Here is a 72,089-nt window from a genome sequence, read left to right on the forward strand (position 1 = left end):
CCACGGCTGCTGCTTCGATTGATTTGGGTATTCTTGAGAGGAAGTCGGCTACAGGGTTCTCCTTGCCGGGTCGATCCTTAATTGTGATGTCAAACTCCTGCAACAGGATCAACCATCGAGTTACTCTAGCATTCGTGACAGGTTTGTTTGCTAGATATTTAATAGCAGAATGATCTGTATATAACACAACAGGATAACCTGTAATATAATGCCTAAATTTATTTACAGCATGAATTACAGCCAGGAATTCCTTTTCAGTAACAGTATAATTGAGTTCGGCAGAGGATAAATTTTTGCTAATATAGTAAATAGCGTATGGCTTCTTATCCTCTTCTTGTCCTAGGACTGCACTGATTGCTGTATCCGAGGCATCCGATGAGATCTGGAATGGCAAATTCCAATTTGGTCCTCGAAGGACTGGAGCTATTGACAACAACGTTTTCAATTCTTTAAAAGCCTGGTCACATTTATCTGTCCACAAAAAATCAACATTACCTGTCAAAGCATATAGAGGTGCTGCAATTCGTGAATAATTTTCTATAAAGCGTCTGTAATATCCAGAAAATCCAAGGAAACTACGTACCTCTGTTTGAGTAGTGGGGGTAGGGATGAGCAAAAGAATCTGAATTTTAGCAGGGTCTACCTGGATGCGAGCTGTTGAAATGTAATGCCCTATAATGAGTCCTTCCGTCATCATCATGTGGCACTTCTCGTGGCTCAGGCAGAGTCTGGTAGCAATGCAGCATTGTAGAACTTTTTCCAGGGTATCCAGAGCTGGATCAAATTCATCCCCATACGGTGTGAAGTCGTCCATATACACCTCAAGTCCATCGTTTATTAGATCTGAAAAAATACTGAGAATAGCCCTTTGAAATGTAGCAGGGGCGTTACATAGGCCGAAGGGTAATACACGATAGGCAAACGTTCCCCAGGGGCACGTAAAGGTAGTTTTATCCTGGTCTTCAGGGGAAATTTGGATTTGGTTATATCCATTGAAGCCGTCCAAAAAGGAGAAAAATTTCTTCCCTGCTAACGTGTCCAATACTTGGTCTATAAATGGGAGGGGAAAGTGATCCTTTTGTGTAGCCTTGTTTAACTCCCTGTAATCCATGCAAATCCTCCATTTTCCATTTTTCTTGGGTACCACCACAAGAGGAGAGACCCATTTACTGTCAGAGATAGGGTAAATAAAGTTAACATCTAAGAGCTTCTGAAGTTCGTCTTTTACTATCTCTTTTAGGTGAGGGTTGAGTCTTCTTTGTGGCTGACGGACAGGTCTTGCATCTTTCTCTATATAGATGTGATGGGTGCATAATTGAGGATCAATCCCCTTCATGTCGGGGTAATCCCATGCAAATGCATCCTTGTATTTTTGTAACAGATTAACAAGCTTTATTTCTTATTCTGGTGTAAGATTGGCGTTAATATTCAGAGTTTTACCAAGTTCAATTTCCACTACTTTACTATTGGCAACAACAGTTACTGGTATTGTCTGGTCATGTGGATCTTTTAAGGGATCTTCTTCTAGCTCGCTGTCAAATGCTGCTTCTATCATAAAACACTGCATATGTGTTCTAGCTTCAGTTTGACTAATAAAATTGTTAATGGCGTCATCTTCTGTTTGATCTTTAAAGTCTAAAGCCTTCTGTATAGTTAATGGAGATCTGATGTTGTTAGCAAGATATGACACAGGATAAGAGTTAGTTTTAATCATTGGCAGGCTTGGCTGAGCTGGAGGATATAAAATTAAATTTTTAACGTCTGGTCCTTTAGCTATAGTCATGTTTCCCTACCGGCAGCCAATGTAGGCATCGGCAGTAACAAGCCAGGGTCTGCCTAAGATTAACGGATGTCCATCTAGTCGGGTTTTAGGATTGATTACCAGGAAATCTGTGGGATACTTCCAGGAATCTACGGAAACCATGACATCATTCAGAGTACCTTCTGGTCGAACTACAGATCGATTTGCCAATTCTAACAGAGTAGAGGTAGGTTCTACTGACGTGATGCCAAGCTTTTGGCAGGTGGAGGTTGTCAAAATGTTGATTGCAGCTCCTAGGTCGACTAGAGCGTTAGTCAGGGTTTGGCCATAGATTTGAACGGTTACAATTGGGTTCCCGGGATCTTCATATTTGATAGGTGTCTCTTTTCCTGATAATAGGTCGGATAAAGTACCAACTACTTGGACTCTAGGGTTAGTATTTGTATTCCTCCTTGATTTTTTGATGCACAATTCCTTTATGGTTTTTGCATATATAGGAATATCGTGTATGGCTTGGAGGAATGGAATCTTTATATACAAATTTTGTAATTCTCCCAAAATGTCAAAGTCTGGAGGTTGTATAGGTCGAGATATGACTAATCGTTCTGGGAAAGGAGGAGAGGATGTACTTTCTTGTTTATTGTTTTGCTCTTTGTTTTCATCCTTCTGTTGTGGGGGTTGTTCTATTGGTAACTGATTTTCAATATGAATTGTTTTGTCTCCCTCTGTTTCTATTATTCGTCCAGATCTTAACTGAAGATCGTTGCACTCCCTTAGGTCAGACTCAATCTCTGATGTGTCTATGATTTGGATGGATTGGACTGGCCTATTATTAGGGTTGGGATTGGGTTGGGCTGGGAGTTGCGGTCTCAGATTAGACTGGGGATTTTGTTGTAAGGCTGGCAGAGTTGGTTGAGGGAGTGGGATTGATCCTACTGGCTGATATGTCAATCTTGGCCAGCTTTTCTGCCAGGATGAGCTTTGCGAAGTGGAAGGGTTCCACTACGGAGTATAGGAACTATTCTGCCAATATGGTGGAGGATAAGGGCAGTTTGGCCAACCAAATTGGGACATCCAAGGATTCGGAGTAGGAAACATTTGAGGTGACCAATTTGAAAACGGGGGTTGAGACTGGTTTTGCCACATGTTCTGTTGCTGAGTATTGAACTACGGGGGTTGAAAAGAAGAGGAGGGGTCTGAAAACATACCTGATTGCCTAGGCTGCCATTGACGACGCTAGTTAACAAAATATGCTGGTTCTGACTCCTCTTTTGCTTCTTTGTATACTGCCTTCAAACCAGGAAGTGAAGGGCATCTTTCGGTCAGGTGGTCCTTGGTGCAGATAGCACATATTTGGACTATATCCAGCGGGCATTCTTTGTGGCTGTGTTTCTTCCTGCATCATGGGCAAAAAACTGCTAGATTCTGCTCCGCCTCGGCTTGCTTCTGTTTAGCCTGCACAATGTCAAGTTGTGTAGTCAATGTTCCCAGGATATCAGTTTTAAAATTTTCTAGAAAATTTCCAAGTTCCACCCGTGTTACTCCCTCTGTTAATGTTCTGTTATCTCTGGGGAAGCGATCATATTCCGCTGGTTTTATCCTCGTGCTGCCTCTTGAGCTCCTGATACACAGATCAATGATATCAGTAAAGTTTTCCTGATAAATGTCTCCTTTCCCCATAATGTTTAACGTTTCGATCCATTGCTCTTTCATACCTCTAATTAATGCAGTTTTCAACACGTTATCAGGCAGAGGTAGCGATGCATAAGGGGATGTTTGCAAGTTATATTGGAAACGTTCCACATATTCTTCTAAGGTTTCGTTTGGTCTGGCTGACATTTGAAAGATTTCATCTTTTAGTTCTCTTGACCTACAATAATCTTGATATTTCTTTAAAAAGGCTTCTTTCATTTGATCCCAATTATTAATAACCCCACCACCTAAGCCCATAAACCATCTTAACGCAACCCCTTTTAATGTAGAGGGGAACAATTTCAGTTTCTGGGGATCGGTGGTGTAATCATATCCTCTACATAATACATCAAATTCGAACAAGAATGCGTCCGGATCTTCTGATGTAAGGCCATGAAATGTGGGAATATGCTGGAGAGGGATGGCTTTCATGGGCGCATTTGCTGCAGAATCTACTATCGGATATTGCAATGTGGAGGTCTGGGTGTTTGGCTGATTCTGCGCCATGGGATTGAATATATGCCAGTAATCTTTAGGAATTTCCAAGAGAGTGTTCCTTGGTTGAGGAGGGGTAGTCTTAACAGGGATTGTCTTGACACCACTCCCTTGATCAGGGATGATAATGGCCCCAACTGTCTGCGGTGAATGAATTCCTTCAACAAGGATTTTTACAGCGCTTCCCTTGTCCGGGCTATTTAAAGGTTGGTTTAATTCAATAGGAGATCTAGGTTCCTCAATTTCCCCTGTTTCTCCTTCTCCTTCACAAAGGTTACTTTGGGTCCCTTCGTGCAATGGTCCAGGAGTCAAATTTTCAATTTCTTGAAAATCCTGCTCCTCTGTTCGACTGTGCACCTTAGCAAAGGCTTCGGATGGTGATACCGAGGCCTGAAGGGAACTAGTAGGCTGTTTAGAATTGACTTTCTTATAACCTACTGATGGCTGAGAGTCGGCTTTCTTATAGATTTCGTCTATGAAGGTCGTTCGTCCAAGGGTCACCGGCCCCTTAGCTTTGGATGGAGGCTTTTGGTCTTTCTCTAACTTTTTCTGCTTAGTCATGCACTCCAATTAAACTGCTAAATCCTATTTAACCAGCAATTCTACTAAGAGAGCGGACGGTGGAGCAGGGCTTTTACATGCTCCGTACGCAGGTTCTTACCTTCCGTTTTTAAAATCCAACTCCCTCCTAGCAGATTTGCGCACTACTTTATAAAGGACAAATGGCTATTACCCCTTCCCCGGCAACGGCGCCAAAATGTAGAGCGATAACTAGGGTCTCTCACACCACCAATTATTCCACATTATTAAGTCAATCCGGGATCGTTTTGTTCTTTCAAGGAGTAACTCAATCTGAGGCTGTTCTGTCCAAGTAGTGCTCGGTAGTATAGCGTTCTAATGACTTGAAAGGAAACAAACACTAAGTTGTAACTAAACTAATGAAATCACACAAGGAAGATGATCAGTCAAGGGTACGGAACCAATAACCCTTCCCTTTAGAAACTGATAAAGAAAGAAAACCAAAGCATGGACTTATAGGTCTGGGAGCTAGGCAGCATCTTGCTGGGCTCACGACAGCCTTAGGCCTGCTATCATGCGAAAGCAATAAAGGCAGATTAACGAAAGTAAAATGGAACAGCAATTCTTAAAATGGAACAACAGTAATCAAATGGAACAACAGTAATGAAATGGAACAGCAGTAATGAAATGGAACAGCAAACTATCGGAAACGTCAATCATATAAATTGGAAAAACAACTCAAATGGAACAGCAAACTCAAATGGAACAGCAAACCCAAATGGAACAGCAAACCCAAATGGAACAGCAAACCCAAATGGAACAGAAAACCCAAATGGAACAACAAACCCCGATGTATGTACGCGGTCTATACTACTGTGGCGATCCGAGAGTAATGTATGATGTGACTATGTTTCTGAACAAAGTGATATTATCTTCAAGCCTCACAAATACTTATTTTATATGAATCCAATAACGATAACATTCATACCAATATCTTGCTGTAGAAATGGATGCAATTCGAATAGATTCAGTTTGTGTAACACAGAGACATGAATTAAAGAACTTATTCAGATTCAGATATTAATTAAGAAGCATAGTCTATCACATAAAAGATATATCGGATTACTGAAACAAGAGAAATAAGCAAACCACACAAATCACTGTATGATACAACAGCAAGTGACCGTCGGAGCTGGGCCCTTGGCTACCAATGGTACACTGCTTAAAGTTACTTCAGATGCAGAAACGAAGTGAACACCAAGTCCTTTATATTGATTGCATTAATAAAAATATACAAAATCAGATCTTACAAAACTCAATGATCAAAGTTGTTCTGAGTTTTTAATTATAACAACAGTCGTCTCCCCACGCTCGATGGCGTGGTGCCTTTATATAACAGAAATGACGGAGATGTCTAGATACAAAAGATAAGCTTAAAGCAGCGATCCCTCAGGATCGAAGATCCTGAGGGATTCGCTAATCGTTGAGTTCTCCTCTTTCCTTCTTGTGTTCTCCGTCACGGTATCCTGCGTTCTTTTCCTGGATTATTCGGCTCTAATTTTACTTGATCTTGTCCGTATCCGGTTCCCTGTCGACGGGACAGCAGTTACTTTCCTTTCGCTTCTTGTTTTTACTCAATAATTCCCTATTTCCGCGTCCTTCTGCATAGAAAACATCAATTATTAGTGATTGAGCTTCGTTTGTCCATTTTCACACAATTTATCAAAACCCTTATATTTTTTAGACTCATAATGCAGAAAAGGTTAGAAATAGTATTGAAAAACCACTAGATTGCTTGTCAAAAAGCATACCTTCCAGGTGCTCCACAAACCCTATGAATGATGATAGGCTCAGCTTAATGATGACATGGACCGAAACTTGGACAAATTTAGAAGGAGTGAAAGCAAACCCTAGACCTAATGCCTAGTGACCAAATTTTGCTTGAAGACTCACTGAAATGACAAAATTTGACCTTGACACTTCAAAATCACTTTGTAAGAGCACGTTTGATCACTGGAGGAAGGCTGGAAAGACTGACACTAACATTGGCTCCAATGGGGATGGTAGCTCCTTAGAGGTGCCAAGAACTGCAGATCTCTGTAAGAGCTAGACAGTGCCTTCATCCATTGGGCGATGGAGTCATTATTTCGGCAAACGACACAAGACTTTGACTCATTTATTGACTGAAACCTGACTCAAGCCGACACAATTATGAAACCAACATGACTGAAAACTGACTCATAAATGACTCATGACTGACTTAACAAAAACAAGAACTTACAAAGCTTATTGAAGGGCAGCAGTCCATCAATATTTGAAGTCATGATGACAACCACCTGTGTTTCTTACAAGACAATATACCATCAAACTATATCAAAATGCCAATGCAACCAATCAAGCAGATGCCTTCTTGATTGATTCTCCTGATCAGATCTTCTGGTCAACAATGAATACTGGTAACTGGGCATCCAAAAATATAGTCGACCATATTCTCCTTCATCACTGAATACTGCAATAATCACCTTCATTGTTCCCTGCAACAGGTCTGCCATTGGATCCTGAAAAACATGAAGTCTTTCCTCCTGCCAGATGAGCAAGGTGTCTTTTTCTCTTGATTCTGACAGGAAAGGTACTATATAGTGCTTTTGGAAATCTATTTTACCTTTAGTGTGAGGAAAAACATCTATTTGTAAATAAGCCTTCATTTGCAAAATACACTGAGGCAGATGAAACTTACCGAAAATACTGAGTATCTGATTACCAACATATCAAGAATGGGAAAAATTGACAAACTTACTATAGCAGAACATAGTTAAAGGTCAAACGCATAGTCAATGATGTAAAAGGGCATTAGACTCGAAGGTTATAGGGTCAAAGAGTATCAATATAGAAGACATCAGCCTTTGGCGAACACAAATCATAACAACCATAAAATTCCAGCTAAACCACAATAAATGGGATAGCAAGAAAACAGTTCAATAGCTGTCTCTATCTTCCTACGAGAAGATATTTTGAATTTCCTAGATTAATTCCCAAGTTAGTTTGGTATATTTTGTAAAACAAAATTGCATAAATACTTCACAAATCGAAGTATGTAGGGGTGGATTCTTATACTTTCAATAGAATTTTGTTCAAAGACTGTAAAAGCTTTTGTATCACTTACTGGGCCAACATGATGGATTGATGAATAAATATTAGATATTTCAAGGGATTCATGTGTAAACCGAAGTACAAATGAGTAATTCTCTTGTGTTGTTTTATCTCTCTTAAATTTGTTTCATAATCTTAAATGTTTCAGAAGTTTGAATGTTTGAACTTGAATATTATTTCAGAATTTGCTTAACTACACTCTGTCTTACTGTTATACATTCTTAATGTTTTCTCTTAAACCGTCTTAGCTAGGGAATTATTAATTGTTCCTTAGCTTCCGTAGTTCTCCTATGGTCTATAGTAAAGGATTATTAATTTCCATTTACTCATGATTCACAGTTGTTCCCCCATCTTAGCCTTGGTCTGAGGATTCTTGATTGCCCTCTCACCTCCGTTAAGACTCATTTCACCATTTAGTCCAAGTATTTGTACTTGATTATGCTATCTTACCTCTTGAACATTCCCTTTAGTGAGTTAACGCTATCTTTGCTGCCCCTTCTTTGACTCCATTGTCCAATGGCCTAAAGGCATCAACCTATCTGCTTGTTTTAAGGATTCCACCACCAAATCTTCATACAAATCAAACACCCCCTGAACTCTAAAACAAGCCTAATATCTAAGCAAACATAGCTAAATTATATAGAGAGAGCCCTCTCTAAGCCATAGGTTGGCTAGAGCCTATGCTTAAAAGTTGGTATGTGGTTACCTCGAAGCCTTCCCTTCTTCCAAAACTTTTAAGGAAAGGTTTTGAGTGATAACATAGTGGGGACCATATTGGGGACGCAAACCTCAGTCTCCTAAAACTTTAAGGAAATCTTAATCATCATCTTGAGCCCCTTAAAGTCAGTTTTTACAGAAGTTTTAAAATTTACACTAAAAAGACATTTAAAAAGTTATAATTCTGGCTACGAGGAAAATTCATTATACCATGGCCAACCCGCATCCAAACCCTGTGGTTATTGTGGATGATCCAAATAGAATTATATGAAAATCCAAAAAAGAAGAGAGTTTAGCTGATAAAACACCATTAGTTAAAGCTAATTCATGTGCTGACGAGTGGTTGTTGTTAGAAGATTTACCTTTTGATGTGCAATTTGATCTCTCATTATTTAGAACAAAATCTGAAATTGTGCTTAATGAAACTATTCTAGATCCTAATTTTATTACAGACCTTGAAGTTCAAAGAGCTAATAGATCAATGGATGAATATATTCTGAACACTCCACTATCATGCATTAATACTGCTCTAATTGTTGAACTTTCTACTCAATCCTCCAACGTTATTAATATCCCTTCCATCACTACCATAACATCTATTATTTCTACTACAGTTCATTCCGTTGGCCCATTCATTCCACAACTCCCAATACAACCTAGAATCGTGTTTCCACCTATAGACACTCCCACTTCACCCATTAGCCCTTAAAGATCACTTATAGATACTTCCATGTCCCCTATACACACAACTGTCCCTTTTATCCCAATTTTCATTATATAAACCCCTTCATCCACTATTAATATTTTAGTTTCATTTGTAGATATTCCAAATTACACTGTTAATACTCTAGTTTCGATTGGCAATATTCCATTTTCAACTGTAAGCATTGCTAGCTCATCCATCTCCACCTCAACCCAAACTAATCTTCCCTTATCCCTGAGCCAAGCCAAGGCTTTAGTGATGGCCAATAGATATGTCCCTTTGGCGTTACCTGGTCAGTTACATGGTCAGTCACATGACTTACCTCAGGACTATCAAAGAAAAATTCAACTATTTGATGTTACAAGCCTATACACTTCCCAACAACATGTTAATAGAATGAATGATTATTTTGAGTTACATGAGATATATGATGCAGATGTAAAAATGAGGCTTTTTTCCCAAACATTAGCTGGGGAAGTTAGAACCCGATTTAGAAACTTAGCTGCTAGTAGTATTGCAGATATGACAAACTTTCATAGGATGTTCATCGATTGATAGGAGAGGAAGAAAAACCCATTGTAGATACTTTATGAGTATGAGAACATTAGGGGAGGTCCTAGAGAATCAGTTCAAGTCTATTGCACCAAGTTTAATAGCACTTACAATGCCATTCTAGCCAACCTTAAGCCTCCTCCTGATCTCGCAATGATGAAGTTCCCTAATGGTTTTGATCCAAATATGGCATACAAACTTAGGGAAAGAGAGTCTGCAACCATAGAGCAAAGCCAAACCAATGCAGTAAAATTAGAGGCTAATCTTTTAGCCAAAAAAGCCCAACCAAAGTTAGAAAGGAGAGTAGGATTTGCTGATGAAGCTTCACTGTTTGATGGTGAAGTAGATCTTTTGGCCAAAACTATAGAAAGAATCATGGATAGACTTGACAACTTAGATATAAAAACATGGGATTATCAACAAGAACTGCCAATTAGGAATGCTAATTTTAGAAAAAACCAAAATCAAAACCAAAACACAGGAAATAATGGACTGGATCAAAACATTAGGTCCCCTTTTCATGAAAACTATGTAGAATCATCTGATCCTGATGATCTAGAACAGGATACCCAAATCAATCTAATGGGATTAGATGATCAAAACCCTGTATTCCTCTCCTAGGATGAGGAAGAATTGCATATGTTACAACAGATGCAAACATAGTATGGAGAGTTGTTTGAGTATAAACAGGGATATGACTCTACCATATTTGAAGTGCACAAACAATATAACTTGAGAAGTAAAAAGAATGTTGGTCCTCTTGATCAAAATAAGGAAGCAATGGCAAATCAACCCAAAATAAAAAATAAATTTCCTATTTCATAGGTACTTCAAATCCTCCCTAGACCAAACCAAAATCACCGTAGTCCCATCATTGAAGAAATAACTACCAACCAACCCTCTATTGAGCCACCATCCACATCAATTCCACTTAAAGAACCAGAGAATAACACCAATAATCCTAGATATGAAATTCCTCATAAGGAAATCCCAAGTAAACAAAAGGAAGATAATTCCACTCAAAACCCTGTTTCAAAGGTCTACAACCCTTCCTCATCATTCAATTTGGGAGCAAATATATCCAAGCTGAAATTTTAGTCCCTTTGACTAAACTAGTTAAAAATGAAACTTACAAATCATAGGTAAATCAGACCCTGAACATTACTGAAAATGAAGACTCAGTTAACTTGTTTGATGATAAACCATAATTAATATTTGGACCAGATGTTAATGGCAAACCGCAAGAAGGAGGAGTTTCTCTTTTTTACAATAGCCTTAATATTCATGACAAAATACTACACAATGCCATGTTAGATTCTGGGGCTTCTCACAACCTAATTGTTATAGGGAAAAGTGTCTACATAGAACTGCTTATCCCACTAAGGTGTGATAGCTACCTTAGAAACAAACAAAGTAAAGCTACTTTCATTTTTCCTTTATGAAGTATAGATGAGAGAAGAACAAAGAAGACCAACCTCTGTCTTGCGCTAATCTCCTGGTTCGATTCCTCTCTCTCTTGATAGTATTTCCCTACTTGTTCCCTTGCATGCCCAGCTTCACAGAGTACCTGTACGATCACAGTAACATAGCACTATACAAGAACATGGATCTATAATCATAAACAATCTAGGATCAGATGTAAATTGACCATACAAATTCATGAAACATAAATGACACAAGAGTATGGAGGAAAACTTGAATAGCTTTTATTGATAAACAAGAAAGAGCCAAGGGAGTTACAACCAGTTGTTCTGACCCAGCATCATCCTCTCAGCAAGGAAGCCCCTCTTCACCTCATACAAAGCTTATATCACCCAACAATCTGATGTTGTCTCAAGAAACCAACAACAATTCCTTACAATATGCAAAATTCCAGCCTCTGGATCTCTGGGATGAGGGATCCATATATAGATATCTGTAAGGGAGATGAGTCAGCTTGTGATTTGATTAGTGTCTTCCCTCTGATAGTTCTTGCTTCCAGTTGGAGATTGATGATCTCTTACTCATCCTTGGTCGAATTCAGAGAGGCAAGTGTCACAGGAGAAGCTTCTGGAAGTTTCCATGCCTCTCCACCTCGCGGAATGACACTGCCATTTGTCACTTCTCGCCCATCGCACCCCATAGAAGGGATTTTTGAAATGAAACGCACCAAAAGAGTGTGTTTAGGTGAGATGCAACACACTTTGACTATGGAGTAGCTGAAATGATCCTGTTTTGACCAGTTCTGAGCAATTTTTCATGGAGAACTTCTAGGAGAAGCTGTAATCAGTTGGCCTTGTTCCTTTAGGGGTTAGAACAACAATTTTAGGGACTTATGAGCCCTTGGTTTATGGACATTTCATGCTTGGGGTTGTAGTGCCCAAAAGTGTCTATAACAGTTGCCCCTTAAAGCCTAAGGTCGTTAATCTTTTGATGTTGGGTTAAATTCTTTATTATGAGGATCCGAAGTTCTTTCAAGCTGGGAGGAGACCTGTAATAAGATACAATAAAATACATTATCTTCATAATATTTTCATGATCTAGCTTAGGCGGGCATTCCCATGCTCAGCTTTATAAATTCATTTTCATGTACATAGGACAGACAATCGTCTGAGTGTAGACTGATGATTCTGGTAGAGCCATCATCCCTTTGATTGGATGATTATCTGTGTAGCAATGATGTACATTTGATGTCTTTATTTCCCTGAATATATATCGCAGCCCGGATGGATGAAACTACATCCGGGGTCTTCAATATCATTCAATCTTCACTCAAAGTACAAGTCTATCCATGTGAGAGATGTTCTGGAGTCGAACATGGAAAGACATCACCTGATTACCAGCCAATGATGTAAGCTGTTAACAGGCGCGAGAGGAATCACCGATAATGATAATGACCCTCAAGGTACTACAGTACAATTCATGTGGTGTGAATAAAGGACTTGGCGTCGAACACCACGCAAAATCTTTTGGTCGAAGGCCATTGATGTAAACATGTTGCCGGAAGTGAGAAACTTGCCATTGAGGCATGCAAGCTTCAAAGTACTGAACGGGGTGTTCCTAGATCGACTTCCTGGATAATGAGCTGATGTCGATAAGAAGCGATCCGTCATAGGAGGGCCTTAATGAATCCCACATCAATGACACAGAATGGAGCAAATGATTTTAATGGAGGTGAAAACGATCTGATGACATATGGTTCAGGGTGGCGGTCATGAAAGAATGGAGTATGAATGTATTGTAGCGGGTGAGACACAGGTGAATTCTCTGAATGACTTCTCTTGAACATATCGGCGACACTGACATGATGGATTGGTAGCATTACCCCAAATGTGGATGGTGTGATGGGACCATGGCGATGTGACCGGTGAATGAAACAACCCAACCCGACTTGGATGTGGAGTGAAAGTGTCATGTTCAAGAGCGACTTGCTAACAACAAAGTTTCTTCAAGCTTTCTTCCCAATTTTCCCCAGTCATTGCTGACCAGTACCCCTTTATTTTTGAAAAGCTTGAGGAGGATAACATATGCTTGTTCTATAATTTTCCCTTCGGGCAAACCCATCGCTATGTTTTAACGAGCCTAGCGATAGTGAAACTCGTTCTTGTCTGCTATGGACAAGTTTGTCGCTATTAAGTTTTAACGAGTTTAACGACAAAGATAACTCGGTCATTTTCAATTTTAGAGAGTCTAAAAAGGAACGTAAAGGAAACTCCAAAATTCATTTTTTGTCATCTAATCCCTTAAGTCCGAAAAAGTATAAAACAATACAGAAGGGATGAATTTTCGATACTTTTAACGAGCCGAACAAAACAAGCGCTCGATCTTTTTGTGTAATAATCCCTCAGGTCCAAAAAGATTAAAATTTAGAGGAGGGATAGCACTTCTGGTCCCTTTAATGAGCTGGAGAGGCCAATGGCTCGACAATCTTTTCATATTTTACAAGTCAGTTGAAAAGAACTTAAAGGAGACTCTTCTTTTGAGGAACGAGTGATAAAATTGGGTAGCAGCTGATTCCAGGTAAGGTTTGGAATGTTCCAATCACGACAGTGTTACAAGGATGGCTAGTGAGATCACTCTTCACAGCTGTTCCTGAAAAGGGGTAAACAATCAAATGGAGGTGAATGATCAGCCAATATAGATTGGAGGTGATGATGAGAACACGACCAAGGCTTTTAAAGGCTGAAGTACTACATTCACGATGTTTATTTACCGGGAAATAGTTCATTTTTTAATGAGCTTAAACGCGGGGGGAAACATTTGCTCATGGCTTATGTTTATTTTTTAACGAGTTTGAACTATGCGCTAAAACTGCTCGATTAATCTAGTCGTATAATAAGAATGTCCCATTTAAAAATGGCAATTTTTAGAGTTTTGCCCCACATCCTTTCTTTATGCAAGTTAGGAAACGATCAATCCTACGAGTTTAAAGGGTTAGAGGACCTACAAATTTAAAAAATAAATAGTCACTCTTCGCTTGCATGCCAAAAGGTTTGCATGCCCCCAGGTATAAAATAAAGTTTCAAGGCCACCTTTTGTTCTACCGACAAAACATTTTTTTTATCAGGAAAGGTAATCCTCTTTCAGGTTACCAAAGATTGTTCTATTCATAGCGCAAACAAAACATTTCTTCGGCGATGTCTACTGAACTAGACAAAGGTGAGACAATCCACTCACATAACTTTGACGAGAGAATCTTGTTCCAGTCTAACCCCCTCTTCCAATTACGGACGAGAGTATAGTCTAGTCATATATCTCTCACGGAAACCTACCCTATATCCGAAGTTTTCCTGCTGAAGCAGACCAGGGTGCATGCCCCCGGGGTTTCATTCATGTGTCCCAAATCACTCGCGCTCATCAGGTGGACGGACTAGAGATTGATGAGACATTCCTTATGTGAAAAGACCATTCAAGGATGGCATATGACTATTTGCTCTGTGTGATCCGGGAAATGAAAGCTGGTCTACGAGCTTGACCACTCTTCCTTCGTGCGGAAAACACATCACTCTAAAGAGTGATGAGACAATGGCTCCCATGCAATAAATATAGTCTCGTCCAAGGAGTAGATTATAATCCAGGGGTCCTTGAACTACTATTACGTTCATGTGAACGGTTTTCCCTCTCAGTGTTATGGGCACATAGGGAAGGATCCCTAACGGTCGACTGGTTCCTTTGTCAAAGCCTATTAGATTTCTCTTCTCAAGCAAAAGCGATGGCGAACCAAGCGCTTTCCAAGCAGTCGAGGAAAGGATACTCAAAGAAGCCCCTTCATCTATGATGGTACTAGCCATAACCATTCTATATACTTGAGCAATAATTCAGAATGGTACACTGGCCGGTAAACGTGGGTCTACCTAGTTGATTCCAGTCAAAGGAGACAACTAGGTTGCTTGGAGGTGGGACCGAATAGACGGCCGGGTATGACTCTGACGAACTTCCCTCCTCAGTAAAGGAATGGGTAAATTGCCCCCATGTTCATTGGAGTTTGTGCTTACGAAAATAATTTGGACGGTGTCATCCTTATTCCCTTCTGTGATTGTATCATCTGAAGATGGAACCTTTGAAGGCAAGACTGGGTCAACTGCCGCCTCGACCTTTCAGATGGTTTGTCTTCAATGATAGATGCTTCAGCCGACCATCTGGGCAGGTCAGCCGGTTTTTCAACTAGTGACGGACTCAGCAAGAGTTTTTTATATCCAGGAGGAAGTCGTAACGGTGAAACCGGACGATCGTCCAAAACTCTTTTAGCTTTGTCTAAGAAGGGACAACGGTAGATGGCATGATCGCCTTCGTACAGTTTACAAGGAAATCTATATTTTCCTTTTTTTCCTGGGGCTTCACTTTCACTAGTCGACGGTGTGTTTTCAACATGATCATTAGAGGTTGACGACACCGGGTTGTGCAAACGAGGACACCAGTCCCTTAAGATCCGAGGGATGCAAGGACAATCTCTATGATAGTGGTCTCCTTTGCAAATGACACATGGCGATTTAGGCCTGGTTGGTGCAGTGTGTGGATTTTCGCTAGAAGACGCTTGGTTGCCCCCTTTCGCTTTTGGCTCCTTCTTATTCTTCTCTTTCTTCTTCTTCTCCTTCTTCTTCTCAGGTACTTGATTTTTGGCTTTACCAACCCCATCAAGCAAAGAAGAAGGAGGAGATGAAGAATTGGAGGAAGTAGAAGGTTGGTGGGTAACTCTGGATTCGTCTAGTTGCTGACTCGACTGTTCAGGAATTGCGGTGTTCTAAATGACAGAGGTTGAGAAGAGCCATACAGGAAAGCCGATTGTCAATCCTGGAAGCAACAATGTGGCCATATGGGGTGCACCAACATCTCCCCAAGAGGAGAAGGCACTAGGATTTCCTCCAAGGGGAATTCCTTGGTTGGTGGGTTCCATTTTCTCAACCTGAGATCAACGTAGGGAAAGGTGATGATTATTCCGTTTTAAAATAAATTTTAGATGCTTTGACACAACTTGTTTTTCCAATTTTTAAGAGTCGAGAAAAAACAAAAGATGACTCTATTCGCCTTCGATTTTTAATGAGCCTGAAGTGACAAGTGCTCAGATGGACCTTTTCCGTTAAGGAGTCTGAAAAGGAATGAAAGGGACTGCTCTGGAAATCTAGGTAGAGGGATTACCAAACCAATTTCAAAACAGCAGAATACTTTTTACGGTACGGCAGTCAATCTTCCCGAATGCTATGTTCAGTGCATTGCGATCGATAGGGCGACATACATGGCTTCCTATGGATAAAGGATTAAGCCTATTGTGGTCTCCCAAAATATACTCGACGGTACATGGGAGCACAAGTCCATACTGGCACTTATCGTCTCAAAGTGGAGGAATCACCCAACCATCAGTGAGAACAACAGTTACCAGGCTTTACGACGCCGGAATACGTCTCTAGCCTAGACTTCTAAATGTTGTGCGTTAGGTTCCAAAGCGTTGTTAGATTCATTGAATTTATTTTATAGTTGATCTTGTTTATGAAGTTTTCCTTTCAGGTTCACTGCGAGATGTAGATGTGTAATTCCTAAAATACAATCTAAGATGATAAACCGTCTTTTATCTTATTTGTGCAATGAAAATCCTAGCTATTAAGGAAAGAGAGACAATATTCTTTCACAAAGAGCAAAGAGCACACTCTAAATGCACTCTCCTAAATCAAACCAATCAAACAGTCTAAATGCAAATGCACATGCATGTATTTGTTTACAGCTTTCTTAGTATGTGAATGGAGAAAAGAAAGCTAATGCACAAATATGAATTACTTTTCAAGCGACGATTATCAACAAGTTTCTTTTCGAAATCAAAAAATGGAGGCAATCACAACACTTTACGATTTGGAAATGAATACTTGCTTTAGACACTAGAAAAATTACAAATTCAGACCAAATACAATAGCAACAGGGTAATCGACTATCTACAACAATCAAACTCTTTCCTATGCCTGAAAATGACACTTGCGACGCTTTCAAATCAAAGGACGACAGTACGATTACGTTACTTTTGCAAAGGAGAATTGAAAATGACTCAACAAACACAAAAAAACATTTACAGTTCTTTTGTACAAAGGAGGCAGAATAACAGCAAGAAAAGGGGTTTCAAACAGAGATATACTGATCACAGGCAGCAAAATTCATGAATAGAACTGGAAAGAATGAATCACAGAAACCAAAACAGAACAATGCCTAGTCTGATTAGTGCACTTGTAACACAGGGAATTTGAAATGCATCGCACCTACTACACTCGGGAAGTGTGCTGAATTTCAGATTCACAGAACAATACCTACGCTGGGCCAGAGATGAGACTTTGCTTGGGTTCCGGGTCACAGTTTGCAGTTCAGTTCATGGGTTTTGGCCGAGCAAATGGTAATCAGTAATGCAACAATCGGGGGTAGATCTAAGGAGGATCTAAGAGCTATCACAAAGGGCAATTAGAGGGTTTGTAAATCAGTTGTTTAATTTATAAACAAATCCCGAAGATTGACTGAAGCGGCATTTATCTACTTTGCATTTGCATAGAAAATGCAGTTCGAAAGCTACCTGGCTCGACTTCAGGCTCCGTCTGTAAGTTTATAAAATAGACAACAAGTAAGATAAACAAACAAACTAATTCGTCCCCAGTGGAGTTGCCATTTTGTTACAGGGAAAAGTGTCTAAACAGAACTACTTATCCCACTAATGTGTGATAGCTACCTTAGAAACAAACAAAGTAAAGCTACTTTCATTTTTCCTTTATGAAGTATTGATCCTGATTTAAACAAGAACGCAACAAATTACAGAGATAACCATATACACAAGGATGCAGTGCAAATAATACTTCATTTCATTACTGTAAAATACTGAAATATGCTTACAAACAGAAATGGAAAGAAACCAGCTAGGGCGATGGTAGCTTATCTCTGAGAAGAGATGTGGCGGCTACATGCCTCTGAACTGTTTCGAATTGTGTTACAATGAGGCTTGAAGGCCTATTTATTGTTGAGAAACAAGGGAAAACCCTTCACATCCCGAAACCTAACCCTAGAAGATGAAACGCCAAATTGTGGGCCCCGTTTGGGTAAATTGGTACATCAATTTCCCGGGGTCGTAACTTTGGCATATGATCTCCGTTTGACGCGTACGATAGCTCGTTAGAAAGAACTATCCGAGTACTACCACTTTGGGAGGCAACATTCGTCCATGGACCCATGTTGCCCCAGATTCCCAAAAAAATGTCGTTTAGGGCCTCAAAACGGCTCCGGAAGTTCAGGACCCGAAAACTGCTAAAAATAGTAAACTGTGCTACAATTTAGGAAACCGAAAAGACTGAAAGAGATAGTTGTGGGGGTCCAAATGGGATAGGTGGGTCGCCACCAAGATCCACCTGGATCATTCCTCCCCCATTAGGAAGCAATGGTCTCCATTGCGTTGATTTCCTCCATCTGCTGAACTTGTCCTGCAATCTCTGATGTGTCCAGTGATGGTGGGAAGCATGGTCGACGATGGTCCACATTGAACATTTGGTGAAGGCGAAGGAATGGAGGAACGATGTGCTCCAAAGCATTGTTCCCCATAGCCTTGGTATTGTTGTAAGGACCATGTCGGAGTGGTATGAGCTTCTGATGGGTTCTGGTAAGGCGTTCTTTCTGTCGATGCAACCAGACTTTGTTGCCCACCTGAAACTTGTGTGGTACCCATGTGGGTGAGGAGAAGTTGTTCTTGTGTTTTGTCATGACCGTATCCCTTTGCTGCTGCTGCTGCGTGGAGGAACCCTTTGCAGGGGTCATGGATGTAGCAATGATCTTCCACTTACTTTGGGAGTGAACCAGACAGATGAATTTCCTGGTCTGTGATATGAGCTTGCTGCCTTTCTTGGTAGTGATCAAAGATGTGGTGGTAGGTGGGGCTACCTCCGGTATCCTGTATAATGAATTATTCAAAGAAATAATGACAGCACGAGGCCTTGACTCATACACAGCATGTTGCCTCCACAAGTATGGTTGACCTAGTAATACATCACAAACATCTAGAGGTGTAACATCACACAATACCTCGTCTGTGAAGGGCTTGATGTTGTAGGGAAGGAGGCACTGCTGGCGAACTTTAAGATCTCGTCCTTCATGAAGCCACCCCATACTGTATGGCTGTGGGTGTGGTGTAGTCGGTAGGCCCAACCGCTTCACGAGCTCTGCTGAAATGAGGCTCTTTTGGCTTCCACTGTCGACAATGAATTGTAGCGGCGAACCCTTCACCCACATTTGTGAGTGGAAAAGACGCTCCCCTTCCTCTGGATTTTCGAGCTCATCTTTCTGGATCTTGGCGGTGGCAACAATGGTGCTGGGATCTGCATCAATGATCTGCTTCCCTTTGCCATTACCCTTGTGAGGTTTTGGCTGAGGGTCAGAACATGCGTCTGATTCGGAAGCCTTCAACTCGGCCACCAGCGACTGCTTGGTCCAACACTCACTTGTGTTATGAGTGGGACTCTTGTGAAACTCACACCACTTTCTTGTGTCCTTCTTCAGCTTCGTGTTATTGGTCTTTTCTTGCAACTTCGGCGGGTTGTCTTGGGCTGTCCCGCCTTGGCTTTGTCCTTTGCGCTTCGGATTTGCAGATCCAAAGTCTCGCTTCTTCTGTTTGAACTTTTGCTCGATTTTGACAGCGTATCGATATGCTGTGCCGAGTGAGGAGATGTTCAAGAACACCATCTCTTCCTGTATGTATTTGTGCAGGCAGCCACGGTATTTGAGTACCAGATGCAGCTCAAAATCTTTGATACCCAACTGTGTGCGAAGGGTATGAAAAATGTTTGTGAACTCCGGCACATCTTGGTCTCGTCCCTGCCGTAGTGTGGTCCATTCGATGTATTTGTCGTCATAGCTTCCGACAGGGTAGTACTTCTCCTTTATGGCATCCTGAAAGTCATTCCAAGTGGATGCAGCTGAAAATAGTGAGCCTGTACTTTCATCCTTCTGCTCGCAGTAGGTTTCCCACCAGTCCTTGACGTGGGGGGCTGCTTTGAGAAGAGCGAAAATAATCTTTTCCCGATTTGAAAATTCATGAACGAAAAAATACCCATCTAGCAGATTTAACCATTTATCTATGGCATCTACGTCTATTTGACCCTCGAAGATGGGGATTTCAAAATTAACTTGTACCTTAAACAATGTGGCATTTCCAAAGTCACTGTTGGAAGCCGATGCGTCGCCTCTGGGTAGCCGCTGAAGGATCTGCGCAAAGCTATCCATCATCGCGTTCCTTTGCCGCTCGAGCGCTTCTTCGAGCAAGATTTTGATAGGATCTCCTGCCCCCTCGTCTTTCTTCTCATCCGCCATGGGAGGCCTTCGGGATTTGCGAGGCTGGTCTTGCAAAGGTTCGACGAGTTCAAGCCCTAACTCCTTATATCCCGACCTCGTTGGGGACATGCAAAGAAAAACAGAGAAAAAGCAGACCGTTCTGATACCACTGATCCGGATTTAAACAGGAACACAACAAATTACAAAGATAACCATATACACAAAGATGCAGCGGAAATAATACTTCATTTCATTACTGTAAAATACTGAAATATGCTTACAAACAGAAATGGAAAGAAACCAGCTAGGGCGATGGTAGCTTATCTCTGAGAAGAGATGTGGCAGCTACATGCCTTTGAACTATTCCGAACTTTGTTACAATGAGGCTTGAAGGCCTATTTATTGTTGAGAAATAATGGAAAACCCTTCACATCCCGATTTTGGGCCCCGTTTGGGTAAATTGATACATCAATTTCCCTGGGTCGTAACTTTGGCATACAATCTCCGTTTGACGTGTACGATAGCTCGTTAGAAAGTTCTATCCAAGTACTACCACTTTGGGAGGCAACATTGGTCCATCCGATGGACCAATGTTGCCCCAGATTCCCAAAAAAACATCGTTTAGGGCCTCAAAAAGGCTCTGGAAGTTCAGGACCCGAAAAACTGCTAAAAATAGTAAACTGTGCTACAATTTAGGAAACTGAAAAGACTCAAAGAGACAGTTGTGGGGGTCCAAATGGGATAGGTGGGTGGCCACCAACATCCACCTGGATCAAGTATAGATGAGAGAAGAACAAAGAATACCAACCTCTGTCTTGCGCTAATCTCTTGGTTCGATTCCTCTCTCTCTTGATAGTCTTTCGCTACTTGTTCCCTTGGATGCCTAGCTTCACAGAGTACCTGTAAGATCACAGTAGCATAGCACTATACAAGAACATGGATCTATAATCATAAAAAATCTAGGATCAGATGTAAATTGACCATACAAATGCATGAAACATAAATGACACAAGAGTATGGAGGAAAACTTGAATAACTTTTATTGATAAACAAGAAAGAGCCAAGGGAGTTACAACTAGTTGTTCTGACCCAGCATCATCCTCTCAGCGAGGAAACCCCTCTTCACCTCATACAAAGCTTAGATCACCCAACAATCTGATGTTGTCTCAAGAAACCAACAGCAATTCCTTACAATATGCAAAATTCCAGCGTCTGGATCTCTGGGACGAGGGATACATATATAGATATCTTTAAGGGAGATGAGTCAACTTTTGATTTGATTAGTGTCTTCCCTTTGACAGTTCTTGCTTCCACTAGGAGATTGATGATCTCTTACTCATCCTTGGTTGAATTCAGAGAGGCAAGTGTCACATGAGAAGTTTCTGGAAGTTTCCATGCCTCTCCACCTTGCGGAATGACACTGTCATTTGTCACTTCTCGCCCATCACACCCCATAGAAGGGATTTTTGAAATGCAACACACCCACACAGTGTGTTTAGGGTAGATGCAACGCACTTTGTGTATGGAGCAGCTGAAATGATCCTGTTTTGACTAGTTCTGAGCAAGTTTTCATGGAGAACTTCCGGTAGAAGCTGTAATCAATTGACCTTGTTCCTTTAGGGGTTAGAACAACACTTTTAGGGACTTAGGAGCGCTTGTTTTATGGACATTTCATGCTTGGGGTTGTAGTGCCCAAAAATGTCTATAACACTAATGCCAAAATCAGTAATGGAAAAATTGAAACTAGACATTACTATACCTTACAAGGACTTGTTCTCCTTTGATTCAAGTCAAGTAGAATGTCTAGGGTTATTCAAATATTTGTGTATTACTTTAGTCCAATATCCTGCCAAGAGCATCCTCATGGACATTCTAGTGACTGATATCCAACCAAAATATGGCATGATGTTTTCCAGATCTTGAGGAGCCAAGCTTCAAGGATCCCTCCAACTAGATATGTCATATGCCACAATTTCTGTGTTTAGACAACCCAAGAAACTGTATAGAGAAACTTTCATGAAATACATGGTGAGCATCCAAGATAGACCTCAAAACTATCCCATCTACTTCATGCATTCAGATGTAGAATCTTTTATTATGTTCAATATTGATCGAACACCAAACGAAACTCCTAACAGTGTTGTTGTGGAATCAAAAGAAATTGCGGTTTCCACTACTAATGAATCTAAAGAAACTTCAGAATTGTGCAATGAAGAAAGTAATCAGGTTGCTAGAAATAAAAATAAATGGGATACTGATGATGAGAACAATGTACATGAAATCTTATGGCATTTACAATTTGATGGCTCTGTAAATAAGTTAGAAGCAGGAGTAGGAGTATGTTTATATAATTTAGAAAACAATCACTCAGAAGACCATGCCTATAGGTTAAATTTCAGATGTACCAATAATATGGCTGAGTATGAGGCTTTGATTCTAGGTCTCAAGGTAGTTAGGAATTTAGGTGCTTAAAGAGTTTCAGTCATAGGAGACTCAGAGCTAGTTATAAGTCAGATTAAGGGTGTATATATGACTAAAGGCACTAGATTAGGTTATTATATAGGAACCATTGTAGAAATAATCAATACTTTTCTAGAAACATAGCTTGCAGTAGTTCCTAGGAAGCACAATATGTAAGCCCATAGTTTAGCAATGTTTTCCAGTACCTGTAGGTTACCCCTCCAACCTAAAAATATGTACATCACTGAGGTCAAGCACAGACCTTCACTCCCAGATAATGTGCAGAACTGGCAAGTATTTTCAAATGATAGACAGATAAACAACTTCTTAACTTTAGAAGAAGAATTTTCACATAATAGCATAGACACTATACATCCATAGATCTTAACTCTAGGGATGAAGTAATAATAAATGAGCTAGAAGGTAATGAAGTAGATAGTTTTAGTCCCACTAAGTTCACAATGTCAGATATAGACAACCTAGAACAGGTTGAGAGTGATGAAACAATTAATGAAGAAAACAAAGTAATTAATCTCAAGGATAATTTCTTAGCAAAAGGTTTAACCCCACTGGAAGACTTATTTGATTCAAATAATGTTCCTAGGAAGCCTAAAATGGAACCATTAAAATCTGATATTGAAGAGTGTAACATAGGCACTAAAGACAATCCCAAGCTAATCAAATTGTCAAAGTCACTCCCTTCAACAGAAAAGGTGAAATACATTGAGTTGTTGAAAGAATTTCAGGATGTCTTTGCTTGGAGCTATGAGGACCTTAAATCCTATGACACTAGCATCATCCAACACACAATTCCTATCAAAGAGAATCAAAAACCTTTCAAACAAAATCTTAGGAGAATTAATCATGTCTTATTACCTTCAATAGGAAAATAAATTAAGAGAATGTATGATGCTAAGATAATTGCACCAAGAAGGTTTTCTGAAGGGGTCTCAAACATGGTCCTAACAAGGAAGAAAACTGGTGAGATCAGACTTTGTGTAGATATCAAAAACCTGAATAAAGCATCACTTAAAGATAATTACCCTCTTCCCAAAATGGAACACATCTTACAAAGGGTAGTTGGGTCAGCTAGAATCTCATTATTGGATGGGTTTTCTGGTTACAATCAAATTTTTGTTCACCTTGACGACCAACCCAAGACTTCTTTTACCACTCCTTGGGGCACCTTCATGTATGTCAAACTACCTTTCGGGCTAATGAATGCAGGAGCCACTTTCCAGAGGGCTATGGATATATCCTTTTCCAAAGAAATCCATGATTTCCTTGTGATATATCTTGATGATATTACTGTTTTCTCAAAATCAGACAATCAACATATAGATCATCTAAGACAGGTCTTTATAAAATACAAAAAGTATGGCATCTACTTGAACCCCAAGAAATATTTATTTGGATTCGAAGAAAGGAAATTGTTAGGTCATATCATTTCTAAATATGGCATAAGAATAGATCATGCAAGAATTGAAGTCATCTTGCTGATACAACACCCTAGGAATATCAAAGAACTACAAGCCTTTTTAGAAAAGATTAACTTCCTTAGAAGATCTATTTCTAACCTAGCAGAATTAATTAGGGCACTAAATAACATGTTGAAAAAAGATTCGACCTTAATTTGGACTTTCAAAGCTAAGGAATCATCTGAAGACATCAAGCTAGCCTTGAAAAATACCATGGTATTAGTTAGTCCCAAATTTTATAGGGATTTCATTTTGTTTTCCTTTGCTTCTGAGCATACAATAGCTATAGTTTTACTGTAGAAAAATGACCAAGGATATGAAAAGCCCATTTCTTTCTTTAGAAAATCCTTGAGAGATGCTCCCTTAAAATACAACATAATGGAGAAACAAGCATTGGCTTTAGTCAAAGCTATCAAAGATTTTAGGGTATATGTTTTGTACTCTCATATAGTAGCCTATGTTCCCAATTCTATAGTCAAAGACATCTTGACTCAGGAAGGTCATGATGGGAAAAGGGGAATATGGATTGCTACTATCTTAGAGTATGATATAGAGATCAAACCCACAAAGTTAATCAAGGGCCAAGGCTTAGCCAAACTTATGGCTGAGTCGAACTGTCAAGCCTTAGACATAAACTTTATTGCTGCACTAGATGAAGGAGAGGAGATGGAAACTCCACTGATCAGTCAAGCCTTTGGTGAATCACCATGGTATGCTGATATCATTTTCATTTTACTAAACTTATAAAATCCTCCTAGATTATCTAGAACCAAAGCTAGGTTTTTAAAAGTGAAATCCTTGAAATTTTGTATACTTGATAATTCTTTGTTTTGTAAAAATCATGAAGGAATTCTCCTTTAACTATTTTCTAAAAGATGAGCTTGACAAAGTTCTACAAGAATTTTATGTAGGTGACTGTGGTGGACACCTCTATTGGAGAACCACTACAGATAAAATATAAGGGCAGGTTTCTACTGGCCAACTTTATTCTTTGATTTCAAGAGATTTGTGACCTCTTGTCACAAGTGTCAAATTTTTGAAGGAAAAAGAAAAATTCTACCATTACCCCTTAAACCAATCACTACTGAAGTACCTTTTCAACAATGGGGTTTAGACTTCATTGGTGAAATTCACCCACTCTCCTTTGCCCAACATAAGTGGACCCTCACAGCCACAGACTATTTCACAAAATGGATAGAGGTCATACCTTCAAAGAAAGCCAAAGATACTGTTATCATTAACTTCCTTGAAGCTAACATTCTATCTATATTTGTATGCCCCACAAGGCTCATTACTGATAATGCAACAACTTTTAAATCCAAACAAATGATAGAATTTTGCAATAAGTATCACATCAACCTTGGTCATTCTACAGCCTACTACCCTCAAAGAAAGGGACTAGCAGAATCTTGAAACAAAGGCCTGGTGAACATTATTAAGAAGTTACTGGAAGATAATAAGAAAACATGGAACAAGAAGTTAGTCAAAGCCTTATGGGTTGACAAATGTTGAGTTACGAAATGGGTATGTATTTACTATTAATTTCACCATCGTTTTCCTTTATTCTTATCTTTTTCATATCTTAATGTGCTGATATATTGAGGAATTATGGTAAGAAACAGATGAATTATTTGCAGCTATGATTTAGCTAAATTTTACCCTTCTTTATGTAGGAAAGTGAAAAAAGGAACAATTGTTTTTCCCTAATGACGGAACATCAAAATCTGACAAACAAAGGAAGGAATGTGTTTGTTGCAGATAAGGCTGAGGGTGAATAAGGGGGATTAGCACGAAATAGGAAAGGTGTTTGAAGTTAGAAATCAGTTGTGAATCCATCAGGATTGGGAGATCATGAGGGATCGCATTTACCATTTACCCTTTACCCCTTTCTAGTTATAAATGAAAGCGATTGTAGGAAGAAAGGAGAGGAATCTCTGTTATTTTCCAAATTGTAATTTTAATTACAAACTTGCGCTGTTGGAGAACGCAACAATATTGTAACGATACTTAAGTTCGATGATTAATATATAATTGAAGTTTTTGTTCCCTCGCATTATCTAAAGTAGCTCAGTAGTGTTCGCTGGAGGCTAAGGCCCAACCTCTGGTGGATTTAACTACTTTCTTATGTTATATTTATGATCCTCATAAAGTTTGGTTGGTTTGATAATTTTCCTATTTCTGTGAGCTTAATTTATTTGTTGTTTATCACTTCCCTGTATTGAAGGAGTGTATGTTCTTTATATACTTTACAACACTATGATTTGATTCGAGTTATGTTTATTACAAAGTAAATTATCTAGACAGTGAACCACATTGATTTAATCAGCTGTAAGAGTTTGATTATTGCTATTGGACTCTCAGAATTGATATCATTTCTAGTTTGATTACTTTATAGAGATTGAATATAATTTAGATTGAATCAGCTAAGAAGAGGTGAGTTATTGTTACTGTGCTCTCGACTGATGCTGTTGTTATTTGAATTGTTGTAGGATTTGATTTCAGTAGAGGATTGAGTTTTGATATTTCCTTTAATAATTGCAATTGGAGTTTATTAGATGCATCCATTTATTCTTGTGTCAAATATATATACTACAATTTAAGAAACATTACTCTCTGAATTTATAGTAGCCACATACTGTGTACACTCTTGAAATAAGAGGACTTGCTCGGGTTGATGATTAATGTGGGATAATTAGGAGTTTTAAAAGGCACCTTTTATCAGCCAACATTTTGGCACCGTTGCTAGGGAGAGTGTAGCCATTTTACAAAGAGTGATGTATATCTGATAATTGTTGTTGAGGAAGAATTGGGTATTGAAAACGGAAGGTAAGAACCTACGTAACGAGCAAGTAAAGTGCTTGCTCCTCCACCCGCTTTTCAACACAATTATAGAAAAGTGAAGTAGGTGTTTGATGCTTGTCTTTTGAGAGAAAAATGGGTATTAAAAACGGAAGGTAAAAACTTTCGTATGGAGCAAGTAAAATGCCTACTCCCTCACCTACTTTCTAGCAGAATTGCTAGGAACTTAAGGTAGAAATAAACATTTTAATTTTTTGCATGAATGACTAGGAAGAAAAGCCTAGAAAACAATCCAATTCCACATCCCCAACCTGAAAAAGCTAAGGGACCAGTGACCCTTGGACGATCAACTTTTATCGACAACATCTTAAGGAAAGCTGAATCTCAGCCATCAGTAGGTCCCCAAACCGTTGCTTCCAAACAACCTACTGTCTCCCTTCGGGCCACAGGGCTCACCATCCATAGCCTATTCTAAGGTCCACAGTAAAATGGAAGGGACTGAGCAGAGTTTTCAAGACATTGAAAATTTGCGCCCAATTCCCTCACAAGAAGGGAATTCTTGCAATATTCGTGAAGGAGGAGGAGAAACAGGGGAAACAGAGGAACCAAGATCCCCTCAAGTAGTGATTTAGCAAAGGACACCCAGATCAAGGGAGTGCTATTAAGATCATTCCCACCCCTTATAGACATCCTAGGGATAACTCTCTAGCTCCAGAGATCCCGAAAGGGTATTGGCATATCTTTGATCAAATGGCCAATAATCCACAAGCACCCTAGACCTCTACATTATAGTATCCTATCGTTAACAGCACTATCAAGGCACCCATCAAAGCTACCCCTCTACAAAATATTCCCACCTTTCATGGACTCACGTCAGAAGATCTAGATGGATTTCTATTTGAATTTGATGTATTATGTCGGGGTTCTGATTACACCACCGATCCCCATAAACTAAAGTTGTTTCCCTCTATGCTAAAAGGAGCAACCCTGCGTTGGTTTATGGGACTAGGTGGGGGCACCATAAATGATTGGGACCAAATGAAAACTGCTTTCCTTAAAAAATATCAGGATTATTGCAGATATAGGGAACTAAAAGATGAAATATTCCAAATGGTAGCAAGACCTAGTGAAACATTGGAAGAGTATGTGGAGCGTTTTCAATATAACCTCCAAAGGTATCCCTACACAAATCTGCCTTTGCCTGATAATGTGCTAAAAACTACATTGATTAAGGGGATGAAAGACCAATGGATAGAGACATTAAATATTATGGGTAAAGGTGATATATATCAAGAAGACTATGCTAACATTATTAATTTGTGTATCAGGTTCTCACAAGGCAGTACAAGATTGAAACTAGGAGAACGCGATATGACCACCAAGTACAGTAAAATTTTTGGTGGAAGCATTACTCGTGCAAAAATTGGCAACCTGTTAGAGGATTTCAAAACATATATCTTGGGAACTTTGACAACACAATTAGACATCATGCAAGCCAAGTAGAAGTAGGTCGAAGCAGAACAGAACTTGGTTATCTTTTTCCCTTGATGTAGGAAGAAGCATAGTCATAAAGAATGCCCACTAGATATGGTACAGACCTGTGCCATATGCACTAAAGATCACGCCACACAAAATTTCCCATCACTCCCAAGCTTAAAAGTAGTATTCAAAGAGGCAGAGGAAGAAACATAACCAATCTACCTGTTAAATCAGCGTTGCCAAAGGAAAACACGAAAAAATGGTATGCCTAATGACCCATCTTCATTTGTTCAACCCTCGCAATATAATTCTCAATAATACATAGAAGCTACATGGAAGAACCAACCACCATTTCCTAATTGGTCACAACAACCATTCTCTATTCCACCTTGGTATAATCAATCAAATCAGAACAATAGTTGGCCAAATTCCTCTTACTTTCCACTATTTTGGCATAACAATACATATCCATCCCAATGGCCACCCCCACTTCACAAAACGAGAACTAGCAGTCAAGCCGGCAAAGACCTACAAACCAGCTAGCAGAAAAATCCCCCTGCCTCAACCTACACTGCCATCACTTTACACATTGCAGTAGAGCCCTCAACCCAATCTACTACCACAGCTCCCAGCCTAGCCCAACCCGAATCCCAACAATAGACCAGTCCAATTGGTACAAATTATTGAAGGACCGGAGCCGGAAACTAAGTTGAGAGAGTGTAATGAACTCAAATTGACGTTAGATGGATAATTGAGTCAGAGGGGGATAAAAATATACAATTAGAAGAATTGTTACCTGTAGAACAAACACCTCAAATGGAGAATACGGTTAAACAGAAAATACATGATCAAACTATTACATCTTCTCCACCATTCCAAAAAAGGTTGATTATACCTCGCCCAACAGAATATCCTGATTTCAATCTTCTAGGAGAATTAAAATATCTTTATGTAAAAATACCCCTCCTCCAGCTTATTCGGGACATTCCAATTTATGCAAAAACTATTAAGGAATTGTGTACCAAAAATCCTAAGAGGAAAATAAAAACAATAGCAATTGTCCACGTAGTTAGAACTTTGTTTGATTTATTATTAGGCAGAGAAACACCAGTGAAATATGAGGACCTAGGAAACCCTATAGTCACAGTACAAATAAATGGATGTTCCTTTCCCAATGCATTAGTTGATCTAGATGCAACCATTAATATTCTCACAACAACAACCTGTCAAAAACTTGGCATCATAGCCTTAGATCCAACTACAACCTTATTGGAACTTATTGACTGATCGGTTGTCAAACCAGAAGGGAAATTACAGGATGTAATGATGTCTATAGATTCTTGGGAATACCCATTAGATTTCTTGATTATTAATCCTAGAAACCTATTAGATGGACATCCCCTAATTCAAGGGAGACCTTGGCTAGCGACCGTAGATGCTTATATAAGTTGTCAAATAGGCAGTATGACTATAGTAAGAGGAAGTAATGTGAAGAATATAGATTTATATCCTCGAGCTCAGCCAAGCCTAATGATAATAAAAACTAGAAAACAACCTGTAACATATTTAACTGAAAACATTCGATCACTGCTAACTGTAGCAGATGCTCTTGAATTTAAGAATCAAATAGAAGATGAAATTATTAACAATTACATTAACCACCCAGATGCCGTATCTAATCTGAAATGTCACATGATTGAAGTAGCCCTGGATAGCTAAATTGAAGAAAATCCATTAAAAGATATCAATGACCAAACAATACCAATAATAACTATTTATAAAAACAAACCCATTGAAATTGAGCCAGGGAAAGTCGTAAACATTAATAGAAACCTAACTGATGACCAGAAGTAGAGGCTTGTTCAACTCAGAAAATATAAAGAGGTTTTCACTTGGGATTACCCAGATATGAAAGGGATTGATCCCCAATTATGTATGCACCACATATATACTGAGAAATATGTGAGACCCATTCAGAAACCTCAACAAAGGTTAAACCCTCACCTAAAAGATGTTGTTAAATATGAATTACAAAAACTGTTAGATGTAAATTTCATTTATCCTATATCTGATAGCAAATGGGTTTCTCCATTAGTTGTGATTTCTAAAAAGAATGGGAAGTGGCGTATATGTGTTGATTATAGAGAGCTTAATAAAGCAACCCAAAAGCATCATTTTCCCCTCCCATTCATCGATCAGGTTTTAGACACATTGGCATGTAACAAATTCTTCTCTTTCCAAGATGGCTTGAGCGGCTACAACAAAATGCAAATTGCCCTTGAAGACTAGGATAAGGCTACCTTCACCTACCCTTGGGGGATGTTTTCTTATATGGTATTACCTTTCGGACTGTGCAATGCACCTACCACATTCCAGAGAGCCATACTCAACATTTTTTCATACTTGATAAATAAGGGACTCAAGGTGTACATGGACGATTTTACACCCTAAGATGACTTCGAGCTGACATTACAGACGTTGGAGAAAGTCCTGCAAAGATGCATTACTACTAGGCTCTGCGTAAGCCACAAGAAATGCCACATGATGATGACTGAGGGCCTCATCCTGGGTCACTACATCTCAGTAGCCAGAATTTAGGTAGATCCAGCAAAAATTCAGATAATCCTCTTAATACCTGCCACTTGCACACAAACTGAGGTACGTAGTTTTTTGGGATTTTCTGGATATTATATAAGATTTGTAAAGAATTTCTCCCAAATTGCTGCACCATTATATACGCTTTGACAAGAAATATCGATTTTTTATGGACAGGAAAATGTGACATTGCCTTTGAAGAGTTAAAATGGCTAGTATCAACAGCCACAATATTACAGGGCATGAACTGGGATTTACCATTTCAGATTTCATCCGATGCATCAGATATGGCCATTGGAGCAGTTCACGGCCAAGAGGAAGATAAGAAACCTTATGCGATATACTACATCAGCAAGAATTTAACTCTTGCAGAGTTGAATTACACCGTGACCGAGAAAGAATTTCTAGATGTAATCTATGCTATTAACAAATTAAAACACTATATAACAAGATACCATGTGTTTTTGTATACTGATCACTCTGCTACCAAATATCTAGCTAATAAACCTGTTACGAATAGAAGAGTGACACGCTGGTTAATCCTTTTGTAGGAATTCGACATAACAATCAAAGATCGATCAGGAAAGGAAAATACGGTGGCAGACTTCATCTCACGTGTGCCAAAGACAAATGAATCGGCAACAGTAGAAGACCAGTTCCATGATGAGCACCTATTTTCTGTAACCGTGAAAACACCATGGTATGCAGATGTCGCGAACTACCTAGCAGTGGGAAAATTACCCAAGCACCTGACGCCCAATGAAAAAAAACTAATCATACAATGCAACACTCGGTTCTCCTGGATCAGAGGATACCTATTTCACACAGGAGCCGATATGCATATCTGAAGGTGCATTAGGGAAGATGAAATCTTCAACATCTTAAAAGTTTGCCACGATGGGCCTTGGGGTGGACATATTGTATATTGCAGGACTAGGCATAAAGTCTTACAGATGGACTATTATTGGCCCACCATTTTTAAGGTCGCCAAGAAGTTTGTACAGGCATGTGATAGCTGCCAAAGAATGGGCAGCCCTGGCCAGTCTGACGAGATGCCCCTGCATCCACAGTTAGTCATTGAACCTTTTGAACATTGGGCGTTAGATTTCATTGACCCAATAAAACCATCATCTAATCAAAAGACATATATACTAGTTGCAACAAAATATGTGACTAAATGGGTGGAGGCAAAGCATTACCAAGGGCAACGGAGGACACAATAATCCACTTTCTTTTCCAAATTTTCATGCAGTATGGCTTGCTTAAAGAAATAATCATGGATGGAGGGCCACAATTTGTAGGCCATAAGATTGCTGCTACATTAAAAAATAATCATTTTACGCACAAAATCACATCTCCATACGACCCGTAGGCAAATGGCTAGGTAGAAAGTACCAACAAAGTAATCGAGGCTATACTAACAAAGACAATCACCTCACATAGACATGACTAGGCTACCCGATTGCCAGAAGCCCTATGGGAATATCGCATGACTTGGAGGAATACCAAAGGATACTCCCCATATCAGCTAGTGTTTGGCAAAGAACCTATCTTCCCAATAGAATTTGAAATTCAGACATGGAGGATAGCCCAAGCAGTAGACCTGGATCTGAATGAAGCAAAAATTAATAGACTACATCAAATTAATGAATTGGATGGAATCCAGTTATCAACTCTTCAACGTACTGCACTGATCCTACAACAAAGAGTGAAATGGCATGATGCCCTCATCAAGAAAAATATCTTCCATGAAGGTGATTGGGAACTTCTGTATGATTCTATGTTCTAGGATTTCTCGAGAAAACTCCAGACTAGATGGTTAGGCCCCTATGAGATACAAGAGGTGCATGACAATGGCACCCTTACATTAGCCACCATTGATGGGTCTGGATACTCTTTTAAAGCAAATGGACATTGAGTATGTCTATATCACAAACCCTTACAAGGGAATCCTTTTGCCAACAGTTACGGGAAGATTCCATAATACAAATTCTTTCTGAAGAAGGCAACCCTTCAACAGCACCAGTCCAGTGAAGAATTTATTTTTTGAAACCTGTATATAAATTTTCCCTTCTGTTTTCTTTCTATTTGATTGAATTTTTTTCGATAGTAGATTGTATATTAGTTTTTTTCTCTATTTTTCCTTTGTTGTTCCCTACAAGGAACAACTGTTGTTCCCTCTAGGGAACATCATTATTTCATATTTATTTTCCTTTGTTGTTCCCTATAGGGAATAGCTATTGTTACCTACAGGGAACAACTACTGTTCCCTACAAGGAACAATAGTTTTTGTGTGAATAGCTGTTGTTCCTTATAAGGAACAACAATTTTTGCGTGCATTTTCTCTTGGTTTTCCCTACAGGGAACACCTGTTGTTCCCTGTAGGGAACAAAAAAAATTGCGTCCATTTTGCTTTGTTGTTCCCTACAGGGAACAGTTGTTGTTCCCTACAAGGAACAACAATTTTCGCGAGTATTTTTCTTTGTTGTTCCCTACAGGGAACAACAATTTTCATGTGTATTTTGCTTTGTTGTTCCCTATAGGGAACAAATGTTGTTCCCTATAAGGAACAAAAAATTTAGTGTGAATTTCCCTTGCTATTCCCTATAGGGAACAACTGTTGTGCCTGTTGGAGAGGCAAATCCCCTCTACGGATAGAGGCGATCCCTACTAGCCCAGGGTGGGTCTAGCAACAATCAGTCAATGCTACTATGCAAGTTCCTAATTGCAATTAAAAGGTAGGCAAAAAGCACCTACTTGGATTCCAGCGCTGTTGTTTGATGGAGAGATGCCACCTTCGATCCTTCGCTCTGGCCGGTCACGATCCTCCGTGATCTCCGCGAATAGATACCTGCACACACGAAGAGGAAACAAACACAAGCGTGAAATCTAATAAAAGCAACCATACATCAGTCAGAAAGGATGTAATTTAGATTTAACCATTACAGAGACAAATGAGAATGGAACAATAATAGTAGTCATCTATTATTAATCAAAATCAGAGAAGAGTACAACCAAGTGTTCTGACGTCGATATCCTTCTCAGGAGGGGCCAGTCAGCAAGTCTCTTAAGCATTCACCTTTGGAAATGATTCTCCCAAGACAAGAAAATCTCTCTCTCACACAAGCAACACAACATAACCTTCCCTAAGCTATCAAGAACTTCCACACTTATCACACCAACTACCTATAGTAGCAGCAATCTGAGCACTATAAGCTCCACACAATCCAAGCTATTCCAAAACTAGCTGCTCATGGTAATGGTAGAGGTTTATATAGGAGAAGGAGTCTCCTTGAATGGTGGAAGGATGAGCTTATCTTCAAGGGAAGTAGTTGCAAAGGGTCGAACAGACATGCCATAGAAGGGAGGCGGTACTCACAAGGCCAACAACCAAGTCTGGAGTTATCTGGAAGGCTGGCTGTTGGAACAAATTCGCCCAAACTGGATCAGCGCGGGTGCATAACTGGTCTGGCGCGCTGACGTCACAAAGACATAATGGAAAGGGCCATGTCAGCGCGGGTTAATACAAACAGAGGCTGCGCTGGTCATGAAATTCGATCAGCGTGGAGAAGTCGTGTGCTTCCGCGCTGGCAGCGCACACGGTTTGTTATGAAGCGCCAGTCATCGTGGGTATTTTAGAAACAGACGTGCTGATGAGGAAAACTTTGGAAAAGTGGGTTTTTAGCCAGTTCAGAAGGCATGAACTTGATTATTGTGAATTCCTGACATAGTAGGGTAACTGACAGTGAGACAGTGACAAATTACTGGGTAACAGATGCCCCCTAAAGCATGAAGACCGAGAGAGTGGGAGGGGTGAAATGCTTTACAAAACTTGCCGAACTGGAACACCACCAGGAAGGGCCAAATATCTCTGATAATCAAGTACATGAAGTCTAGGCATTTGCGCAGCCATCCAAAAGACATGCGAAAAGGTCTGTGGAATGGACGCAGCCACCCAGCTAAAGGGACCAGAATAATGATAAGGTATGGTCGTAGCCATCCATGAAGACTTAGGTATGGGCGCAGCCATCCATCAATGAGTCATGTAATGATCATCCACATAATCGCAGCCTGGACCATAACAGACAGAGATCCAGGGTCTTGTGCTCTGTCCCGACCCGAACAAAGTACAAGTACAAGCATGTGAATACATGATCTGAAGTCGAACATGCATGAACATCGTCTGATTACCAGTCAATGATGAAAACTGTTAACAGACGCGAGAGGTACCACCAATAATGAAAATGGTCCTCAAGGTACTATAGGTACAATCTGCAGCGTGCGAATCAATGAGTTGGTGTCGAACACCCGCAGAATCATCCGATCGGAGGCCAATGACGAAAACCTCTCGTCGAACACGAAGAACCTGCCATTGAGGCATGCAGGCTCTAAGGCACCTGAAGGGAGTCTCTAAGTCGCCTTCCCGGATAATGAGTTGAAGTCGACAGGAAGTGACCTTGATCAAAGGTGGGCCATAATGTTTCCCACATCATCGACACGAGACAAAGGAAAAATGATTTTTGTGAGATAGCAGATGAGGTTGTATTATTGCAGAGGTCAACTTCTCTTGAACATATTGGTGGCACGACAGTGGATTTGGCAGTATTTGACATCAAATGAGCAGAGGGTATGATGACGAGGCAATGAGCAAAATGAGAGGTCAAATAGGATAACCCATACCCACGGAGGTCAGTGTAAACAAGATGAGAAATCCCCACCCAGACACGAATGCAGACGAGTGCCATGTTCAAGAGCGACATACTGCCGACACGACCATTGCAGTTCCATGTTCCCCACCATTTCTGGCAGGTACCCCGATTATTTTTGGATGACAAGCTTGATGGGGATAGCATATGCTTGGAGAGTGTCATCTCGACGATGCCCGATGTCATCAATTGTTTAACGAGCCTGACAAAGGAAAAACTCGGCGTCTTTTCTTGTTTAGAGAGTCTGAAAAGACAGCGGAAAAGGAGACTCCAGGGGGGTCCTTTTTCGTAAAGTTGTGTCTCTCGAGCCCGAAAAAGTATAAAACAATGCTCGAAAGAACCACCCGACCAGTATGATCGAGGAGTACTTTTCGTGAATAGTAGCTTCGACCCGAAAAAGTAAAAAGCGGTCGGAAGCACGTCATTTTAAATCCAATAACGAGTGCGAAATGACAAACACCCGACAATCTTTTTAGTTTAAACGGTCGAAGAAAGAGCTTTAAAGGCGACCACCTCTCATTTCTTTAACGAGTCGAGAGGGGGACTCGGCAATCTTTTCATCTTTAAACGGTCAGAAAAGCGCTGAAAGCAGACCTCCATTTTTATTCTCTTTAACGAGTCAAAAAGGGAAAAATACTCGGCAATCTTTTCACATTTTACGAGTCAGAAAAGAGCTTAAACGTGACTCGTCCTAGAGGAACGAGTGGTATAAAGGATAGCAACTAGTTCCGGCAATGGTGGAACTGCTCAAAACATGTAATGGTCAAGAGGCTGGCTAATAAAACCACTCATCGCTGCGGTTCCTCAGGAAAGGATAAACAACCAAGTGAGAGTGTATGATCGGCCAAAGAGATGGTAGCAATGGAATGAAACAACCAAGGCTCATCTAGCAGAATTCAGCGGATAAAAATGGCAATCACGAGATGTAAATCGGGTATGGGTTCATTTTTACACAAGCTTGAACCATGGAGAACTCTGCTTGGATTCGGTTTCATGTTTACACAAGCTTGAAACGAAAAACTATGCTTGTTATAAGCTCGCATGCCCCCAGCATAATGACGCAAATCAAGGTACATGCCCCCCAAGCTTCATTGCATTCAACAAAGTGGATGGAATGAAGGTTCACTCTCGAGATCTATGAAAGACTCGACTTGTATTTTACGAGATCTTAATCAAAATACTCGATTTGGAAAGGGAGTTGTTTCATTTCTTAACGAGGTTGACACAGTAAAATAACTATCCTCATAACCCTTGTTTCATTTTTTAATGAGCTTGACACAAGATCAAGAACTATGCTCGTCCATACCTAGTTTCATTTTTTAAGGAGCTTGACACAGGAAAAGAACTATGCTCCAATAAACCTAGTTTCATTTTTTAAGGAGCTTAACACCGGAAAGGAACTATGCTCCATCCAGACCTAGTTTCATTTTTTAAGGAGCTTGACACAGGAAAAGAACTATGCTCCAACCAGACTGCCTCATAATGAATAGGAATTAGGTGCTTCCAAGAGTGTTATTCCTGATGGAAGGACTACATCTTGGAAGTCAGGACCTAATGCCTCCAGGACACTATGCACGACGACGTCATTACTGGATACAGGCATAGGGTAGGTGGCCACATAGTTGATCTGCGGTGGGGCAGATACAACTGGTGGATAAAAACTAGGAGGGGGTGACAACTGCGCAGGAGGCATTGGGGGACTAACGAACGACAATTGATCGATAGTTACAATTCTTCCATCGTGTGGAAAGAAAACCACATGGAAAAGTGAAGAAATAAGTGCCCCCATGGCGTAAACATAGTCGCAACCAAGGAGAAGACTAAAGTCTAAAACACCTTGGGTCACCAAGACATCTATATAGACGGTTTTTCCTCCCAAAGTAATAGGGAACTTTGGGAGAACTCCTAGAGATGGACAGGCTCCTCCGTCGAAGGCCAACAGATTCTGTGTGACTGGCCTGAGCTGCGGGGAACCTAAATCTTACCAAGTAGTGTACGGCATAAGACTGACCGATGCACCTTCATCCAGAAGAGTGCCAGGTACTGCCTTATCACAGGCAAGTACTGTAACCTAGAAGGGCACATGGGATGGAAGGCGACCGGCGATCAGGCGATTCCAATAAAAGGAAGCGACCAGACTACTTGGTGGGGGAATTGTATGATTGCCCCCAGGTGCTAAAGGGAACGAAGGAGAACCTTCGGGAGCAGCTGGGTTAGGAGAGTCATTTCGGGACTTCGGAGAATCTGAAGAGACGAGAAGAACGTGAGCATGATTTTCTTTCGAAACAGAGTGAGCGAGCGGCGGACTCGAGTCGACACTCTTTCCGACCAATGATTGGTCTGGAACAGGCTGGACAGAACCAGGTTCGGGAAGAGGGGCCTAGACAAGAGAAGAATGTGAACCAATCTCATTGTCGGGAGGCGGATGATCTGCAGCTGCAGAAAGACGTTGATATCCAACGGGGAGTTGGGGTGAGGGAGCTGGGAGACTTTCCAAGACACGGGAGGCTTTATCCATGAGTGGACAAAGGTGAAGGGGATGATTGCCTTCACAAAGTCTACAGGGGATTCAAATCTTCCCTTTCTCCTTACCTTTGCGAGTCGATAGGGGAACATCGTCGTGAGCCTCAGAGGACGATGAGGGGTGGGCCGGATCGCGAGACCATATTTCTGGTACCCTGGGGATGCCAGGACAATCGCGAAGAAGATGGTCCTCCTTGCATAATCGACAAGGAAACTTAACCTTCCGCGGGGGAGCAGAAGATGGCCCGACTTCAGGTGTACTCGGTGGAGCAAGAGTTATACTTGTAGCCTCTCCCTTAGGAGACTTCTTCTTCTTGGTCTTCTTCTTCTTCTTCTTAGCCACCTGGTTATGGGAATCGAGACTTTCACCAGGAAAAGTATAAGAGGATGACGTAGAAGTAGGCGTCGAAGGGGAGAGATCCACCTTAGGATCAACATGATGTTGTTCAGGTGGAGGGACTGATGGACTAACAGCCGATACGGTAGGGACCAAAGAGGTTGAAAACAACCACACAGGCAACCCGACAGTTAACCCTGGCAGGGACAACGTCGCCATATACGGAGCACCAACAATCCCAAGAGGAGGGAATTGACCTGGATTCCCATCAGAGGGGGAACTTGGGTTAGTGAATCTTAGAAAAGTTGCCATAGCAAACGAAAACGAAACCTACTCAAGCTAACGCATACAAGATCTAACCAGGTGATGTTATCGTGGCCGAATAAATTTTTAAGACACAGGAACCAAAGTTGACCTTTTCATGTTTCAAGAGTCGAGAAAAGGATGAAAAGATGACTCCAGTCTCCTTCGAATGTTCAATGAGCACGAAGTGACAAGACGCTCACAGGCACCTTTTCTTTTAGGGAGTCCGAAAAGGATCAAAAGTGACTGCTCTGGAGACTCTAGGTAAAGGGTTTACCAAGCGACCCGTAAAACTGCTTATACACCTTAGCAATCGTATGAGAGCCAAGGACTTTCCGTACTGTAGTCAATCTTCCCGAATGCTGTGTTCGCTGCATTACGGTTCACAAGGCGGCAGACTCGGCTTCCTGTGGATAAAGGATAAAAGCCTAGTGGGGTCTCCCTATATACGCGGTGGTACATGGGAGCACAATCCGTGTTAGACCACTATCGAGTCACAGAAGGAGGAATCACCCAACCGTAATGTGAAACAATAGTGACTATTTTTAAAGACGCCCGAACACGTCTCTAACCTAGGCCTCTAGATATTTGCGTTTAGTTCCAATGCATTTTTAGGTTAATTCAGTTCATTTTATGGTTGATCTTGAAATTAAGTTTCGATTTCAGGCTCTATCGTATGGTCTCTCACAATTACCTAGATGAAAGCTATATGCCAAAGAACATCATTTCGTTCGATGAATTCTAACTATGAGAAGGTTAAAATCTTTCAAACGAACAAAACGAACTCAATCAATCAAACAATCTAATGCAGCTAATGACAAAGAAATGAGACTTTCCTTTTGAGAATGCAAATCAACAAAATGCTCTTTCCTTTGATTAACTATCGAATGCAAAAGATATTAGTTCGATTTTCTTTTCAATGACATAATGCACTTACAATAAATTTTGAGAGACAAAAACTTGAGCAAAGAAAACAAAAAATCACTCAATGGAACACACAACAAGCGTGAAACGGGCTGGTTGAACCCAAGCAATTTTAATCTATGTCTAGGTGGCGAAGAGTAGCCAAAACAACCGAAGGGCTGGTTCGAGGACAATCACCTAAACAACCAAGCAAGAAAGCGAAAAGGAAGGTTTACGCAGTAGCAAAGGCAAGCAACAACGAACTTTTGCGAACAAGTGAACAAGCGAACAAAACAAGGTTGGTCCAGTGAAAACTTGATGATGGCACTAGGTCACGGGGCGCAAAAATGAAATTCGTTCGACAAGGCTTTGCAAGCAAGTGTGCAACAGTTCAAACAATGAATATCAAGTCACAAACCAAGTAGAAAGAGCTGGAGATAGCCCAACCAACAGGTTCAGGAGGTAAAACTGAGACAATTTCAATTTTACAAGATCAGCGCGGGTAGCCTTCAGCAATTGTGCGCTGAAACTAGGTCACGCGTAGCAACTTGGCGCTATCAGCGCGGAAGGACACGGATTAAGCGCGCTGGTTCGATTTCAGAACCGTCGCGACTGTTTTACGTACAAGCGCGATGACAACAGGTTTAAGGAAACAGCTATGCGCTGTCAGCGCAACTGTTTTGATATAAACCGTGCTGAGGTTAAAAAAGAGGAAAAAACAAGCCCAGAACTCCCAAACCAAGGCTAGAACTCTTTAAACAATTCATACACCTCCCAGATTGACCCAGGAAGTCTAAAAACAGAGAACTAGTCCCCAAACTCGAAAAGAGAGAACAATCAAATTCAAACACAAAAATGGACACAAGAGACAAAAGGCTGAACTCCCCAGCGGAGTCGCCAAATTGTTGGAGAGGCAAATCCCCTCTACGGATAGAGGCGATCCCTACTAGCCCAGGGTGGGTCTAGCAACAATCAGTCAATGCTACTATGCAAGTTCCTAATTGCAATTAAAAGGTAGGAAAAGAGCACCTACTTGGATTCCAACGCTGTTGTTTGATGAAGAGATGCCACCTTCGCTCCTTCGCTCTGGCCGGTCACGATCCTCCGCGATCTCCGCGAATAGATACCTGCACACACGAAGAGGAAACAAACACAAGCGTGAAATCTAATAAAAGCAACCATACATCAGTCAGAAAGGATGTAATTCAGATTTAACCATTACAGAGACAAATGAGAATGGAACAATAATAGTAGTCATCTATTATTAATCAAAATCAGAGAAGAGTACAACCAAGTGTTCTGACGTCGATATCCTTCTCAGGAGGGGCCAGTCAGCAAGTCTCTTAAGCATTCACCTTTGGAAATGATTCTCCCAAGACAAGAAACTCTCTCTCTCACACAAGCAACACAACACAACCTTCCCTAAGCTATCAAGCACTTCCACACTTATCACACCAACTACCTATAGTAGCAGCAATCTGAGCACTATAAGCTCCACACAATCCAAGCTATTCCAAAACTAGCTGCTCATGGTAATGGTAGAGGTTTATATAGGAGAGGGAGTCTCCTTGAATGGTGGAAGGATGAGCTTATCTTCAAGGGAAGTAGTTGCAAAGGGTCGAACAGACATGCCATAGAAGGGAGGCGGTACTCACAAGGCCAAAACCAAGTCTGGAGTTATCTGGAAGGCTGGCTGTTGGAACAAATTCACCCAGACTGGATCAGCGCAGGTGCATAACTGGTCTGGCGCGCTGACGTCGCAAAGACATAATGGAAAGGGCCATGTCAGCGCGAGTTAATACAAACAGAGGTTGCGCTGGTCATGAAATTCGATCAGCGCGGAGAAGTCGTGTGCTTCCGCGCTGGCAGCGCACGCGGTCTGTTATGAAGCGCCAGTCATCGCGGGTATTTTAGAAACAGACGTGCTGATGAGGAAAACTTTGGAAAAGTGGGTTTTTGGCCAGTTCAGAAGGCATGAACTTGATTATTGTGAATTCCTGACACAGTAGGGTAACTGACAGGGAGACAGTGACAAATTACTGGGTAACAGTGCCCTATAGGGAACACCAATTTTCGTATGTATTCCCCTTGTTGTTCCCTATAGGGAACAACATCATTTTGTGTCTGTTTTCTTTGCTGTTCCCTACAGGGAACAGTTGTTGTTCCCTATAAGGAAAAACACATTTTTTGCGATTTTTCTTTGCTGTTCCTTACAAGGAACAACTGCTATTCCCTATAAGGAACAACACTTTTGTGTGGATTTTTCTTTTGCTATTCCCTTCAAGGAACAACACTTTGTGAATATTTTTGAGAACATCCTCTTTCTCTTCCTTGCATAATCATCCCTAGACCATCCCAGTTCACTCTTTATGATCCTCTTAATGGCATGGAAAGTACAATACATATTTAAGGACAACAAGTATGGGGTCTAGTGGAACATGCAAATATCTTGAATACTATCATCTTTAACAAGATTGCTTTATGATGGTAGAAAAAAAAAGAACACAGTTATCTATATCACTTCATTGTCCTCATTTCCACTATAAACCAAACTGATTGATTATATGTACCATGTTGGTTCCCCATTTCCTGTATAACTCTCTGTGTGTATTATGAAGAAGATTATGTGTATATTTTTTATATATATTGATATGTTCAAACTTCTTCTACTATCCGTACTCTTAAGGAGTGATGAGCCACCCTCTATGTATAAGATGGGGACAGTAAAAAAAAATATAATAATAATAAATATATATATGTTCACTAACAATTTTATGATTTTTTTCCACAAATGGAGGATAGGGGGTCTCATCACGAGCCAGCCTACCATGATAATAAGGAAGGAGCAAAGTGGCATTCCCACTATGGCCACTACACCAGGGATATGATCTAATGGATGCATAAAGAAACAAAGTCCTTGGAAACAAGAGGTCTCATCATGAGCCGTCCTAACCACTTTCTCTACTTCCCAATGAATGGAAACGTGATCACCTGGTTACCATGCTAGCACATTGGTCTCTACTATGGACATCATAAGGCACTTCCCTAGTTATACATAGAGCACCATGTTTCCCAAGGGTTAGAAAGCAACTTTTCCGAGGCTATGAAAGCCTGCAGGCAAACTAAGCTCTGCTGATGGTATTGAAGCTTTATTTTACATCAATAATCATTACAATACACTCTTCTTATGCTTTTATCTTTTCTACGGAGAGATTATGTCCCTAACGTACCTTGAACCTTTATGAACGAGTAATCTTTTTTTTTTAAATCAATCACATCAATTTTAAGTGGAATAACGGTAGTAAAGTATTATTACTACGTATGCTGTCCCTTTTTCCTTATCATATCACATCATGATAGCCTATCACTTATTGATAGTTCTCGGTACATGCCTTGATTACACCACTCCAATATCCTTTATGATCCTTTCATTAATATGTGTACCTTGCCAATCCATCACCCCTGTACTTCGCCGCCAATGTGTTAGCCTATCATTCATTCAGTTGTAGGCGACCTATTATTTCGAAGGAGGGCGGGGACCTCTAGTGTACTTATGCATGCACTGTCATCTTTTCATTAGATTTTGTAGAATGATACGACATTCCATGATCACAAAGCATGTGGTAAGACAACAACCCTCAATAAAAATATTTATGTTTATAAAGTATCACCTGATAGAGCTATTACAACCATTTCTGTTCCATCACTTAGCTCTGTTCGTCACTGTGCTTTCCCCCCTACACTTATCATTTGTAGAATTCAAACATTATGGGAGGAAGAACATTGCGGTGAGAACCTCTAATACTGGTTGTCTCCAATGAAGCCAGGGAAATTTTAGCTCAGGCAGGATGAATAGCATACTTTCCCACCCAACGAAGAAATTGCCATCAAATTCTTACAGAATCTACAAAATGGACAATCCATGGTAAGAGGTAGGCAAATTACTGTATCAGACGTTGTGATTGTAGAAGTGTCTGAGTTACTGGTAGAAGGACCAGTATGGGTTGGCAAGTGATTGAAGCTACATGACGCTATCAAGCCTTTCAGGGATGAAGGACAAGAGCTAATCAAGAAGGCAAAATGCATTCGGCCATCTTCTCTTGGAGAGCCATGGGGAGAATTAGCACGAACCATCCAAAACTACATTACTTGCGATAGGCTTAAAGATGTGTTAAGGCCACGTTAACTCGAATTTTTAGCAGTTCTAAAATGAAAGTGCTCTATTAATTTACCTACATTGTTGAATTCTTTACTGCATGACACTACCGATAGGCTAAGATGGTCCCAACACATAGAAACTGTAGTAAGCCACCATTGTCTGATCAGGCTAATAGTTAGCTATAACCTCGCCTAGCAACAATCAAGCTGGGATGATCTAATATTAGCCCTCAAAGTAGGTATAGCCCTGCCAACACCTAACCCTGTGCCAAAAAGAAAGAGGACTGCCGTTTCAGTGAGTATACCTCATAAGTGCAAACGACCCACAAGGTTGAGGTCAAAACAAGGAGGGCTTGTAAATCCTCAAGGTAGCACTAGTCAACCTATAGAATTATCCAGCCCAGTAAGTGAACAATACCTGCAGCTAGAGTTAGAAGGACAGGATAACCTTGAATCAAACCATAAGGAAGGAACAGGGCATTCTGGAGATGAACAAAGAAACGAATTGGGACTTCCCTCAACACCAAACATGAGTCCACAAGGCGATTTGTTGCACGATTTTGAATTTGCCCAGGTCCTAGCCATCATGAATGATTACATGCAGCCTGAAATCCCACTCGATCTTAATTTAGGAGAAAACCAATCTCTTAGTAATTTTGGCCATACCAAAATTATACCTCCCTCAAAATATGTAAGCCGTGAAGCGGAAATAGATGTGGAGGCCATTCAAGAAGAAGAGAATCAATCTGGTGACACACCTCCAGTAGAAACCAGCTAGGTAGGCCTAAGCACAGAAAACATAGGCCAAGAAGAAGAAGCCAAGACAAAAATAATTTGGGAAACCGATAACCAATCTGGAGACATGGTATTATTAGAACAGAGCTAGGGTGAGCAACCAAGCTCTTTAGAAGCAGAAGCCATTAACAAGACTGTCAGCAGAATAATCCCTTCTCCGAAAAATTATAGAGCCAAATTGAAAAAGCTAAGAAAATAACAACAGAAACTTCACAAAATAGTCAAAAGGCTCAGAAGAAAAATAAGAGAAATTACAGCGGGAAAGGTTCCAGACAATACCCCGGAGACAGTAAATGTGGCTATACAAATAGAGTTATATGAAGGAAGGGCTATAGGGACCCAAACCAAGCCCATACCTACTCAACTAGTTATCACTCAAAAGGAACAACATGAAATTCTAGTAGACATAGCTATTCAGACAGAGGATGTACCCTCTTGTAGCATGGCTACTCAGACGGAGGTTTGGACCTCCCATAATAAGGAAATTCAGATAGAAAACATCCTTTCTCATAGCATAAGCACTCAGACAAGCTTACAAGCTAAGACACAAAATGACCCTATTATACTAAATCTTCAGGAAGAATTAGCAGAAGCTCGGCTCACGTTAGAACGGCTTGAACAAGAAACCATTTCCCAACAGAGATATCAAGAGTTTCAGAGATTTCTCCGGGAAATGAATGTAAAAAAGAGCGAGACTTTCGACAAATACAGAAAAGAAGAAGAGAAAATAGAGAGAATCAAACTCAAATTAGATAGGGTCATAGCTTGGACAGACACCATCTGCTCATTATATAGAGATGTCTTGGCATGCAAGGATCCCGCCACCAATTATGCCTTGCTTTTGTTAGAACGACACTTGTTGTTGAATATTAAAGCCATGAGAGTTGGAAAACCAATTGAATTAAAAATAGTTGAAGATTTTATAAATTGCTACAAACAACATGGTGTAAAGGTTCAAAGGCTGCTTTGTGAATTTTACCTGCACAATTTTGTATTAGAGAACGAGGTGGAAAAGAACCCTAACCCTTTTGTGGGAGATGTTCAATTCCAGGCCTTTATCTCATTTGCAGTCAATCAACTTAAATGGTTTAAGGCTCATAACGCATTCCAAAGACAAGAGCATGGATTGGATCTTTGGGTAAGAAGTGAACCCAAGCACCCTTTGCAAATGCTTGCCAACCATAAGAGTCTGATGACAAGGGAAGGGGTGATTAAAATTTTAGGGCCTATTCATAAGGAGATTGTATAGAATGGAGTATCATATTTTCAATCCATTCAAGAAAGCTCTCTGGTTGCATCCAAACTGAGGTGGACGGTCTCCAGTACTAGTGTGCAAGATAGGGAGCCATTTAATTACAGAAATTTTAAAGCAGCTGCAGCCCGTTTTGTCACCTATAGCAACCTTATTTTAAGAGAAGGACCCTATTCGTTAGGATGTCGGTTTTGTAGCCCCATCACTTGGTATCCTCCTCAAGGTTACAGGGCTATCTAAGAATTGCCTGAAGGAAAGGAAGGGCTTGCCTTTGTGCTCGTAGCTCAACATCATGGTTTTAGACCAATTTTTGATGCTCCTTCTCCAACCTACTCTTTAACTGCACTCCATCAAAATTACTTATTTTTCATGAGGACATGAAACAGGGAAAGCAAGGGAGTACGTTGAGTTACGAAATGGTTATGTATTTACTATTAATCTCATCATCGTTTTCCTTGATTATTATCTTTTTCATATCTTAATATGTTGATATATTGAGGAATTATGGTAAGAAATAAATGAATTATTTGTAGTTATTATTTAGCTAACTTTTACCCTTCTTTATGTAGAAAAGCGAAAAAATAAACAATTGTTGTTCCCTAACGATGGAACAACAAAATCCGACAAACAAAGGAAAGAACACGTCAGTTGTGGACAAGGCTGAGGGCGAATCAGAGGGGTCAGCGTGAAATAGGAAAGGTGTCTGAAGTTAGCAATTGATTGCAAATCCCTCAGGATCAAGAGATCTTGAGGGATTGCATTTACCATTTACCCTTTACCCCTTTCTGATTATAAAAGAAATTGATTGTAGGAAGAAAGGAGAGGAATCTCTGTTACTTTCCAAATTGTAATTTTAAAAACAGGTTCACATTATTGGAGAATGCGATGATATTGTAATGATACTTAAGTTTGATGATTAATATATAATTGAAGTTGTTTTTCCCTCGCATTATCTGAAGTAGCTCAGTAGTGTTCGCTGGCAGCTAAGGGCCTTGCCTCTAGTGGATTTAACTGCTTTCTTGTGTTATATTTCTGATTCTCATAAAGTTTGGTTGGTTTGATAATTTTCATGTTTCTGTGAGTTTACTTTATTTTTTGTTTATCACTTTCCTGTATTGAAGGAGTGTATGTTCTTTATATACTTTACAGTGTTGTGATTTTATTTGAGTTATGTTTATTACGGAGTAAGTTATCTAGACAGTGAATCTCATTGATTTAATCAGTTGTAAGATTTTTATTATCGATATTGTACTCTCAAAATTGATATCATTTCTAGTTTGATTACTTTATAGAGATTAAATATAATTTAGATTGAATCAGCTAACAAGAGGTGAGTTATTATTACGGTGCTCTCAGCTGATGCTGTTGTTATCTGAATTGCTATAGGATTTGATTTCAGTAGAGGATTGAGTTTTGATATTTCCTTTAATAATTGCAATTGGAGTTTATTATATTCATCCATTTATTCTTGTGCCAAAGATCTATACTAAAATTTAAGAAACATTACTCTCTGAATTTATAGTAGCCACATACTGTGTACACTCTTGAAATAATAATATTTTCCCAGGTTGATGATTAATGTGGGATAATTAGGAGTTTTTAAAGGCACCTTTTATCAGCCAACAATAGACTGACTACCAAGAAGTCAGTTGGTACATCTCCCTATCAGCTAGTTTATGGCAAGGAAGTTGTTTTTCCATCCTCTTTGGGAGTACCAGTGATGAAGATGCTCCAAGAACTACAATCTGGACCAAATGATATCCAAAGGAGAATTAACCAGACTATTCATCTCCAACAAACCAAAGAAAAGGTCTACATTATATCAAGTTGTGCAGGAAAAGATCAAAAATATTTTTGATAGAAGAACCAAGGTATATAATTTCTACTTAGGTGATAAAGTACTCAAGTGGGACTCGAGAAGGGAAGATAAGGGTAAGCATGGGAATTTGATTTCCAATGGAAGGGCACCTATATCATTTATGCTAATAGAGGGTGTTAAACTCCGTCTGGTCAGCTCGCGCAGTTGAATTCACCAAGTTGCAGAGGCTGGTTCTCATTGCCAAAGTTCAATATTGATTATCCCTGCAAGCAGACAAAGAAAAATCCCTCATTCAAAATCAGCAAATTTAAAGAGGGAATTAGAAAACAGAGTTTGTAATAATGTGTTGGAGCATAATTGGCAAAGAATATTGCAAAGAGGATTTCATCAGATGGTGACGGTGCACTCATCATTGATTATGGACAAATATGGAAGGCGTCCACTTCTAATGATTGCTGTAGGAGGAATGTGCATAAGTTGCTTTATTATTGGATCATTTTACATACAGGGACATTTTGATGGGTCTTCTCTTTTACTACTTGCAAGAAAATTATCATTAATTGGTATTTTGGATTACATTGCAACATTTTCAATGGGCATGGGTGGAATTCCATGGGTCATGATGTCTGAGATATTTCCTTTGAATATGAAGTGTATTGCTGGCAGTCTGGTGTCTCTCACAACTTGGTTTGGTTTATGGATTGTCACCCTCACTTTTAATTCTCTCTTTTCATGGAGTTCTACAGCTTCCTTATTTATATTTTGCATATGGCTTTTCTGAGGACTCTGTGGCATCCAAGGATCGTATATAATCTCTGTACCTGTGGCTTGCATCTATGATTATAATGGTTCGATTTGTTTTGAAGTTCATATGGTTTGAGGCTTGTATGATTCGTATGGTTCAACCCTGAGCCCCTCTGTGATAGGTATATATATATATATATATATATATGCGTCGTATCAATGCAAAGGCTCGCTTGCATCAGTTACTTGCTGATTCTGAAGTCGAGCTAGAAACATCTCATCTCTGCTCTTAGTGAAAGATCTTTCGAAGGCCGGCCAGAGAAGCAAACGGTGTCACACTCTCCACAGTGTCTCGGCATCTCAGGTTACTCACATCTCTGTGGAAAGATTACTTGCTCTCTGTGGATGGTCTCATTATATATGGGTCTCAGTGCTTCGCATTTAGCTCAGTGAAACATCATCTATGGCTCTCGCATTTTACTATATCATGGCATCTATGGTACTCTCATTTCTCTGTATCATGGCTCTCGCTTTCCATTGTCTCTTGGCATCTCAGTGGTATCATAGTTATTTTTGGCACTTGGCATCTCAATGGTATGATCACAGCCACAGTATATTGGCTCAAAGTCTCAACTCTGGTATTCATATGGTCTTGATGGGTAGTCTCTCGATTGGGCATATACTCTCTGCAATTTGATACACAATATGTTGTCTCTGCGTTATGGTCATAGTGATATGTATGGAGGTCTCAACGTTGTTCTGCGATGGGTGTATTGTTTCTACAGATCTATGCTAGCAGCTATATTCATATATACATATAGAATAATGTCTATGGTCAGCGGTACTTATATGGTTGGCACAAGCACTCTCCCGACATCCCTATAGTCTCAGCGTCACTATTATATCGACGTGTTTGAGCACTAGATGAGTCTCGACTCTGTCATATAAACTGTATGTATGGCATGATCAATTGCAGAGCATCACCGATGTATGATATCACTATTGTATATATGGTTCAGTTAGATATGTGTCTCAGTTCAGTTCTATGAATAGCAGCATTGGCATTCTATTCGTTGACATCACCATTACAATATATGTATGGCGCTATTGGCATCACAGTTCAAGAATATTATTGTGAAAATCAATAATGACCAAATAATTCATGTCAACCTCACTCAGGAGAATCCAAAGCCGCTTATTGCTGGGAAGATATTAGAACTTACCTATTCAGTCCATTGGGTCGAGACCAACATAACCTTTGCCGGGCATTTTGATGTCTAATTAGAATATCCTTTCTTTGAACATCAGACCCATTGGTTCTTCATCTTCAATTCATTTATGGTGGTTATTTTTCTCACGGGTTTAGTCTCAATGATCCTGATGAGGACTCTGAGAAATGACTATGCAAAGTATTCTCGCGAAGAAGATGATTTGGGTAGCAACAACTGGCTCATGAATATGGCCCAAGAGCGCTATTCAAACGGAGCCAAAATACCATATTTCTTGGATAACGATGAACGACAGCAAAGTAAAAAGTCAAAATTTAAATTGGAACGAAGATATACATCACAGCAGAAGACATAGGATTCGATTCCTATTTAAGACTTCAGTTAATGATTCAAAGGGGCCTGCGCTCCAGTTTATTGGCCATCAGAGGATTTTAAGAGGAAACACTCTTTTCTATTTTTGTAACTTCAGGTGAAACGGCGCCCCTGTTTTGGGTCAATCTGTTTTCTCCTAGGATAGTTTTATTTAATGTATGAAAAATCATTTTGTAGGGGTTGGGGAGTGAGAAAAATTATGAGAGTGCATGAAAGAGAAACAGAGTTTCATTGTGCAGATTTTGACAGGGATTTTAATAAAAATGCAGCTTTGACCCCTGAGATCCCTGTGGTATGAAATTTAACATATGTTGCCTCTCTGTCTCATACGTTCTTTGTTATTTTTATTGTTTCATTTCATAATCATTTATGTTGAATACTTTTAAATGAGAAAGGCATAATTCAATTTATTTGCTCTGTCTTGAGGAAGTGTTCATTTTTAATTTTTTCTTCTGTTTGACAAGGATCCATCTTCTATGCCCTTGTCGACTTCTCAACAGTCTTGCCATTCCGTTTATCTCAATTTAATTGTTAAATTTCTTGCCTACCTTGCCTCAGGAGATAATCTGTGTTTTTTATTATATTTCTCTATTCAAGTTGTTTCTTTGCCCATGCAGCCCAGAAAACCCTATCATCCATTAAAACCCCTTTTCCTATCAATTTACTAGCCTAAAATCAGTATTCCTTATTGGTCATCTCAGCCCCTTTGAAGACGTTTTTGCCGAGATAGACCCGGAGAGAGCCCTCTCCTGTCCTCATAGGGCTAGCTACGAGGCTGAGCGTGGTATGATGTTGCCTTGAGTTTTGCCTTCCTCAGCCTAAGGCAGATTCGAGTTCTAACATAGTGGTGACCATACTGGGGAAGATGGTTTGCTGTTGATGTGACATTCGACTTGTTGATTGTTTTGTCCCAGTACATTAAATCAAATTTCAGATCTGATGCTGATGGTGGACAGCAGTCAGACACTTATGAAGGCTGAGATATTCACCTGGCGACTCCAGCTTGATCCAGACATTCTAGCGCTTGCTGATCCATTTATGCAATGGTAGGGTATGTGGCAAGCCCTGCACTGTGTGAAGCTGTAAAAGATTTAAGAAATCAGTTAGCAGATTCTGAAATTAATGAAGAATTTTTCAGTGCCTTGCTTCAATGTTTGAAATCTCCAAAGTTCCCTCTTGAAACTAAAACTAGATTTTGTGAGTTAGTTGTTGAAAGAGTTGAGAAGGAGATTCAATGTTTAGATGAGCAGATCCAATCATATGATTTCCAAGACCCTAAAAAGTTCTTCGAAATCCTTCCTCCATCGAAACAAGAAATAACAGACTTGCCTACAGATGTTTGCATTGACAGTGTGCAACTAGAGGTATGTATTGCAGAGTTGGGGCAGCAAACAGAGTTTGGCTATTACGGTCCTATTGAAGCATACATGGAAATGTTTTTTCAGTTTGACTGATAGATCAAGTTGTGTTATACATAGCCAGATTCATTACGTGCATTAAGGGTTGCCAGCAATTACATCTGTGTCCTGGTGGAAGCATTCTCGAGCGGCATCATTCTTAGGTTTACTTGAATGGTTGATCTGGCACTTCAGTATTACCTGATCTATTGTTTTTACAGCAAAGTAGGGTAGATTTTGTAAATAAATAAGCAGCCAAAAGGCAACATTTCATTTCATTACAGTTTTAGTGTGAAGTTTGCTGAGCAAGTTTTTCAATTATTTCAGTCAAGTTTCAGTCCATATATATGTCAAAGTCTGTGTTGGTTGTTGGAATGATGACTCCATTGCCCAATGGATGGAGGCACTGTCTGCTCTCCCAGAGCTTTGCGGTTCTTGGCACCTCCCAAAAGCGGCAGCTGCCATCCCCATTGGAGTCGATGTTAGACTCCGTCTGGTCAGCTCGCGCAGTCGAATTCACCAAGTTGCAGAGGCTGGTTCTCATTGCCAAAGTTCAATATTAATTATCCCTGCAATCAGACAAAGAAAAGCCCTCATTCAAAATCAGCAAATTTAAAGAGGGAATTAGAAAACAAAGTTTGTAATAATGTGTTGGAGCATAATTGTCAAAGAATATTGCAAAGAGGATTTCATCAGTTGGTGGCGGTGCACTCATCATTGATTATGGAAAAATATGCAAGGCGTCCACTTCTAATGATTGTTGCAGGAGGAATGTGCATAAGCTGCTTTATTATTGGATCATTTTACATACAGGGACATTTTGATGGGTCTTCTCTTCTACTACTTGCAAGAAAATTATCATTAATTGGTCTTTTGGATTACATTGCAACATTTTCAATGGGCATGGGTGGAATTCCATGGGTCATGATGTCTGAGATATTTCCTTTGAATATGAAGCGTATTGTTGGCAGTCTGGTGTCTCTCACAGCTTGGTTTGGTTTATGGATTGTCACCCTCACTTTTAATTCTCTCTTTTCTTGGAGTTCTACAACTTCCTTCTTTATATTTTGCATATGGCTTTTCCGAGGACTCTGTGGCATCCAAGGATCGTATATAATCTCTGTACCTATGGCTTGCATCTATGATTATAATGGTTCGATTTGTTTTGAAGTTCATATGGTTTGAGGCTTGTATGATTCGTATGGTTCAACCCTGAGCCCCTCTGTGATAGGTATATATATATATATATATATATATATATATATATATATATATATATATATATATATAGATATATATATATGCATCATATCAATGCAAAGGCTCGCTTGCATCAGTTACTTGTTGATTCTAAAGTTGAGCTAGAAACATCTTATCTCTGCTCTTAGTGAAAGATCTTTCGAAGGCCAGCCAGAGAAGCAAACAGTGTCACACTCTCCACAGTGTCTCTGCCTCTCAGGTTACTTACATCTCTGTGGAAAGATTACTTGCTCTCTATGGATGGTCTCATTATATATGGGTCTCAGTGCTTCGAATTTAGCTCAGTGAAACATCATCTATGGCTCTCGCATTTTACTATATCATGGCATCTATGATACTCTCATTTCTCTGTATCATGGCTCTCGCTTTCCATTGTCTCTTGGCATCTCAGTGGTATCATAGTTATGTTTGGCACTTGGCATCTCAATGGTATGATCACAACCACAATATATTGGCTCAAAGTCTCCACTCTGGTATTCATATGGTCTTGATGGGCAATCTCTCGATTGGGCGTATACTCTCTGCAATTTGATACAAAATATGTTGTCTCTGCGTTATGGTCATAGTGATATGTATGGAGGTCTCAACGTTGTTCTGCGATCGATGTATTGTTTCTACAGATCTATGCTAGTAGCTATATTCATATATACATATAGAATAATGTCTATGGTCAGCGGTACTTATATGGTTGGCACAAGCACTCTCCCGACATCCCTATAGTCTCAGTGTCACTATTATATCGACCTGTTTGAGCAGTAGATGAGTCTCGGCTCTGTCATATAAACTGTATGTATGGCATGATCAATTGCAGAGCATCACAGATGTATGATAGCAGCGTTGTATATATGGTTCAGTTAGATATGTGTCTCAGTTCAGTTCTATGAATAGCAGCATTGGCATTCTATTCGTTGACATCACCATTACAATATATGTATGGCGCTATTGGCATCAAAGTTCAAGAATACTATTGTGAAAATCAATAATGACCAAATAATTCATTTCAACCTCACTCAGGAGAATCCAAAGCCGCTTATTGCTGGGAAGATATTAGAACTTACCTATTCAGTCCATTGGGTCGAGACCAACATAACCTTTGCCGGGCGTTTTGATGTCTACTTAGAATATCCTTTCTTTGAACATCAGATCCATTGGTTCTCCATCTTCAATTCATTTATGATGGTTATTTTTCTCACGGGTTTAGTCTCAATGATCCTGATGCGGACTCTGAGAAATGACTATGCAAAGTATGCTCGCGAAGAAGATGATTTGGGTAGCAACAGCTGGCTCATGAATATGGCCCAAGAGCACTATTCAAACGGAGCCAAAATACCATATTTCTTGGATAACGATGAACGACAACAAAGTAAAAAGTCAAAATTTAAATTGGAACGAAGCTATACATCACAGCAGAAGACATAGGATTCGATTCCTATTTAAGACTTCAGTTAATGATTCAAAGGGACTTGTGCTCCAGTTTATTGGCCATTAGAGGATTTTAAGAGGAAACACTCTTTTCTATTTTTGTAACTTCAGGTGAAACGGTGCCCCTGTTTTGGGTCGATCTGTTTTCTCCTAGGATAGTTTTATTTAATGTATGAAAAATCATTTTGTAGTGGTTGGGGAGTGAGAAAAATTCTGAGAGTGCGTGGAAGAGACATAGAGTTTTGTTGTATAGATTTTGACAGGGATTTTAATAAAAATGCAGCTCTGACCCCTGAGATCCCTATGGTATGAAATTTAACATATGTTTCTTCTCTGTCTCATACGTTCTTTGTTATTTTTACTGTTTCATTTCATAATCATTTCTGTTGAATACTTTTAAATGAGAAAGGAAGAATTCAAATTATTTGCTCTGTCTTGAGGAAGTGTTCACTTTTAATATTTTCTTCTGCTTGACAAGGATCCATCTTCTATGCCCTTGTCGACTTCTCAGCAGTCTTGCCATTCCGTTTATCTCAATTTAATTGCTAAATTTCTTGCCTACCTTGCCTCAGGAGATAATCTGTGTTTTTGATTATATTTCTCTGTTCAAGCTGTTTCTTTGCCCATGTAGCCCAGAAAACCCTATCATCCATCAAAACCCCTTTTCCTATCAATTTACTAGCCTATAATCAGTATTCCTTATTGGTCATCTCAGCCCCTTTGAAGACTTTTTTGCCGAGATAGACCCGGAGAGAGCCCTCTCCTGTCCTCGTAGGGCTAGCTACGAGGCTGAGCGTGGTATGATGTTGCCTTGAGTTTTTCCTTCCTCAGCCTAAGGCAGATTTGAGCGCTAACAGAGGGAACAATGCTTTCTTCCTTGAAGGACTAGATGGTACTGAAGAAGGAGGAGGACTAGTGAATGGTAGAATGCTCAAACATTACATAAAACCTAGATACTAATTGTTATTTCCCATGTGTATATATATTATTTTGAAAATGTCTAGTTTGGTTTGGATGGTAAACCTTTAGAGTTGAAGCCTGGAGAGAAAGCCCTAAGATTTTAAGGATTTATTATCATAAGTATGAATAAAGTAGGCTGGAAGGTGACAAATCACAAGGTAACTGAATTCAAAATTCCAAGGCTACTGATCTCAAAGTTCTCGACATTTCACAAGGAAATTCCATCCCCAAGTGGAGCCACTGTTAGGTTCTTATGCCAATAGGAGTCATAATTCTGAATGGCTAAGGTTAAGCCTTGCAATATGTACATACCATTGCTTTCTGCAAATGTTTTCCATATTGAAAAATAAAAAATGAAATGAGGGTATGTGCTAAAATAAAAATTAATGGACTAAACGAATAAAGAAAAAGGTCCAAAAAAGTGAAAAAAATTAACCCCAAAAAACAAAAAGAGACCATGAAAGCATGCAAGTCTAAATGCCACTACTATTTACTTTATGCAAAATAATGATTGTGTGTAGATTGTGATTCATGCCACAATCAAGGGTAATCAAACTATTTAATCTTGATTATGCCATGCTTTAAATTTCATGTTGATAGTTACAAAATAAAATCTGACCAAACTATTTAGTCTTGGAAGATCATTAAATTAGGTATAGTAAAATAAAAGGAGGTCATCATTTTAATCTAAGCCCTTAAATGATATAGTGATAGAATTAAATAGTTTGCTTTGTAAAAAGAAAATAAAATGTTTTAATAAGGGTTTGCTAGTATAATGCACCCTAATAAATTGAAGAAAAAATGGTAGGACAAGTAGATGGGTAAGTAGAAGAAAGGTTGCAGAAAATATGATGATAGGGAAAAAAGCATATTTATCATCTCTCATCATAGGTTTCAAATGTAAATGGTCAATCAAGCATGAAGATGGATTTCAAGGTCAATTGATTAACTTCCCTCGTTAATTTTACCTATTTACCTAACTAATTTCCCATAATAAAGTTCTAAGTACTAAAAATCTCTAAGTCAAAGGGGCTCAGAGAATTTCTCTGACTTCTGGAGGGACCGAACCCTTGGCTCAATGACTTATAGATACCAAGTACCAAATTACCCCCATAAAAATTCATCCCCCCTTCATTTCATTCATTTCCCTTATAAAACCCCTTTTCTTAAGGTTAAAACATTATTTGCCTAAGGAAAGTAATCACCTCCATGTAAATTCCCCTTTCATATAAAAAACCCACAAAAATACTTTAGCCTAAGTTATAATGCATACATGTGAAAAACAAATAAATCACAGAAAATACATTATGCTTAGCGCTATTCATTCCCGATGTTTTTCATGTTAACTTATAAATATTATATATTAATTCCCATTAATAACACTTTTCCCGTATATATTAATTTCCTATATAAACTTATCCTTATACCCTAGTTTCAATATAACCTATAAGATACATTAAACCCAACAAAAACCCACTGACTAATCAATCTATGATCAAGTCAGGAAAAACCATGATTAAGCCCTCCCCTAACAACCCCGAGGGCCAAATCTTGCCTTAATCCACCAGTAATCCTAATACTACCATAGTTAAAGTGCTCGTCGGGTCTCCCATTAACCTCCACATGCAATTCTGACCTAACCACCGTCTGATATGAAGGCCCAGATCCAACTCCCTAGAAACCATTCGGGTGGGATCATCCATTAGACAATACACACTAAAAAAAGTTTTTTTCCACGAGACCGCTCCGGCGACGTGTCAGTCGCTGAGTAGAATCGGGTGGCCCCTCCCAAAAACCATCCGACGCCCATAATCTATGTGAAATTAACTACTTACCACCTCCCTGCTATGTAACAAATCAGTCACTATTGACTCGTACCCGCCAAAAAACAATTTTTCCATATAAAAGCCAAAAAGCTCCAAAAATGTCATTTTCGCTGAATTTTCACCTGCAAGCTTTTGTATGCATGCACGACACCTAAAAAACATAGAAGCTGTCAACCCACATGTAAATTTTTCTCCAGAGAATGCCATACACCACCCAGCCAACTGTGCATCTTCCACAAGAACCCTTCAACCAATTGTAGCTACTAGTTACCCTGCTCGGAGTCAATTTGCCTCAATTTCAGGTATTTAAACATGAATTCACCAAGTGCCCTATCAATTTCAAGTTAGACCATTCATTGAGTATTCTATTAAACTTAAAACTTAATTAAAATTACTCCAGTAGACTCCATACTACACCTTGCTAGATACTCAAACCCTGAAACTACTAAACTACCTCTGAAAACCCCAACTAAACATTGAGCAAGCCTAATTCGAATCCAAAAGAACTGAATTATGGCCGCCCCTACTACATTGAATGTAAGACCCATCTCCACGTCCCATTTGGACCTAGAACACCTTCCCTTAGTTGATAGAGATTTCCAGATAAAAGATACCATTGTCATAGATATTTTTCTCAAAATACATTGCCAAAGTAGGGACAAGTTCTTGAACCATGCTGATGAAATTTCCCTTCGGGAGTTAAATTTTCCCAACTACCAGTTCCCCGAAGTCCATATTTTTCCTGAAATTGTACATATGTGCTATGCTTGCTATGTCCCCAGTCATAGAACCATCATGTCTCATGACCAAAAGGTCCTTTTCACCATTACTCCTGAATCCATCAATGAGATGTTGCAGCTCCAACTGTTAGGACCCTACATTGTCCCTTTTTGATCACATATTTTTCTATCATCTCAACCTTTTCCAATCTATATTTAAAGTCCATGTTATTACTTTAATCCATTTTTCCGAAGGTATACAATATTTCTTCTCATTACTATATGTTTAATTTATTTTACATATAATTACATTACTTTCATCATTAATCGTTGATCAGATAGTTGCTGAAACAGCCTGTGATTTGCAATAGAAAAAGGAGATCATCGAAGGAGCTGTTACACTAGCCGTAACAACTATATTCCAAAGTCAGCATTGTCACAACCATTGTAACAACATTTTGTTAATGGAAGAACTAATTATCCTATTTTGACACATCGGGTTAAAGATAGGACTTATAATGTAATCAATTGTAATAGATGTATCCTCTTGAAAAAGAGGAGACATCTACATTAGAGGGACTACAGACAGACTGCGGGAAGGTCTAGCTGAAAGTGAAAGAACTGGAATCTTTTGTAATATGATACATTGACATATGAATAAAATATTATTCTGAGCATTCCTTTCTAGTTCTTCTTTTTGGGGAATCTTGTGAGAAGGAGAGTGCCCACCTTCATCACAAGATTCACCATTAAATTCCTATAGTGTGTCAAGTGTTATTTTCTATTCATACCTTGTTAAGTTCTTTTTACTAAATATTGCTTATGCGTTACTACTGAAACTCTGTTTTTCATTTGATTATTGCATTACTTTCCTGAATTCAGTCACAGCTAGTCAGTGAGTGCTTTAATTGGTAATCGAGTTTACAGAGTGAGTTTGTGAAGCATAGTAATCATAAATAGGTGCTGAAGATTCCTGCTTTGGGAATATGGTCCTGTTCTATGTTATAGCATAACTAGTCTTTTCCTTTGCAGATTGATTTCTTTTCCTAGATTGTTCTTTTTAATGTAATAAAGGATTCTTTGATAATTTTCTGCAATAGAAAAGTTTTTCCTGCTGTAACTCAGAGTAGAGCTTCAGTTTGTTTAAGGCAGGGTGTGATTAGTATATTTATTACTACAACTTATTATTGCTTTTGGGATTGAGCATATATAGTGTGTAGTTGCCTTTGAAATAAATATACTTCCTTGGGTTGACAATTCATGTAGCACTTAGTTGTTTGAATTAATGAGAAATTAAAGTGACCAAAATTTTGGTGTTGTTGTCGGGGAAGGAAATCATAGATTTCAAAAGAATTAATGTTTTTCTTTTAGATGTGTAGAATGCATGAGAGGACGCAAGAAAACTAACGCTACATGTGGCAAGGGCAAAGGAAGAGGAGGAAGAAAGACCTTTATTGATGAGACTATATCAAAAGTTGAAACTTCTCAGAGGCTAAGCTCTCGAAATTCAAGGACTTAGCATTCTCTTCAAACAAACTATGAAACAGAGGAAGTTGTGGGCCCTAAAAAGGTTGAGGAAACAGTAGAAGATATTGAGGACATTAAGGAACCAGTTGAAGACATTGAGGAGCCAACAGAAAACATTGAAGACTAAGCAAGTGCAATAGGAGAACAACCAATGGAAGGGAACAATGAAGGAATCTGCGGTGGAGAACATATAGGAGGAGAAGGGAGAGATGAGAATTCTCTCTCTACATTGGGATTTCCTATTGGTGATCTTCCCAGAGGAGTAATTCCCATGAAGAATATCCCACTTTCAGCCTTACCTAACTTCCATGGTTTATCTTCTGAAGATCATGATGAGTTTCTTTTTGAGTTTGATATATTATGCAGAGCTATGGTTATGTTACTAATGCTCAGAAACTGAAGCTATTTCTAGCAACAATAAAAGGAAATGCACTAAGATGGTTTATGAGTCTAGGAGGCCATGTAATCACAACATGGGAACAAATGAAGCAGAAGTTTTTGACCAAATATCAAGACTACTGCCGGACGAGAGAAAAAAGGGAGGAACTATTTAAGATGGTACAAAAGGAGGATGAAAATCTGGAGGACTTTGTGGAAAGGCTACAATACAATCTACAGAGATCCAATCATCCCGATGTAAGTAAAGATATTCTTAAAACAATATTATTGAAAGGGGTAAGGGATGATTGTTTAGAAATGCTAAATATGCTTGGTAAAGGGGACATATCTAAAGAATCATATGATGAAATTGTTAACCTCTGCAAAATATGTTCAAGAGGAGCTGCAAGGAATAGATCAAATAGCAGGGATAATACATATTCAAGAGTTCAAAAATCAGCCAGTGGAGGAGCAACAAGAGCTGAAATAGGTAATTTACTTGAGGAATTCAAAACTGAAATGTTAAGTTCCTTTGCTTCACAGACTGATACCTTGCACGTTAAGAAGAAACAAGTAGAAGCAGAAGTTTCTTTGGCTATCTTCTACCCGAATGCAGAGATAAACATCCACTAAGAGAATGCCCATTGGACAAAGTGCCAATTTGCACCCTTTGTGAGAAGGATCATGAAACACAACAATGCCCTTATTTACCAGGAATAAAGGAAACATTGCAGCCAACTAAATAAGAAGTTGAAGCAGTCTATCTGCTGACACAGAGAAGGCAATGGCAACCACGAGGACAAGTTATGAACTCTAACATGCCATTTACATCTTCTAATTGTTGGAATAATTATCCTTCTTTTAATTAAGCAAACTACTTGCCCTTTAATTAGATGCAATACCCGCCCTTCAATCAAATGACTTACCCACCCATGCAGCAAACAAACCCTCCCTTCATAGACCCAGCAATGTGGACTCTGTCATCGGGAAAGCTAGTGTCCATTCAGAGCTGCTAGTCCCACTAAGATGGGTAGCTATCTTAGAAACAAACAAACTAAAGTCACTCGTGTTTTACTTTATGAGAGATAGATGAGAAAGAAGCAGAGAGTACCAACCTCAGTCTTTCGCTTGGCTCCTTGCTTGTTTCCTTTCCCCTTTGATAGAACTTCACCACTCTTTCCTTACTTGTCCCACTTCAAAGAGCACCTGTAGAGTCAAAGCAACATAATACGATCAAAGAATAGAGATATATAATCATAAACAATATAGGATCAAACGTATATTAACCATAGAAATGCATATATCAATACAAGATTAAGAGATACACAAGAACATGGAGGAAAACTCAAATAGGTTTATTGATAGAAGTAGTAGAATAGAGGATTACAACACATTGGTCCAACCCAGCGCCATCCTCCTAGCATGAAAGCCCTCTTCACCTCATGAAAGTATTATATCACCCAACAATACAATGTTGCACAGAGAAACCAACAACACTTCCTTACAAAATACCAAATTCCAACCTTTGGATCTCTAGGATGAGGGATCCATATAGAGATGTTTGCAGGTGGGTGAGTCAGCTTCTAGGATTTTGATTAGTGTCATCTCTCTGATACTTCTTGGTTCCACTTGGAGATTTCATGATCTCTTACTCATCCCTGGGTGAATTCAGAGAGGCAAGTGTCGAATGAGCAGCTTCTAGAAGATTCTCTAGGTTTCCACCTAGCAAACTGTTTCTGCCATTTGTTTACTCTCACTCATCACACTCTACAGAAGGTATTTCTAGTATGCATCACACTTTTTGCATGTGGTAGGTGAGATGCATCACACCTTTAGCACTAAGCAGTCTGTATGGTCCAGTTTTGACCAGTTCTGAGTAGTTTTTTAGGGAGAACTTCTAGGAGATGATGTAATCAGCTGACCTTGGTCCTTTAGGGTATGAAACAACACTTTTAGGACTTAGAAGTCCTTGGTTTATGGACATATGTGATTTGGATTGCAGTGCTCAAATATGTCTATAACAGTTTCCCCCTAAAGCATGAGGTCGTAAATCTTTTTGATGTCGGGTGAAATGATTTATCATGAGGATCCAAGGTTTTTCGAACCGGAATGTGACCTGTAATAAGATACAATACAATACATTATCTTCATAATATTTTCATGACCTAGCTGAGGCGGGCATTCCCATGCTCAGATTTATAAATTCACTTTCATGTTCATAGGATAGACAACCGTCTGTGTGGCAGACTGATGATTCTGGTAGAGCCATCATCCTTTGGCTTGGATGATTATCTCTGCAGCAATGATGTTCATTTGATGTTTTTATTTTCCTAAATATATCGTAGCCCAGATGGATGAAACTAGATCTGGGGTCTTCAAAACTCGTTCAATCTTCACCCAAAGTACAGGCCGATCCATGTGAAAATATGTTCTGGCATCGAACATGGAAAGACATCGCCTGATTACCAGCCAATGATGTAAGTTGTTAACAGGCGCGAGAGGAATCACTGATAATGATAATGACCCTCAAGGTACTGCAGTACAATTCACGTGGTGTGAATACATGAGTCAATGTCGAGCACCATGCAAAATCTTTCGGTCAAAGGCCATTAATGTAAACATGTCGCTGGAAGTGAGAAACTTGCCATTGAGGCATGAAAGATTCAAATTACTAAAAGGGTTGTTCCTAGGTTGACTTCTTGGATAATGAGCTGATGTCGAAAAGAAGTGACCCATCGTAGGAGGGCATTAATGAATCCCACATCTACGACACAGAATGGAGAAAATGATTTTGTGGAGGTGAAAATGATCTGATGATACAAGGTTCAGGGTGGTGGTCATGAAAGAATGAAGCGTGAAGGTATTGCAGCAGATGAGAGCTAAGCTGGGTTGGTGAATTCTCTAAGCAACTTCTCTTGAACATATTGGCGACACTGAAATGGATTGGTAGTGTTAACCCCAAAAAATGGATGGTACGATGGACCAATGGTAATATGACCGGTGAACGGAATAACCCAACCCGACTCAATCATGGTGATGGAGTGAAAGTGTCATGTTCAAGAGCGACCTGCTACAAATAAAGTTTCTTCAAATTTTCTTCCCAATTTTTCCCTAGTCATTTCTAACCAGTACCTATTTATTTTTTTCAAGCTTGAGGAGGATAACATATGCTTGTTCTATAATTTTCCCTTCGGGCAAACCCGTCGCTATGTTTTAACGAGTCTAGCGATAGTGAAACTCGCCCTTGCCTGCATGGACAAGTTTGTCGCTATTGTTTTAACGAGTTTAACGACAAAGATAACTCGGTCCTTTTCATTTTTAGAGAGTCTGGAAAAGGACGGAAAGGAAACTCCAGTATTCCTTTTTCGTAATGTAATCCCTTAAGTTTGAAAAAGTGTAAAATAATATGAAAGGGATGAATTTTCGATAGTTTTAATGAGCCGAACAAGACAAGCACTCGATCTTTTTGTGTAATGATCCCTCAGGTCCAGAAAGATTAAAATCTAGATGGATAGCACTTCCAATCGCTTTAACGAGCTGGAGAGGCTAATTTCTGAACAATATTTTCATATTTTACGAGTCAGATGAAAAGAGCTTAAAGGAGACTCGTTTTTTGAGGAACGAGTGATGTTTTAAGACAGCAGCTGGTTCCAGGTAAGGTTTGGAACTTTTTCAATCATGGCAGTGTAAAGAAGGTGGCTAATAGGATTACTCATCGCAGCTATTCCTAAAAAGGGGTAAACAATCAAATGGAGGCGTATGATCGGCTAAAAAGGAGAGGAGGTGATGGTAAGAACATGAATAAGGCTCAAAAGCTGATAATAATGTGATCACAATGGTTATTTATCGGAGGTGGGTTCCTTTTTAATGAGCTTAAACTCTGGTGGAACATATGCTCATTGCTAGGTTTATTTTTTAACGAGCTTGAACTTCGTGTAAAACTGCTTGTGATAATGGTCATTTATATTCGATTCACCATTAACACTATGTTATTTTGACGGTCATACTACCTATTCAATTGCTCCATCAAACTGATTATAAATGAGAATACATGCTTGAAAAATGAGTTTAAAAACTAATGCCCTACTTAAAATACGTGAAAAGTAACTTAAAAGTAGTTTTTACCCCTCATTTTACCATTTCATTTGAATTTGGGATTGTTGGAGCTATGGAGGTGTTTTCCCCCTTGATTTTCATCAGCTGATTCCAAGAGATTCTATGGACGATTTTCAGTACTATCTAGACCAGGTAGGAGCTAAACCTGAGCTCTTCAATTTCATTCTTTCCTTTTTGAATTCTGAGCATGTTTTCTTGCTTTTCTGAGCCTCTAGGGTTTGAACAATTCGTTCTGCCTCCATTGCACCTAGTATACATCGAAAGGTGCAATGCATAATAGGCTGGCCACTAGCCAGTTAGTATGCATCCCACCCAGTATACAGCTAGGGTGTGATGGGTGCAAGGAGGAAAGCTTTTGCACTGATTTTTCATTGAAATTTTGCTTGTTTTTTGCCAAATCAGGATCCTAATTCTTCTCTTATTTGTTTTTCAGAGATTCATCGGAGCAAAATGGTTGTTACATGGCATGAATGTGAGCATGAAGAAGAGGATATGGTTGCCTTACATGATCCGGGTATGGTGACTGCATTGCAAAACTGTGGCTTGCTCAAGTTCTTCCCCATATCTAGCATGAGGCAACAAATCAACTTCTTGCAATATTTCCTCGATGCATGGGATCCTACCAACCAAGTGTTCCAGATTAGAGGCAAATCCATCCCCTTGACTTTTGAGGGCATCTACTTCTTGACCAGTTTATCGAGGCGTGGTGCCCCTCTCTCACTATCAGGTTCTGCCCATGGGGGCGAATTCGTGAGGGATTATATTTGCCGATACTATAGAGAAGGATATTAGTTGAGCAGGGATGACAAGATCAATATCCGAGATGTCACCGACTGGTCCTTGAGGACTATTTTATTCACCTTTGCTAGATTGGCTGGTAGCGTGGCCCTTCACTTGGCCAACAGGTCCTATATGCAGTATGCCTTGGAATGCCTCGAACCAAAGGTATTCAACTGGTGTGATGCAGTACTTCTGGTGATAAAAGAACAGCTTACCAAGGTGAAAAATGGAAGATCCAAGAACTTTGGCTATGGTTCTATTCTGACCGCTTTTGCCTTGGAGAAGATCCCACTGATGCAGCCACAATACATTTCACTCGGTCTGCCACCACCGACTGAGCCACGGATGCAGAGATGGGTTGATCTTATAGCCAAACATGATGGTCAATTGCAGGTTTCCTTCCCTGATGCCTTCTTCGAGTGGTTTAACCATCAGCAGATGGTTTATGCCGAGTGTCTGTATGCTAGGATGGATTTCTAGGGTGACCCAGATTTGGTGCTGCCAGCTGGCAAGCAGTGGGGTGTCATAGGTAAAAATCTCTGATTGCTTTTGTAATGTTCTTGTGCTTTTTAAATGTTTATCAAGACTAATCAAAATTCATGTGCTCATGTAGATATCGGGCCAGTGCGACTAGTAGTGCGCCTGAGAGCAGCAGCTGCCGTTCCAGCAGGAGACGCTGTAGGGAGGGCCATCCTTCGTGATCTGGATGTAGTTGAGACTCTTGCAGTGTTGCAGGATCAGATCGAGGGTCTCACCCTTGGTATTTCGGATGTGAGGACCAACGAGCTGCCTCTGAGATTACATCGCCATACCACTGGCGTGCCAAGCCGATGGACTAGGCTCTTACGCATGATTGTGCAGGTAGTGACTTGTTATCACCAGCACCATTAGACTCGGGTGCCCCATTGCATTTTGAGTTTTTGGGTCATATGACCGATTTTGTCCTAGACACAGAAAACTATGTACAAACTATAAACAGTTATATATATTTTTTATTTCTGGAGCTTTATTTTGGTTAAGTTATATGATCCTGATGCAAATATTGAGGAAATGCTTTTCTTTTATGAATGTTGCAAATGTCTATCCAACACATAATTTGCTAATGAATCATTTAATGTGTTTAAGTTTCTGGAAATGTGTTGATATTGAATAGAATCAAACTGTCTTTCCGAAATCTTGACCCTTAGGAACATACGATAGATAGCTGGATTCCAAACGGAATAGATGCGGGTAAACTGTAGAATGATGAGTTGTGAGTCTAGCCTGATGACAAGTGTTACACTAAAAAATGTCACCATGACTATTTGTAGTTAGTATGGCTCCATCCAGTGTCATACTATCCTCCTTGGCAAGTCTCATGCCTCTGCTCTTCATGTCAAACTTCAAGAAAGAAGGGAAAAGTCATTTAAAATAAATTATCTCTGGTACGCAGTTTCTCTTAGCCTTACCTGCGTGTACGCAACCCAAGATCACAATACCTGTGTACCTGTACGCTCTGTATGTAAAGCAATGGGTGCGTACTCCTGTAAAGGTAAAAAGGTGCAAGTTTCACTCCAAAAAGTTACTTGTGGTCATTTCTAGAGTCTTCTAGAAGCTTGTTTGACGTGTATGAAGCGCCTCCAGATGGTTCATGTATCCCTACCAAAGAGGAACTTATCCCATCAAGAGGGGAGCTATCCCATCCAAAGAGGGGCTTATCCCATTGATGGTGGACCTGAATAACTTCCTCTAGAGAACTATAAATATAGGCATTGGGCCAAAGGGAGGAGAGGTTGAAAGCTGAACATTCCTAAGGGTAGATGATGCTGGAATTAGGACTTCCTTGTAGACGCTTGTGAGGAGAGATTGCCATCTTTGCTTGTTTCCATTGGGAGGTGGGTGAGCTGATCAGAGTAAGGGAGAACTCTTGTGGACCCTGGGAGGAGCTTGCACAACACCAAGGCTCAGGTTGTAATGGTTCCTTTTGTTACCTTTTAATACAAATTAGTCCATTCTTCTCAACAATTTGTTATTTATGAGTTGTTTCATATACTCCTTGGTCTATATGTTAAATATGTTTTATTTTATGTGATATTCAGGTGCTATTTAATTGTTTGATTGTTAGTGAATGCAGGTTTCGAAGGGAAGGAGGAGCTCATCCGGATCAACGAAGCTGGACTACTACAACAGCGTTGGATTACAAGTAGGATCTAAACACTTGATTTCTCATATTGTAAAAGCATATTTAGAGAAGGATTGCTCTTATTTGTCTTGTTTGTCATTAGAAAGTCTTAGGCTTCTAGGAAGGTCGGTTGTGTCCGCACTAATGACTCTTTCCGTGTGACAAAATGGCGACCATACTGGGGAATCCATGAATGTGTTTGAGTTCTTTTTGATTTGATATTTTGGTCTGAGAAAAACTGCTTGTTTTCTGATTTTTGGCTGTCTAACTGTGTATTTGGGTGGGTTAGCTTAGAGTCAATTTAGATTTTTATTTTTCTTAGCTTTGCCAGCAGTACGCAGTCTCTGAGTTTGACACAGTGCGTACTTGTACGCACTGCGTCTTTGTGCACAGGGCGTACCCGCGCCTGTGTCAACAGATAACCTGCGTACCCCTGTCAAATTTGAGAAAATTTTATTTTTCCTCTTTTTGCTCTTTAGATTTTGTTTTTACTTTGTTTTTACTGCCCAGATCCATTAGTTTACTGTTAGAGATCTTCACCTGAACTTGTCCCGTTAGTGTCGAGGGTTTTGGTGGAATTCATAGGGATTTTGCCTTAGGGTTTGATTTTTAACTGGTCCTGTAGTGACTTTGGCGTTAGAGGTTGTCAAAATTTGGATCTCCTTGGATTTGTTCAGTCCTCTTAGGAGTCGGGCCTGTCATAGAAGTCACCCTTGTGAGAGACCTACCTTTGTGTCTTCTCTTTGCGAATCTCGAAAAGTTTGTTTGTTAAAACCTTGAATTTCATTCTTGAGAAAAAAGAACAAAAAGATTTCGATTTTGTTTTTTGATTAGTTTATGATTCTGCATAAACTGATCCTTAGTTGTATTTTGACTGAGTAAAACATCCGGGAATTATCCTTGTAGGCTTTTGTCCTCATTTTTTTTTGCTTTTAGGTAAATTTACTTTTGATTTGATTTGATTGTCTTAGATTCGTTAAATTTCATTTGATAAATAGTTTTTACATGCTTTATTAATATAGAAAAAACACAAAAAATTCTTTTGGAAAAAGTTTGCTTTGGTAGCATTTTTAGTCTTTTGGGAGAAAAAGGAAATTTCGTAGAGTAATTAGTGGTCATGAGTTATATGTTTTGAAAAGATAAAGAGAATTGTTTCTTTGATTGTCTTTACTAAGAAAGTTGTTTTCTATAAAATTTGCATTTTCCAACTCTCTTAGTTAGGAGATTCATTGAAAAAGAAAAGTAGTGTAAATCATCTTAGGTGCATCTTTGTAGTGGTTGCGAGTCGAGTCTACACACCACCAGTTTCATCTCCACTACCTTTTGTCTTTAAGAAAAACCATAAAATTAACGCTTAAAGTAAAACCAACTTAGTAACTTTTATTTACTAGGGCTCTGAAACACCAATTTAGATCAGGCTAGTGTCTTGGAGTAGGAGAGTAATTAACTCTTCAAGACAACAAAACCAAACAAGTAGCTTATCTTGTGATAGAATAACTCCAATTGTTTCATTTGTACTCTATGAAAGCTCCTCTTAAAGGAGAAGCACGAGCTCGTGTCCGAACCAGTGAGGGGATCAATCCTCCCTCATTGGGAACGACGCCAGACACGCACGTATTACAAACGGTAAACCTCAGATTAACCATTGTCGAGTAGCTAGGGGTCACTTGTCGATAAACCTTGGATTATTGTCAAGGAGACGGCAAGGGGATTGAGCTTGATACTTTGCCCTTGCGTGCTGTCGGAGTGTAGACTGTTCCCCCAGGTGCATTTGTTGCGGTTGGTAACCTTAGTGACCATTATCTTTAGGATTCTACCGAGGTGACGGTTGAGGGAAGATCCCACTATACCTGGAGCAGACGTCGGCTAGACTCACTTGGATTTTCCGGGGGGTTCACTTCACTTGAGACGGTTAAAGTGGAGGAACTTGTGCCAATCTATTCATTAAGCAGGTTGCCGGGGTAACTGTTCCACCCGCCACTTCTGTACTGAATCCGGCGATGTTGGGTTTCATCTCCAACTAGCGTTTTCGGTCTGGAAGGCTACTGTTTGTGCTTGGTTTGACACCCTAGATTCTTTAGGCGTGTGATTCAAATTTGTTTGGTTCTTTAGAGACTTTAGGTGGTTTGCTTTGAGATTTTACTTTGTTTGCGTGTGCAGTAGTTAAAAGTTTTTAATTGTGGCAGAATTACCGAGACAGTCTCGTCGACTTCGGGGCAAGTCTCCTGAGGTTGTTGCTGTGGCTGAATTGTTGAGGAAATCCCGTAGACTTCGGGGTGAACCTCCTCAAAACGTCCTGAGTCATTACGAAGGTTTGAAAGTCCTTGTAACTCCTCCTAGTGGCAGTAGAGTAGGTTCACCTGAAGAAGGAGAGTCTTCGTTGGTAGTCCATCAGGATTACCAAAGTCTAGAAGCAGGTTATAATCCTGAAGCAGTTGCAGTTTCTGAGCTTACTGGTAGTTTTTCATCTACTAGTGATATAGGCGAAGAACTTGAAATATCTGAACCTGTTACTCCAACTTCTAGCGTACCAGATTCACCTAGGGTAGAAAGAGTCATCACCGAAAATCTTCCTACTGGTTTGATAGCTATTGAAGAACTTGCTCCAGAGGAAGAATTAGGCGTATCTATCCTTGAAGATCAACCTACTATTGATCTAAGGGAGTGTGAATCTATCTTTTACAGTCCTCCTAGAAGTACTACTTGGTACCTTTCGTTAACCAATTATTTAGACAACTCAGGGATAGGTTTTTCTCCACCTCGTACTCCTTTTCCACCTGGAGGTATTTATACTCCTGTAAATATGTCTGGTCAGTCGTCCGTGTTCACTCAATCTCCTGAATCTTTCTTGCACGGCGGTCCTTCTGTTCCCGCCGGGTATCAGTCACTTTCTGGTACCTTTGCGGGGGCATCTCCTCAACCCATTGATCATGGGTTATTAGCTGGAAACAATGGTAATAAACCGTTGGGTATAGGCGAAATTTACATGATGTCAGGTTTAGTTCCCGTTTCTCAACCTCAAGGTGGCCAATTACCGCCTGGGGGGCATCCTCAGTTAATGCCTGGGGGGCAACCTCAAGGTACGCAAATCGTGTCTGGGGGGCAACCTCAAGGCCAGTATGTACCCATAGTACAATACATGCCTCAAGGTCAACCCCAGCCTCAATATGTACCCCAAGGTCAACCTTAGTATCAATATTTACCTCAAGGGTATCAACCTCAAGGTTAAGGTCAACCCCAGTATCAGTATTTACCCCAAGGTTATCAACCTCAAGGTCAATACTCGAGTCAAGGTTATCAACCACCTCAAGGTCAGTCATATGTTCAAGGTATGGGAACTGTGCCTTTCAGTTATCAATCCTATCCTCAATCCGGTTATGGATCTCAATATCCTCAACCCGTTACGGGTCAATACCCCGGAATGATAGTGTGGGATCCATCACAAGGTGAACAGGTGTTGCAGCCAAGTATACAGTTGTTACCTCAAGCTGGACAACCCGTAGTTTTTGGTTCACCCCAGAAACCGCAACTTGTCCAGTCAAATGTTCAAACTTCTGTAACTTCGGTAGTTACTCAGTCGCCAATTGCACCTATTACTCCATCTCAAACGGCTGCTACAACTACCGCAACATCTACCGCACTTACTTCTGGAGTATCGACAGCTCCGGTTTCTACTATCTCTGCAACCACTCCTCAGACATATTTACCATTGTCCGGATCTACGATTCAAACCACGGTCCAGATGCCTGTAGGGCAGCCTGGTTTAAGTATTGTTGTAACAAGTCAACCTCAATTTACCTATCAACAGTACCAGGGACAATACAAATTCGGTCCTGCTGTCCAACAACCGGTTTACCAGTATCAACCGTATCTTGGGTACACTTATCAACAACCTCAACAACCCCAATACGGTCTGGTTAATCCTGGTTTTCCAGGAGGATATAATATCCCGAATGCAATTCCTGTTCCAAGTTATCCTGGATATTCTCCTCCTGGGACTGGTCTTGTGACCCCGAGTTTTAGAGATCCTAACAGGCAATTACCGTTTATCGCAACTTTGGATTTACCCGACTTGACGCGCCTAACGAACGATCCAATTCAATATCTTCTGTTCTGGCCGCCAATGCCAAATAAGTTGCCCAGTGATATACCCAAGTTCGAAGGTAAGTCTGGAGAGGATCCATCCAATCACGTGATGACTTACCACCTCTGGTGTGCTTCAAATTCTATCTCGGATGATTCGACCCGCTTACGTCTTTTCCAGCGTATGCTCATTGGTCTCGCGGCCAAGTGGTACATTGAGTTACCACGGGCCTCTTTTTACAATTTTAGCCAGTTAGCTACCTCGTTCCTAACTCATTTTCAGTTGCCGGTCAGATACGATAACGACACGGAGCTATTAACTTCATTAAAATAGTCGACCTCCACTTATATTTCCGATCATATCCATGAATGGAGATGTCAACGGCGATTAGTGAAAGTTTTTATCCCGGACCAAATATTAGCTGAATGGTTTGTAAAATCATTATTACCGAAGATTACTGAAGATGTAGCTAAGGCCGGAGTAGTTATTGAGGAGCAAGTCATTTCTCAAGCCTAGTACCTTGACATAGTTTACACTCAGTCGGGTACGTTGCACGAGAAGATCCCAGATCTTCCTAAGTCGAATCAAATCGCTGCTACTCCTTCAGGGTCTCATGCTGCTGATGGCATGATTGGTACGGTGAATACTAAAAGTAAGAAGAAATCCTTAAAGAATTCTTCTCCAATAATAACCTTACCAGACTCCCCGACAGGAGAGTCTTCTCCTGAAATTACCGCCGACATTCACGCTGTAGAGTCATCTACGGCTAAATCAAAAAACGGTGGTAAGAAGAAAGGCAAGAAGAAAGAAAAAGAAGACAAGGCTCCAAAAGAGAAAAAAGATAAGTCAGAATCTAACGACGAAAAGCACAAACCTCGCTATCCTTGTTTAATTTGTGAAGAAGATCATTTCACAAGAGATTGCCCTCATCGGGCAGAGGTTGTGAAAATCGTTGAAGGTTCCCCAACTCCTGCTGTTTTGAAAGATCCATTTCCAAAGCAGGAGAGTAAAATGATAGGTTCTTCCTCGATGCCAGTGAAGAACCCATATTGATGATGTCTCATGTACGGATTGCGACTAGATCGCAAGATTATGGTAGTAAGAATCCTGTTGATGGCAAAGAAGCAGAATCTTCTCATTCTAATCCATCAACCTCAGC

This window comes from Pinus tabuliformis, chromosome 4_2 (assembly GCF_031772625.1).
Source record: "Pinus tabuliformis cultivar Carrire ecotype Pingquan chromosome 4_2, CPIR1, whole genome shotgun sequence".
NCBI classification, from domain to species: domain Eukaryota; kingdom Viridiplantae; phylum Streptophyta; class Pinopsida; order Pinales; family Pinaceae; genus Pinus; species Pinus tabuliformis.